General features: G+C 39.1%; 1 protein-coding gene across 1 annotated transcript; it reads left to right on the top strand.

Moving 5' to 3' along the window:
• Positions 1-51,226: 51,226 nt before the first annotated feature.
• Positions 51,227-52,168, top strand: LOC307057103 (WD repeat-containing protein 82-like; the record flags this gene model as incomplete). The annotated part of the gene is made up of 1 exon (XM_079710134.1): positions 51,227-52,168. The coding sequence occupies one exon, from the start codon at positions 51,227-51,229 to the stop codon at positions 52,166-52,168; it is 942 nt and encodes a 313-aa protein (XP_079566260.1).
• Between the last annotated feature and the right edge of the window lie 19,921 nt (positions 52,169-72,089).

Here is a 72,089-nt window from a genome sequence, read left to right as displayed (position 1 = left end):
TCATGACGGTCATTGCCGCCACAGGCTTGCCCTGCATTCCGAACCCCTTCCTCCTCCCGGCATGAGTGAGCCAGAGCCCCCTAATCAGCTGCTTCTTTAACCCCATCCTGTCTAAGCCAAGAACACGGGCCCTCAGGGGACCTACACGCAGAGGCAGGGCCAAATCCAAAGCTGAACCCCAGGAGCTGTGCGAACAAAGAAGAGAAAGAGAAACTTCTCTGTGCAGCCTCAGGAGCAGCGAAATAAATCTCCACAACCAACTTGATGTACGCTGCATCTGTGGAATATTTGAATAGACAGTGAATCATACCAAAATTGAGGCGGTGGATTTTGGGAGCAACAATATTTTTTCTTTTCCTTTTTCTCTTTTTCTGTGTGGCTGACAGGATCTTGGTGCTCTGGCCGCGTGTCAGGCCTGTTCCTCTAAGGTGGGAGAGCTGAGTTCAGGACATTGGTCCACCAGAGACCTCCTGGCACCACATAATATCAATTGGTGAAAGCTTTCCCAGAGATCTCCATCTCAACGCTAAGACCCAGCTCCACTCAACAACCAGCAAGCTAAAGTGCTGGACACCCTATGCCAAACAACAAGCAAGACAGGAACACAACTCCATCCATTAGCAGAGAGGCTGCCTAAAATCATAATAAGGTCACAGACACCCCAAATCATACCACCGGACACAGTCCTACCCACCAGAGGGACAAGATCCAGCCTCATCCACCAGAACACAGGCACAAGTCCCCCCCACCAGGAAGCCTACACAATCCACTGAAAAAAACTTACCCACTGGGGGCAGACACTAAAAACAATGGGAAAGACGAACATTCTGCCTCCAAAAAAGGAGACACTAAACACAGTAAGTTAAGCAAAATGAGAAGACAGAGAAACACACAGCACATGAAGGAGCAAGGTAAAAACCCACCAGAACAAACAAATGAAGAGCAAATAGGCAGTGTACCTGAAAAAGAATTCAGAGTAATGATACTAAAGATGATCCAAAATCTTAGAAATAGAACAGAGAAAACACAAGAAACGTTTAACAAGGACCCAGAAGAACTAAAGGGCAAACAAACAAAGATGAACAACACAATAAATTAAATTAAAAATACATTAGAAGGAATCAGTAGCAGAATAACTGAGGGAGAAGAATGGATAAGTGACCCGAGAGATAAAACAGTGGAAATAATTACCACAGAGCAGAATAAAGAAAAAAGAATGAAAAGGGGCTTCCCTGGTGGCACAGTGGTTGAGCGTCCACCTGCCAATGCAGGGGACACGGGTTCGTGCCCTGGTCCAGGAAGATCCCACATGCCATGGAGCGGCTAGGCCCATGAGCCATGGCCGCTGAGCCTGTGTGTCGGAACCTGTGCTCCTCAACGGGAAAGGCCACAACAGTGAGAGGTCCACATACCGAAAAAGAAAAAAAAAAAAAAGAATGAAAAGAATTGAGGACAGGCTCAGAGATATCTGGGACAACATTAAAAGCAGCAATATACGAATTATAGGGGTCCCAGAAGAAGAATACAATAAAAAGGGACTGAGAAAATATTTAAAGAGATTATAGTTGAAAACTTCCCTAATATGGGAAAAGACAAACTTAATCAAGTACAGGAAGCACAGAGAGTCCCATACAGGATAAATCCAAGGAGAAACATGCCAAGACACATATTAATCAAACTATCAAAAACTAAATACACAGAATAAATACTAAAAGGAGCAAGGGAAAAACAACAAATAACACACAAGGGAATCCCCATAAGGTTAACAGCTGATCTTTCAGCAGAAAGTCTGCAAGCCAGAAGGGAGTGGCAGGACATATTTAAAGTGATGAAAGAGAAAAACCTACAACCAAGATTACTCTACCCAAAAAGGATCTCATTCAGATTTGACAGAGAAATTAAAACCTTTACAGACAAGCAAAAGCTAACAAAATTCAGCACCAACAAACCAGCTTTAAAGAGAGGCATGGACATATATACACTACCAAACATAAGGTAGATAGATAGTGGGAAGCAGCCGCAGAGCACAGGGAGATCAGCTCGGTGCTTTGTGACTGCCTGGAGGGGTGGGATGGGGAAGGTGGGAGGGAGGGAGATGCATGAGGGAATGGATGTGGGAATAGATGTATATGTATGACTGATTCACTTTGTTGTAAAGCAGAAACTAACACATCATTGTAAAGCAATTAAACTCCAATAAAGATGTAAAAAAAAATAAAAATTAAAAAATTAAAAAAAGTAAGTTCTCTAGGCAGGAAACACAAGAGAAGGAAAAGACTTACAATAAAAAACCCAAAACAATTAAGAAAACGGTAATAGGAACATACATATCAATAATTATCTTAAATGTAAATGGATTTAATGCTCCAACCAAAAGACATAGACTGGCTGAATGGATACAAAAACAAGAGCCACATGTATGCAGCCTACAAGAGACCCATTTCAGAAATAGGGACACATACAGACTGAAAGTGAGGGAATAGAAAAAGTTATTCCATGCAAATGGAACTCAAAAGAAAGATAGAGTAGCAATACCCATATAAGATAAAATAGACTTTAAAATAAAGATTATTACAAGAGACAAGGTGGACACTACATAATGATCAAGGGATCAATCCAGGAAGAAGATATAACAATTGTAAATATTTATGCACCAAACATCGGAGCACCTCAATACATAAGGCAAATGCTAACAGCAATAAAAGGGGAAATCAACAGTAGCACAATCTTAGTAGGGGACTTTAACACCCCACTTTCACCAATGGACAGATCATCCATAATGAAAATAAATAAGGAAACACAAACTTTAAAAGATACATTAAACAAGATGGACTTAGTTGACATTTATAGGATATTCCATCCAAAAACAACAGAATACATTTTCTTCTCAATTGCACATGGAACATTTCTAGGATAGATCATATCTTGGGTCACATACCAAGCCTTGGTAAATTTAACAGAATTGAGATTGTATCAAGTATCTTTTCTACCACAGCACTATGAGACTAGACATCAATTACAGGAAAAATATCTGTAAAAAATACAAACATGGAGGCTAAACCATGCACTATGTAATAACCCAGAGATCAGTGAAGAAATCAAAGATGAAATTAAAAAATACCTAGAAACAAATGATAATGAAAACACGACGACCCAAAACACATGGGATGCAGAAACAGCAGTTCTAAGAGGGAAGTTTACAGCAATACAATCCTACCTCAAGAAACAAGAAACATCCCAAATAAACAACCTAAACTTACATCTAAAGAAATTAGATAAAGGAGAAAAAGAGAACCCCAATGTTAGCAGAAGGAAAGAAATCAAAATGATCAGATCAGAAATAAATGAAAAAGAAATGAAGGAAACAATAACAAAGATCAAAAAAACTAAAAGCTGGTTCTTTGAGAAGATAAACAAAATTGATAAACCATTAGCCAGACTAACCAAGAAAAACAAGGGAGAAGACTCAAATCAATAGAATTAGAAATGAAAAAGGAGAAGTAACAACTAACATTGCAGAAATACAAAGCATCATGAGAGATTACTACAAGCAACTATATGCTAATAAAATGGACAACCTGGAATAAATGGACAAGCTCTTAGAAAATCACAACCTTCTGAGACTGAACCAGGAAGAAACAGAAAACATAAACAGACCAATCACAAGCACTGAAATTGAGACTGTGATTAAAAATCTTACACCAAACCAAATCCCAGGACAGATAGCTTCACAGGCGAATTCTATCAAACTTTTAGAGAAGAGCTAACACCTCTCCTTCTCAAACTCTCCCAAAATATGTCAGAGGGAGGAAGACTTCCAAAATCATTCTATGAGGCCACCATCATCCTGCTACCAAAAGCAGACAAAGATGTCACAAAGAAAGAAAACTACAAGCCAATATTACTGATGAACATAGATGCAAAATCCTCAACAAAATACAAGCAAACAGAATCCAACAGCACATTAAAAGGATCATACACCATGATCAAGTGGGGTTTACCCCAGGAATGCAAGGATTCTTCAATATGTGCAAATCAATGAATGTGATACACCATATTAACACTCTCACCACTATTATTCAACATAGTTTTGGAAGTTTTAGTCACAGCAATCAGAGAAGAAAAAGAACAAAAAAGGACCCAATTTGGAAAAGAAGAAGTAAAGCTGTTACTGTTTGCAGATGACATGATACTATACATAGAGAATGCTAAAGATGCCACAAAAATCTACTAGAGCTAATCAATGAATTTGGTAAAGTTGCAGGATATAAAATTAATGCACAGAAATCTCTTGTATTCCTATACACTAATGGTGAAAAATCTGAAAGAGAAATTAAGGAAACACTCCCATTTACCATCACAACATAAAGAATAAAATACCTAGGAATAAACCTACCTAAGGAGACAAAATACCTGTATGCAGAAAACTATAAGACACTGGTGAAAGAAATTAAAGATGATACAAACAGATGGAGAGGTATACCATGTTCTTGGATTGGAAGAATCAACCTTGTGAAAATGACTGTACTACCCAAAGCAATCTACAGATTCAATGCAATCTCTATAAAACTACCAATGACATTTTGCACAGTACTAGAAAAAAATATTTCACAATTTGTATGGAAACACAAAGGATGCAAATAGTCAAAGCAATCCTGAGAAAGCAAAACTGAGCTGGAGGAATCAAGCTCCCTGACTTCAGACTATACTACAAAGCTACAGTCATCGAGACAGTATGGTACTGGCACCAAAACAGAAATATAGATCAAAGGAACACGACAGAAGGCCCAGAGATAAAACCACACACATATGGTCACCTTATTTTGGTAAAGGAGTCAAGAATATACAAAGGAGAAAAGACAGCCTCTTCAATAAGTGGTGCTGGGAAAACTGGACAGCTACATGTAAAAGAATGAAATTAGAACACTCTCTAACACCATACAGAAAAATAAACTAATAATGGACTAAATATCTAAATGTAAGGCCAGACACTATAAAACTCTTAGAGGAAAGCATAGGTAGAATATTCTGTGGCATAAATCACAGCAAGGGGCTTCCCTGGTGGTGCAGTGGTTGAGAGTCCGCCTGCCGATGCAGGGGACACGGGTTCGTGCCCCGGTCCGGGAAGATCCCACATGCCACGGAGCGGCTGGACCCATGAGCCATGGCCGCTGATCCTGCATGTCCGGAGCCTGTGCTCTGCAACGGGAGAGGCACAACGGTGAGAGGTCCGTGTACCGCAAAAAAAAAAAAAAAAAAAAAAAAAAAAAAAAAATCACAGCAAGATCCTTTTTACCCACCTCCTAGAGAAATGGAAATAAAAACAAAAATAAACAAATAGGACCTTATGAAACTTAAAAGCTTTTGCACAGCAAAGGAAACCATAAACAAGACGAAAAGACAACCTTCAGAATGGGTGAAAATATTTGCAAATGAAGCAACTGACAAGAGATTAGTCTCCAAAATATACAAGCAGCTCATGCAGCTCAATATCAAAAAAAAAAACAACCCAATCCAAAAATGGGCAGAAGACCTAAATGAACATTTCTCCAAAGAAGATATACAGATTGCTAACAAACACATGAAAGAATGCTCAACATCACTAATCATTAGAGAAAGGCAAATCAAAACTATAATGAGGTATCACCTCACACCAGTCAGAATGGCGATCATCAAAAAATCTACCAACCATAAATGCTGGAGAGGGTGTGGGGAAAAGGCAACTCTCTTGCACTATTGGTGGGAATGTTAATTGATATAGCCACTATTTAGAACAGTAGGGAAGTTCCTTAAAAAAACTAAAACTAGAACTACCTATGACACAGCAATCCCACTACTGGGCATATACCCTGAGAAAACCGTAATTCAAAAAGAGTCATGTACCACAATGTTCATTGCAGCTATATTTACAATAGCGAGGACATGGAAGCAACCTAAGTGTCCATCGACAGATGAATGGATAAAGAAGATGTGGCAAATGTATACAATGGAATATTACTCAGCCACAAAAAGAAATGAAACTGAGTTGTTTGTAGTGAGGTGGATGGACATTGAGTCTCTCATACAGAGTGAAGTAAGTCAGAAGGAGAAAAACAAATACCGTATGCTAACACATATATATGAATTCTAAAAAAAAAAAAAAAAAAAAAAAAAAAGGTTATGAAGAACCTAGGGGCAGGACAGGAATAAAGACCCAGATGCAGAGAATGGACTTGAGGACATGGGGAGGGGGAAGGGTAAGCTGGGATGAAGTGAGAGAGTGGCACGGACATATATACACTACCAAATGTAAAATAGATAGCTAGTGGGAAGCAGCCACATAGCACAGGGAGATCCTCTTGGTGCTTTGTGATCACCTAGAGGGGAGAGCTAGGGGAAGCGGGAGGGAGACGCAAGAGGGAGGAGATATGGGGATATATGTATATGTATAGCTGATTCACCTTGTTATAAATCAGAAACTAACACACCATTGTAAAGCAATAATACTCCAATAAAGATGTTTAAAAAAAAGTGTACCACTCCTCCACTTTTTGAAAAAATAATATAAATTGTCATTTTTGATTTTTAGATAGAATAGATTTTTCTTAGTCTGTACCATTTTTGCTGTCAACTCAACTGTCAATAATAAATAATGTATGTAAGACTCAACTATAGAAATTTACACAAAGCCAGGTTTTAAAGTGGGCTAATTTTTATGGCTTCCTACCCATAAAATGGTCTAATTTTTAGCAATTTTCTGCTCATGAAAAGCTCTTTTTAAAAATCAACTTTTCTTTGAAACTGAACAGGAACAATGGTTACTTTCACTTACAACAGCACTGAGCTTCTAAATGTTGATTGGTATTTCATGAGAAATCTTTTTTTTTTCCCCTCACCTGCTGATGAAAGCAAATCTACTGCAAATTACATAAGTGAAATTCTGTATTATCCTTTGTTATCTAAGTCCTAGAAATAAAGGCTTTTCACATGAGCACTTTTCACATGTGCTCTTTATAGCACATGTGAAAAGAATGGATGCTATATAAATGGATGTTTGTTGAATAGTCATTGCCCATAAAGTTTGAACATTTATAAACATCCATCAGGGTTCAGCCTGATTTTAAATCACTGTTGCTCGAGGTCTTCAGCTGGCATCAGCTCTTCCTTAACCTGATCTCCATAGGCAATAAAACAACAATAATATTTCCTCATTTGTTGGCACAGGGCAAATGTAACCCTGGCCTCAGAGTCAGGAGGCCAGTGTTCTGGACTTGTCCCTCTCACTAATAGACATGTGGTTGGTGGCAATCCCTGACCTTTCTGGACTGTAGTTTGCTCACCTGCTAAATGAGGGATCTGCATTAGATAACCTCCGAGGACATTTTAAAGGCAACATTCCACAACTGTAAAAAATGTGATTAACTGGCTAGCAGCTGACCTTCCCCATATTTTATGTTTTTTAAAGAGCTTAGGTGCCAAGCTGATGGTCTCTGTGGTCTCTGAACAAAAGTGCTGTGAAATAGTGTTTAATTTTATAGTTTCATCAAAATGAAACATCTATATTTTCTGCAAAATATGTAAATGAACAAGTAAAATAAGTAAATGCTTGCATGATAACATGCAGAAGGAAGAGAAAGAAAAGAGGAAAATAAGTGACGATGGACATTTATGTGTAGGATATCCCCATCTTTGGGAATATCCATAGAGAATGTCACAGTCACAACATGTTGGGATGAGAATGGGATCAAAGGCATTGTCAGCTTCTTTCCAAACAAGCCATTCATTTATTTGTCTACTCATTCATTTTATTCGTCCAACAATTTTTTGGCAGACTATGTAACAGGCACTCTTCTAGACTCTTCTAGAGATAAATAACACAGACAAAGTTTCTGTGTGCATGGAACTTACATTATAGAGGAAAAGACAATGAACAAGTGAATAAAGTTTAAATAATAAAATTTTTAGTGAGTGATAGCGTTATGAAGAAAATAAAACATGGAACATGAAGAAGAGTGGGAGGCAGGAAACAAGAGGCATGAGGATGTAGATTAGATGGTGAGGGAAGGAGACAATCATTTGAAGACCACATGTACACCCTCAGGGGAATCCAGGTCCTCCTTTATTGCATCAGGATCTGATTATGAGAGGTGTACCCACTTTGCCTGGAATTAAACACGTCTCTTCATTGTGGTGAGCCTTGGCACAAACACCCTTGGTGCTGGTATGTTATTGCTCATTATAGCAGAGCGTGAGTTAAAGCACGCTCAGGTTACTGAGAGAGGAAAAAGAAGTACCGAAGTTGAGAAGACAGTGAAGAGGTAAAGAGTAAAGGTTAATGGGGGTTATCAGAGGCCAGGTAACAAATCCGAGGATAGACTTACAGAGCAGCACAATCAAGAAAGAATCCAAGAATAGGTGAGCACCCATGAACTTGGATGCCCATCATCCTAGAAGTCAGGGAGCAGGGTAAGATTGTCAAAGAGGTAGGCAGCTGACCTAAAGAAAGAGAAATGTAACAGAAGCTGAGAGCATGAATAGACAACCCTAAGGTCAGGAAAAGTACACCTGCAAAAACAAGGTCAGCAAATAATTGACCAGCAATATCCCAATATTAGTTAGCAAACATTTATTTTGTGCTTGCTGAGAGCCACTTCTGAGTAAAAGTGGCAGGTAGAGGGTGATAATTGGTAGGGTAAGAGTGTCAGGAAAGGACACACATCATTCCTCTGTCAGAAGTTCCTTCATGATTATGTGCACCACATGCACCCATCTGTAAGGACTTTGCCAGAATAGCTGGAGCAGGGCCTGGGTAAAACTCAAAATGGTATCATAGAAAGCTCTCTTCATATACTTTTCTATACTTACTATCCCATTCATTTTATTCCACCGAGGATGGTGATTTGATCAGGTCAAGCAGATCTAACTGTTAGCACCAAGATTCTTCTTCTAGGGCTGCCCATTTGATGATAGCTTTGCAATGCTATTAGTAGTAGTGGCAAATATAAATTTAATTTCCTTTCTTGTACCATTAATGTGATGTTCAACACTTTTCTTCACCAGGCCCCAAACTTCCCCTCCAGCTTCATTAGACATTATACTCAAGTCGCTTTTCATTAGATGTTATACTCAAGTCACTTTTCATTAGATGTTATACTCAAGTCACTTTTCAGACCTTTGTGTCCGCCTGTATTCTCCTACTCTTCCAAGTGTTCTTGACCTGAGGTCCATAGATCTAGGCATCCAAGGATGGATTTCATGGAAACCACGAGTTCTTGGTAACTTCATGTAAATTATACATGCAAGTTTATCTGTGCATTTTGTCAGCTTCTTAAAGGGGTCTATAACTCCCAAAAAGTTAAAAATTATTATGCTATTCCCCCAGCCTCAAATGGTCATTTTCCTATCAGCATCCTTAGGTGATACTATTTATTCTTATTCTTTAAGACCTACATGATGTCATCTCCATTCTAGATTTCCCAGGTCAAAATCAAATCAATCTTTACTCTCAACTTCCATCATGGTTTGGATAAACCACTAAAGAAAACATATTTCAATTTGCCTTATGGTAAGGTCAATAATTAAATGCCTGTCTATCCTAATGGACTGATAACTCCTTGGGGAGAGGAAAACTCATACTACATTTGTCTTTGTGTACAGTAGTTGCAGTAGTACTTTATAAATAGTAAATACACAAAATAAAGGTTTCTGTGTTAAATTGAATAGGATGCTGTCCATTTTTATTGGATTTAACAGACTCTGGAGGTGTCTGCCTGGGTCTTCTTTACCCACTGTACTTCTCATTCCTTTCTGACTTTGAACTCTTGTTGACGTAAGTTCCATTGGCTTAAGTAGAGTAGCTTCTGTCATGCCTGAGCAGCCCTACTCCATACACATACTTCTAACCTCATTCTTATATGGCATTAACTCAACATTTAGCCCTAAGCACAGGTCTCTGCCCACTAGTTCCCTGCAGTTCTGTGTGAACTTCATTTTCAAGTCAACTTGTCAACATTCATTCAACAAAGACTTTTGGAAGGGGTTTTTATTATGTACCAGAGACTGAATTTAGTATGGAGAATCAAATGGTGAATAACAGACACTGACATGCAACCACCACCTATAGTTTGCGGAAATCTTGAAGGTCAGTGTTGGTCTCTGATGTGATACCAGGCTCATATCACACTTTAATTCCTCAATGATTATGTTCACCTTTCTCTGCTGGGCACAAGAAGTAAGTTGTGAATGCTGACACTTGTCGGACTCTAAAACACCCTGGAAGGGTGTGTTGCTGTTTTAAGAATTTGATATCACATACATAACCAAAATTTGACAGCCACACTTTATTTTTCTAGTTTTACAATTCTGTTTTACTGCCATCCGTGGACTGCCTTGTGCTAAAACATAAGGGTTATACATTAGGATGAAAGATGTTTCCTCCAAATATGGATTAGTTGCAAAGCAATCATAATAATGTAATGGATTTGGGTGTAATGTGTCTATGTTTTCTCATTATAACATATTTTTCTGTGATATTCCTGTAATAAATGTACCACTTGTATGTATTAAAAATGATATAAGTGACCATTATAGAAATATTATCTTTCTCCCATGACAATATTGAGGACTGCTTTTTTATTGAAAAGGGTACTATCATTTGCATGTTAAATTTTAAGTGGATTTCTTTATTTTAAATTATAAGTAAGAGAAGGAAGTTTAATAGAACATTTGCTGCACTTTTCTTTTTCTGTTGTTTCTCTTTTGTCCTGATGTCTTTGAGACTCCCAATTATACAAGGATCATTTCCACATTTAGATGGGTCTGATTAGCTAATGCTATGAAAAGCTTCTGAAAAGCTCAGACCTATCTAAATGAAAGAAGCCTTGATTTTGTCTTACATAGAGAATAAAAGAAATTTTTTAAAGTAGTGACTCCTTCAATGTGAAATGTATCAGAGTATGGCCAGGTCCCCTTTATCTCCATCCTTCCTCCTTAATCTCCTTTCCGTGAGCTGTAGAGGAAACAAGTCACCATGTGTGTATTTGTTATGAGCATTGAGGTTTCTAGCTCTTTACTTTCCTGGAGTGTTGATAGCTCCAAAGGGTTTTGGGTGCTTGTTTGCCTGGAAAGATTCTAAATGTTGCTTGTATTGATGACACAATAACCATGCCATCCATTAGTGCTGAAATTACACTTTTTATACCACCTTCTTTTTTCCCTAGGCTTCTGTGCCAGCTTAGCTTTTCCTTCCTTGCTCAATGCATCTCACTAATTTGTCTTCTCTGAACTTCTTACTCTAGTCACTTTCAAGCAGTTTAGGTTTTAGTTGCAGTTGTCTCATGTGTATGTCATAGTTTATTAGATATATGACTTTGGGCAAGTCACATAATTGTTCTCAGCATCGTTTCCTTCTGTGAAAAGTGGGAGTAACATCATTTACTTTGATGGGTTCCAAAAGAAGACATCCCTCTCTTTTTTGTGTCACATTCCTACCTTAGTCTCCAGAGAATGAAATTAAGCCTTTTGTTCCCCCTCTATCAGCATGCTCTGGAAGTGTCTTCTGCATAACTCTCCATCTACTTGCTGTCATCACCAAGAGAGGCTCTGACTCTACAGATGAGAAATTCACCTTCATTAGGTCATGTTTCACCCTTGCGTAGAGTCATGATGTTCAAAGTTACTGTTCACTCATGTCATCTTCTTTTGGACCAGGGTCACTCAGGCGAGGTGGGTACTCTACCTCCACTTCCTACTGCCAAGCCACAAGCACACCTGGACAAGGTTATTGAGTGAAGAATGTTCCTGGTTTTTTTTTTTTTTTTTTTTTTTTTTTGCGGTACGTGGGCCTCTCACTGTTGTGGCCTCTCCCGTTGCGGAGCACAGGCTCCGGACGCACAGGCCCAGCAGCCATGGCTCATGGGCCCAGCCGCTCCGTGGCATGTGGGATCTTCCCGGACCGGGGTACAAACCCATGTCTCCTGCATCAGCAGGCGGACTCTCAACCACTGCGCCACCCAATGTTGCTGTTTCTGCTCTGCGCTTTCCTGAGAGTTTGGAAGGTATGCCTGCTCTACTTGCATCTGGGTGGGAAAATCAGAGTCTACTCTGTAGACCTAGCACTGCAGGTGGGCCCCGAACATTAGGGTAAAGAAAAACAAGGAGACACTGTCACTTTGGCCTCATTTCCCCACCATGACCTCCCATCTAGCTATAGCAGAGACCTTGTTCTTTAGGGATGGCTCAGCCCAACAATAAAACTAATACTTGGATTTCACTTGCTCTTCTTGTATCTATATTCCTATTGTTTATAACCCCAAAGAGTGGAAGTAAGCATGTTAAAATATAGTACACTCAGGACTTCCCTGGTGGTCCAGCAGTTAAGACTCCGCACTCCCAATGAAGGGGGCCTGGGTTCAATCCCTGGTCAGGGAACTAGATCCTGCATGCAACTAAGAGCCTGCATGCCACAGCTAAAGACCCCGTACGCCGCAACGAAGATCCTGCACGCAGCCTGCAGCTAAGACCCCCCAGAACCAAATAAATAAACAAATAAATAAATATTTTAAAATATATATGTATAATACACTCATGCTTTCCCATACCCAGCCAAACCTCAACAAATTATATTGACAAATAAATGAGACAGCATATGTAAGAACATTTAGCATTCCTTATATTTTTGTTTATTCTTTCATTTTGGACAGGATACCCATTTCCTTTTATGATGTAGTTTATATGTGTAAAGTACATAGTGACATGTTAGACATTAAGTAGAGTGTTCCATAAAGTTTGTTTTATCTTGATTTCAAAATGGCTTTTAGGTGTTCAAAAGACTCAAGGCACTTGTCTTCCACAGCAATATGAGGAGATGCTTTTTGTTCTGGCCATCATTTTATTTTCTTGCTTTGACTTTCACTTCATCTAATGGCATAATTTTACCTTTATAAATCCTCTAATTGAAAACTTACAAACTTGTTGCTTAAAGTTAATTCATTTCTGCCATTCAGTTAATAGGTTTCATTTATGATCAATACTTCCTATATTATATACATACATTTTATACATGGTATATGAACTAATATATATAATTTACTTTCCTTTATCCAGCATTTAAAGCACTCATCATCATGTGAGTAGTTAAGGACCCTATACATTAACTCTGCTTTTAAAATTTTTAACATATTTCATCAGTAACTCATATCTTTTTCAACTCTTCTAAGTCTTCTTTGAGTAGAATTATTATTTATGTTTCCATTTCATTTGTTCCTATTTCTTCTTTGGTTGAATTTTCACTCTCTGCCATCATCCATAACTATAATATTTTTGGTTTTACTGTACTCACCTCCTCATTCTCTCCTCCAAGTAACTTTTGCCTCAAAATAAAAGAAATAGATTTCACAGATGAAGAAACAAATTCAGAGGTTAAATTACTGGCTTGAAGTCCTACTGGTAGTAAGTGGCAGGACAGCATTTAAACTAAAATTTTTATTTTAGATTTGAACTTCAGTGATTTTTCCACCACACTAAGTGATATTATCAGTACAATTACTTCATTTCCTTGAGGCCCACCTGGATTTATTATCAGGTTTAGGATGTGTTATAATAGACATGCACAGCATATTTTTTAAAATAATTTGTTGAATTTTGTTAGTTGGTAAGTTTATACAGGTAGTGAATTCCAATTATGAATTTTGGATGAAAGATATCTTTCTCCAAGTTGATATATAGATAAAGGTATACATATACCTCTATTTTTCAGAAAAAGTCTTAAAACATTTGAATTTAACTTTGCCCTGTGTGCTTCTTTATAATAAATTTACGTTTCAAGAGTAGTGTGTTTTTTGTTCCCTGAATCCAAGGTTCTATTGGTATTAATTACTAATATTTAGGTAGAACATTAGGTTTAATAACTGTTTTCCTGATTTCTCATGAGATTCTCCCCAACCATTTCTGCAGATAAAGAAACTGAGGCCCAGAAAAATTGATACTTGTCCAAAATCACAAAGTTAGTAGCTTAGCAGAAGCTTGGAACTAGCTTTGGTCTCCAAATTCCCTTTAATTTTTTTTAAACCCAGTTTTGTTTTTAGCCTAACCAGAATGAATTTGAAATTTGTGCCTAAGAGGCATTTTTTTTCCTTTCCAAAGAGTTTCAGTTTTTTCTTTGAACTATAGTTGATTTACAATATCACGTTAGTTTCAGGCGTACAGCAGAATGATTCAGTGCCTAAATATGTGTGTGTGTGTGTGTGTGTGTGTGTTCTTTTTCAGATTCTCTTCCCTTACAGGTTATTACAAACTATATTCAGTTTAGTTCCCTGTGTTCAATTTTCCTTTTAAATCAGTGGTAAGGAAGTAAGGAAGTAAATATTAGTTTTGCTCTTAAGACACACACATCTGTCGAATATATACATATGTTATATATATGTTCATATCTGTTTGTTGTATGTATGTGCTATGTATATGTATTTTTTCATCTTGATAATATGTCTCTTCAAAGAGATTACTTTTGTCTCTCTTTTTCTCAAAACTCAGTCTCTGAATACTCTACCCCAATCCAGCTAACAAGAATATTATGCACTGTGTGTAGCTTCACGATTATGACCATGATGTAGAACACTAAGAACTTAAAAGTGAGACTGCAGAAACACCACAGAGCCAGAGAGCTTGTTCTAATTAGCTCCTCCCCTTTCCCAGATATTTAAAAGTGATCCTAACTTGGATGGATGTATATGCATATGCTACTGGGGTCACTGCATCTCTTTAGCCCTTCTTGGAAGATTAAAGTAAGATTTCTGATGGATGATTGAGATAACCCAAGGCTTATTTTGTCCAGCATGTTGTAGAAGCTGAGTTAATTTGTTTAAGTGAACCACAGATTCACTTAAAAAACCACAGGTTTTTTGTACTTAGTTCCATCCAGTAGAGGGACTAGAGAGGTAATATTTAAGGTTTTAAGGTCCAGATACCTGCAATTATATGATGACATCAGAAAATTTTCAAGTCGTATAAGGTGAAAATGGACTTAGGAACCGAATTCATTTGAAATGATTGTCTTTACAAATACCAGCATGGAAGTGTTGATAAAAGTACAGGATTCTGTGAGTTGCTTTTGCCTCGTCTCTCTGTTTTTATATCACACTAATTGACATCCAGTTGCTGGCAACTGTAAATTAATAAATAGAAACATAACTTTGATTTTACAAGTCCTACTGAATAATATGTGCAATTTATGGGGGCACTCTAAAGAGTTGTGTTTTTGTACCAGCTCTTTAGAAGTCAATTACACTGAGCTGGTCAATCTGCATATTTGTGTAGATATTTATACTCCCATAAGATGCCTATTGATTTTTTTACTTCTCCTGAAATCATGACTTCCTTAGGATGGTTGTAAGAATTCATTGGTCTTGACCTCAATTATTCATTTTCCTATTCTCTCTTCTCCTGGGGCTCATTAGGAGAATATATCTTGAAAAGTAAAATGCATGTTGCCTTTCCTTTTCACTGGGGTCATTTGCTTATTTATTCAACAAAGCGTATTTGGGCCACTGCCATGTGCCAGATGTTCTGCAACGTCCTGGGGATTCAGGGGTGAGTGACCAATATACGATCCCTTCACATTCACGGAGCTTCCAGTTTAGCAAATAAGAACAAGCCAAAATAGTAAAGACCAGCAAAATGAGAACCAAAAAGGTAAAGTATAGAGTGCCATGGGGTTGGATAGTATATTAAGAAGCTGAGGACTACAGACAGAAAGAGTCAATTTCCACATTGTTTGGGAGAACGAAAGAGTGGAGGAGAGGTATAGGTGGCAGAAAATTAGGAACAAAGAGGTAGGCAGAGAGAGAATCAGAGAAGAAGGAGAAAAGACAGAATAGCATAGACATAAATAAATAAATAAACAAAAAAACAAGCAAACCAATTGAAAAAGAAGCTGAGTGACCAAGGAATAAACAAGGTCTAACAAAGATAAAGATGAAGTGACTTTGGAGACGGTGTGGTTGAACACTTGTTTTTGTCTCCTAAGATTCCCTTCCTCTCCCTCTGGGTGGCAGCAGTCTGCTTTGTATTCCGGAAACCAGTGTTCCTAGTGTCAGCCCACATGGGTTCAGAAGGATTGATCCCACACTCTGGCATTGTCAAGCTGGTGTTGGCGGTATGTTCTCAGCCTGTCAGACACACAGCTAGGATGTGAGCAACAATCCCAATCCAGGCCAGTGAGAATAGTCCCACAAATTTTTGCTGGAGTGATTAGATTCTAGTCTTTCCCTGGACAGTTAAGCTGATGGAGTCTCTGCTTAGAGTTGTTGATGGCCACTCTTGGTATTATGTGTGAGAGCTTAGTGAAGAATAAATCCAGCCTAGAGGAAAACAGAGTTAATTTAAGAAAGAGATTACTGGAGAGAGTTTGAGTACCTGGATCCAGCCATACCTGATTTGTTTAAGAGTATCTCCTTTTAGCCAGCTGTGAATCCATTTTTTCTGACATCTAACACCAAGCATCCTGACTCTATGTGGTTTAGGGCATTTGTGGATTGAGGGTAGTAGGGAAGGGTGACAAGGAAGAAAGTCACATGCAATTAGAATTGTTTTGTCTGTCAAGATGGCACGTTTTGAGAGATGAATGCTCTCCCTGGGTCCTTTCCAAGGCTGGGTCGGTCAGGTCTGGCTCAATTTTGGGCTTGTAGACAATGTTAAGGTATGTTAAAGAGCAAAGACCCGCTCTGTGTAAGGGGTGTCTGTGGAAAAGAGCGACTTGATCTTAGGTCCAGACTTAGAGGGTCGGGCCTAAAACTGAGGTCTTCTAGCAACAATAGAGTTGGTGAAGCAGGCATTCTACCTCAGTTTATGGCCCTTCTGTGGATATGAGAAGTAGGAGCCAGAAGTAATGAATATTGGATGACACCAGAGTTGGCAAATAAGACAGGGTAGAGGACAGAGGTTTTCCAAGGACTTCACTAATGATTTACTTGTTTCTTACTATGTCAGGCTTTCTCAATGGTTTTATTGTTATTGTCATTATTGTTGTTATTATTATTATTATATTATATTATTATTATTATATTTAAAAATTTAATCTGAAAGTGTGCATATAGCAAATAACTTCTATAACACAACTTAACAAATTAAAATGTTGTATTTTATCTTTTCCTTTTCTTATATTTGCACTACCTAATCCTTTTTTAAAACAATCCAGTTCAATTGATACAGCCATTATGGAGAACAGTATGGAGGTTCCTTAAAAAACTAAAAATAGAATTACCATATGACCAGCAATCCCACCATATGACCAGCAATCCCACTACTGGGCACTACCCTGAGAAAACATAATTCAAAAAGAGTCATGTACCAAAATTTTCATTGCAGCTCTATTTACAGTAGCCAGGACATGGAGGTAACCTAAGTGTCCATCAATAGATGAATGGATAAAGAAGATGTGGCACATATATACAATGGAATATTAGCCATAAAAAGAAACAAAACTGAGTTACTTGTAGTGAGGTGGATGGACCTAGAGTCTGTCATATAGAGTGAAGTCAGAAAGTGAAAAACAAATACCATATGCTAACACATATATACTGAATCTAAAAAAACAAACAAACAAACAAAGATGTTCTGAAGAACTTTGGGGCAGGACAGGAGTAAAGACGCAGATGTAGGGAATGGACTTGAGGACATGGGGAGGGGTAAGGGTAAGCTGGGACGAGGTGAGAGAGTGGCATGGACTTATATATACTATCATGTTCCTTCTGGAAGTTCCAGAGAGAAATCCATTTCCTTTCCTTTTCAGCATCTAGAGGCTGTCAGCCTTCTTAGTAATGGCCCCCTTTCATCTTCAAACCCAGCAGCAAAGCGCCTTCCAATCTCTCCTCTCTGACCTCTGCTTCCATTGTCATATCTTCTTCTTTCTGATTCTGACCCTCCTGTATTATTATTAGGACCTTTGTGATTAGATTGAACCATCCAGATAATCTCCCAATCTCAAGATCCTTAACGTAATCACATCAGTGCAGTCCCTTTTGCCATATAAGTTTCTGAGGATTAGGATGTACATGTCATTGGGGGCCAATCTTCTGCCTATCACAATTATCAATGAGGAATAATTCAGATATTATTATATGGCTGGGCCAGGAGACTTGGCACTTGACTCAAGTCAAGAAACTATTATTAAGGTTTGATATGTCCAAACAAATGAGAGACTGTTGTGTTACTGATGGTGGAGCACCCCACCACCAAGGAGCTTACATGATAGACCAAAAAGACAAAGTGAAGCACAGCAGAATGAGTGTGGCTGCTCTTGCTGTTCAGACATGAGAGACAAGCCTCTTGGCAGCAATGCGTCAAGGGAATTCAAGGTTCTGATGGGGCTAGATTAGGTGACATTTCAAGCCGATTTCAATCCTTCTTATTTCCATGATTTCTGCTGCTGAGTAGATTCTTAGTAACAAATTGAATTTAAGATTTTTACTCTGTCAACTTCTTAAAGGACTTGTGACAGTGCGTATACAAGAGCACAGTGCAAAATAAGACATTTAAGAATGTTTATATTTCTAAATTATTACTTTTCATGTTACATGTCCCATGTATTTTTTCTGGCACATATGTAGCAGTGTTTTCTCTTATTTGTCCTGAAAATTATTGTTTAATAAAATTTCAAGAGAACTCTTATAAAAAGAATGAGATAGAATGGAGTCCATTTGACAGAATTGGGTCTTTTAAGCTTCAGAACTGAGTATATTGAAACTCTTGGGCTGTAAAGGAGTTTTTAATCTTTTGATTATAATGTCAAAAAATATATATACGTAAGCAAACATTTTGAAAGTGTTGGGGAAAGGACAGGAAAAATTTAAGTAGGAATTTATTATTCAAATCCTTGAAAAAGGGTTACCCAATGGCATAAGTGCTAATAACTTCACCTGTATCTTTATGAAGGACGTAGACATTTTCAGTAAAAATGATTGAAACCCAAACAATACTCTGGTGAAAACTCAGTGACTCATCTTATCCTTTTGATCCCTCTTTCTCAAAGAAGTTCCTTCCATAGAGCTTTTACTGCAGTTTAAAATGTTCCAGGGACTTCCCTGGTGGTGCAGTGGTTAATAATCCACCTGCAAATGCAGGGGACATGGGTTTGATCCCTGTCCAGGAAGATCCCACATGCCACAGAGCAACTAAGCCTGTGCACCACAACTACTGAGCCTACACTCTAAAGCCCATAAGCCACAACTACTGAACCCATGCACCGCAACTGCTGAAGGCAGTGCGCTCTGGGGCCCTCATGCTGCAACTGTTGAGCCGTGTACTGCGACCGCTGAAGCCCACGCCCCTAGAGCCCGTGCTCCACAACAAGAGAAGCCACCACAATGAGAAGCCCGCACACCGCAAGAAAGTGTAACCCTGGCTCACCGCAACTAGAGGAAGCCCACACGCAACAACCAAGACCTGGCGCAGCCAAAAATAAATAAGTAAATAAAAACGAAATGTTCCAGGTATTATTCTTTTTTAAAGAATTTCTTTGGGCTATTATTCATCCTTTTGCACTAATCCCTTAGGATTTTTCAAGGCAAATTATTAAGACCTTGGGGAGAAAATCCAAGCTTTTCGTCATTTAAAAGACTCTGTTGACCACTACGATTTCCAAGTAATTAGAAGCATTGGCATATGTGGATATGATTAGCCACATCTGCTCAGAAGGAAGCCTGGATGGCTTGCTGGAAATAGGATGGCAAGAAATCATTCCTCGGTGCCTCCTGCGTCCACTCCTGAGAGACATTAGTAAGCAAACAACCCACCAGGAGAGACTGACTTCATTTGCTGTGAATGCTCTCAGACTACAGAGAAGCTGCATGGCCGGGACAGGAGGGAGAAATGATTGCCCTCCTAGAAGAGTCAAAAGACTTTAGTGCTGTGTATCTTTTAGAATTACTGTATATTATGCTCTTTAATGTTAAGATGATAATTTCAGAGAAAGTCTCCTACAGAACCATAAATTAGGCATGCTTTCTCTACCTGGGCTATTTGTGCTTTATTCACATCAAAAGTGTGCACATTTTTTGTGCACACTTAATCCCACCAGTTTAATGGGGAATGTAAAAGATGCCTTGCAAATTTGTCATTTATTATTCTTAAGCTTGCTGAAAATGAGAGCCAGCTAACCATTTAGATTCTTAAAAACAACAGCTTGCCCTTCAATAACTTAACTTTAATTTGGCCAAACTCAGGAGGTCCTGAAGGAATCCCTATGGATATGGTGTGTAAACAGGTCAGATTTCTTCAAGTATCAAGCAAAAGTAAACCAGATTCAAGCTCACTTAACTCAGAAGAGAATACATTAGTTCAAGGAAGTAAAGAATCTAGGGGAATATCTTCAGGCATTGTATGTGGCATGAAGCTCCAAGAAGGTAGCATATGCATAGTTTCTGTTTGACATCTTAACTGCCCCCACTCCAGAATACTCATAGAACACTTTCCAGAGTTTGAAAAATGGGGCTCTGTTATAGGCTGAATTAAATCCCCTCAAAATTCAAATGTTGAAAGGACCTCAGAACGTGAACCATATTTGGTAATAGTTTCTTTAAGTAGGCAGTTAAATTAAAATGAGGTCTTTAGAATGAGCCCTAATCCAATTTTACTGGTGTTCCTACGAGAAAAGGAAATTCAAACATAGATAGGTACAGAAAGAAGATTCTATGAGGACACAGGGAGAAGATGGCCGAATATGGCCATCTACAAGTCAAGGAAATATGCCTCAGATCAACACTGCTGACACCTTGATCTTGGGCTCCAAACCTGTGAAAATTAATTTCTGTTGTTTAAGCCACACAATCTGTGGTGCTTGTTATGGAAGCCCAAGTAGATTAATATAGGCTCTGAGATACTTGACTCTGAATTTTAGAATTCTCAGCATTTAGATGGTGACTATTGTTCAGAGAGCTTCTGCCTGAGCATCCAGAAAAAAAGATGTGAGGACAAATGTTCAGAGTGAGTCAAATGTCCTGACATAAGTGTAGATCTGAGTAAACTCAGCTTACTATTCTTGAGGATGAACCAAATTATAGATACATTATTTGGTAGGAAGTGATTCAATTTAGAGGGTGTCTGGAGGCTGGAGATTTAATCTGAATATTAATTGCAAAGATGATATTCTTGTACAAGTCTGATTCATCGTTTTATTCTTAATTAAAGACCATTGTATGTTTGATGTTTTCCCTCTGGTTATAGTCATTGTATTTGCATGTAGGGCATTTTATTTCCCTCACTTCTTAACTAATTTTTCTCTATCAGCCTCAGAAGAAACAGCAGTGTTTGTCTTCAAAAACCGCAGAGAAAAATATTTCTAATTGTAAAACAAACCCCCAAGCCTCCAAAGTTATGGCAGAGTACAGTGTCTTTAGAAGGCAAAACTGTCAGGCAAGCTGGGAGGTTAGAGTGAAGTCTCAACTGTGCAGCTGACCAGCTATGGACCCATAAATAAGTCAGTTCCCTCTTCATATTATAGTATAACCATAAAGACATACTTGCCATATTAAGGGTTTAAACTATATACCTGAGCTCCTAATATTTTGAAATTTGAATTATCAAATTCAGAGCTCAAAGCCTGGCAGGCTATGAGTGTATAACTGTGGTCATTTGGGCTTCATTGTGTCTTAAAAATGAAGATATTTTAAATGCAAACCCAAGTTCCAGCTTCACTGATAACACTTGCTTACTCATACAGGAACAAAAAATTGGAGCTGAGTAGCAGCTGCCCCATTTAGATGGGGTAGGTACTTCCCATGCCACAGTCCCTACCACTCCCTAATTATACATTGGCCTAATTTTATCCCCTAGTCACTGTATACATTGGAATTTGCATGAAGGATAGAGTGAATTTAGCCTTGCTTAAACTTGCCCATATGAGGGATGTAGGAGGAAAGTGGATACTGAGACAGAACTGAGATACAAACTTGGTAGAGACAGGAGCTGCTAGGAGCTAAGCATGGAAACCAAGCTTGAGAGCAAGGATTGGGGTCTGTAGCTACATCAGTCTAGAACAAGGTGATAAATTGAAATAAGATTATCGTGGTATTTCCTAGACAATTTCACATAGTCCCTTTGCTATTCCCTTGATAGGTCAAGTATCCTAAACTCTTTCTTTCTCAAGTTCTTCATCTATAAAAAAAGGGGTGAATATATACCTCTCTTAGTGCTATTTTGAGAGTTAGTGAAATGGTTTGTGTAAAACACAAGACCTAGCACATAATAAGTGCTCAGTAAATGGTGGCACCTCTGTCCTCATCACAATTGATAAAAGTGATTTTTAGATATGTAGCAATGGGACTTGATTTGGGGAGAGTTGTGAGATAAAAGTGGGGGTTTGACTTTCATTACTGGCAAGTAGGGAGGACTCAGGGAAACTCCCAATGAGGAAAAGGAATGTAATTTTGCCAGCTTACACTTAAGCTTTTTCTTAACAATCATGAACAGGCAACCACCTGTATCACCTCCCTCCCTCCAAACAGCAAGTCAAATGTATACAATCACTCTTTTTCCTTTGTTTGGCGTCTTTCAGACTATATAACACTCTTCTGAGATCTTTTCTCTTTCAAAATTTTATTATATATTGCTTTCATTCATATTATAAAAATGAGGGGGGAAAGAGAATTCATATCAAAGAGAATGTTTAAAGGAACAGATATTGATTAAGCACCCATTATGTACCAGTCACTGTGCTTGGTATATTCCTCCCAAGACTCCTGCAGATTTGATATCATGAGTTCCCTTTGATGGATAGTGGAACTGAGATTATGACATTTTTCTGTTTTATTTTCATCACAGCACTTATCCTTATATGAAATACATTTTTTTATCCAATTGTTGGCTTGTTTTGTTGCCTATTTGCCCTAATCTAACTTCCACAGGAGATGAGATTTTGCTGTTTTCTTTAATATTTCATACCCACTGCTTGAATGCTACCTGGCCTATAACCTGGTGACATAAATATTTTGAATGCATGAATCAATTAATTAATTAGTGAGTGAGTGAATAAAAATCCCATGGAGCTAACTTTGATCCTGGCATGTACGTGCCTAAGTCCACACTCAATCTGCTTTGACTATGAAGGTAACTGCTCAGAGGCACTGGGCTTGGCAGCATGGCATGCACACGATGGGCCTTTGGTCTTCCTATCTACTTCCACTAATTATGAGAAAAAGTGCCTTGGGCAGAAGACCTAAATAGACATTTCTCCAAAGAAGATATACAGATGGCCAAGAGGCACATGAAAAGATTCTCAACATCATTAATTATTAGAGAAATGCAAATCAAAACTACAATGAGGTATCACCTCACACCAGTTAGAATGTGCATCATCAGAATATCTACAAACAACCAATGCTGGAGAGGGTACGGAGAAAAGGGAACCCTCTTGTGCTGTTGGTGGGAAATGTAAATTGGTGCAGCCACTGTGGAAAACAGCATGGAGGTTCCTCTGAAAACTAAAAATAGAGCTACCATATGATCCAGCAATCCCACTCCAGGGCATATATCTGGAGAAAACCATACTTCAAAAAGATACATGCACCCCAGTATTCACTGTAGCACTATTTACAATAGCCAGGACATGGAAGATATCTAAATGTCCAACAACAGATGAATGGATAAAGAAGTTGTGATATATATATATAGATATAGATATAGATAGATATAGATATAGATATAGGAATATTACTCAACCATAAAAAATGAAGTAATGCCATTGGTAGCAACATGGGTGGACCTGGAGATTATCATACTAAGTGAAGTAAGTCAGACAGAGAAAGACAAATATATGATATCACTTATATGTGGAATATAAAAAAACATGCAAATGAACTTATTTACAAGAGAGAAATAGACTCACAGACATAGAAAACAAACTTATGGTTACCAGAGGGGAAACCTGGGGTGGAGGGAGAAATAAATTAGGAGTTTGGGAATAACAGATACACGCTACTAAATATAAAATAGACAAACGACAAGGACCTACTGTATAGCACAGGGAGCTACTTTTAATATCTTATAAAAACCTATAATGGAAAATAATTTGAAAAAGAACATATATAAATATATATAAAAAATATATATATATATATGTCAATCATTCTGCTCTACATCTGAGACTAATAAAATATTGTAAATCAACTATACTTCAATTTTTTTAAAGGTGCCTAATTGCCTCCATTCTTCCAAAAATGCCTCCTCTTGAGGATTGAAAAAACAATGATATTAGGTGTGCCTACATTATTGTCTTTTTGCTGGAAGATCTTGCCATATGCCCTGCATGGAGAAGCAGGAAGAAGATGTCCCTAATGCAGAGGTATCTACTGTCTCAGCCAAGAAACTTCTGGCTCACATCATCTTAGGGCAGGGGACACACAGAGGCATAGTTATCCTGTTCTGGGCTGTGTCAGATTGGAGGCTGGCAGCTCTGGTTGCTCTCCAGATCTCGCCACGCCTGGTAATCTTATTCCAATAGCTTTTACTGTCTTCAATGGAATAAAAATACTATCAAAGGTGCCTTTACACCCATGGTGCCATGTTATCCTCAAAGAATGCCATGCACTAGAGCTGGTGCTATTAGTCCCACTTAACAGGCCACAAAATAAAGGCTCAAAAGCCAAAATGACTTCTCTAAGGCCACAAAAAGTTATCAGCAGAGGTGGATGTCAGGGACTTGAACTAGGTTGGGGTATTTTTAATAGGCCATGCAACATCTTGGCCTCTTCACTTGTTCTACACAGCTGTAATGAAGGCTTAGTGTGTTCTGGGTTCTGAAGTAAGTACAAGGGCACAGAGGCAGGAAGCTTGATGTGATGGACACAGCGCAGACATTTAGTATCACAAAGACCTGAGACTTTATTCCTAGGCAGAAATCAAACCCAGACAGCCTGACCCATTGCACACCTTCTTACTATACTCGAGCAGGACCGTATGGGGTTTTTCTGGAACAGACCTCCCCCATGTCGTCCTCCTACCTCTTGTCTGTAATCTTCTAGGCCTTCCCTGAGAGTAAATTTAATCAGAGAAGTGAGAAAATGCAGGAAGAAGGGAAAAGAGTCAAACAAGACAAAGTAATAATAGTTTAGCCATTAAACAAAGTCAAGGACCTTTAGTTCTTCCTCAAGGGCTATAGATAATATTCTGAGCCATGCCCTTTGAGCTGTTTTGCAGATACTGAAATCCCACCAGGTGGAAGTTAACTGTATGCTGCCCACAAGCATGTAGACCCCAGACTGGTGAGAGCCAGAAGATTGATGATGTTGACCCCCGGTTACATCACCACCAACCAATCAGAAGAATGCCCACGAGTTGATCACTCACCCCACAACCACCCTCCTTCTCCCTATCTTTAAAAACTTTTCCTTGAGGGGCTTCCCTGGTGGCACTGTGGTTGAGAGTCCACCTGCCGATGCAGGGGACACGGGTTCGTGCCCTGGTCCGGGAAGATCTCACATGCCACAGAGTGGCTGGGCCCGTGAGCCATGGCCGCTGAGCCTGCGCGTTCGGAGCCTGTGCTCTGCAACGGGAGAGGCCACAACAGTGAGAGGCCCGCATACCGAAAAAAAAAAAAAAAAAAACTTTTCCTTGAAAGCCTTCATGGAGTTCAGGCCTTTTAAGCACTAGCTACTTGGACTCCTTGCTTGGTGCCATTTCAGTAAATGTTGCACTTTCCTTCACCACAACCTGGTGTTGGTAGATTGTCTTTACTGCATGAGGGCAAGAGGACCCAAGTTTTGTTTGGTAGCATCACCACTATCCTACAGGTCTCCTGCCTAGAAGGGCTGGCAAATCTAAACCATGTTACCATGTTTCCTTTGGTTTCTGCTGAGCTTTGAACATAGAACTTTTGACAGCTGTGGCTTCTGTCTGAATTCAGCACACTCTGCTATCTTCAGAGTTAGGCTCAACTTCATAATGGATGGCTATGACCCACTAGAGTGAAAATGACTCCCATGATCTAGCATGTCTCTTATTTACTATCTCCAGGAGTCAGTGTCAGCATTTCTTATGTTAAATTGCACCAGGGACTTTTCGTCATTCCTTGACAGCAGGACAGATAGCCTCATGTGAGCTTAATTACTTCTGCAGTTATGTGGACACAGTTTTGCTGAAATCATCTTGGGCCAATAAACTAAGGTCTATCTTTGTGCCAGAGAATGATAAAATCTTCTAGAAGAGGAGCAGCTTCCTCCTTATAAATAGAATCAGGCTTCCATTTGTTGCAACAAGCCATTTGCTTTAGAAGAAAAAAAATGTGCAGTGAAGAATTATTAACAATTTTTAGAATGGGTACAGTTTGGGCAGCATATTTGTCTTAAAAAAGACATTGGAAGCAAACATTTTCATCAGGAGGGTGAAGTGACAGATAACAGCAGAAATATATGGGAAGCCAGTTAAAAATATATGGCTCTACCCTGGGTTTGTAAGGAAATGGTGAGTGAAAAGTTTGTAAAGGATCCATACCTCAAAAAACAATTCTGTGAGTTGTACACTTAAAGAGGGAAAAAGACTGTTAAGGAGAGTCATATTTTGATATTCCAGAAGTGCTTGATGGCACACAATCACTTACTTTCAGTAACATGCCTCTGGGAAGATGAAAGATTAAAAAACACAAAGAAGGATCATAGTACACCAGCTCCCTATCTCTGTTCCCAGGGACAGAGTATTTATGGCATCAGATGAGAGACAATGCTAGAACTGAAGTCTCTTTTCTTCATGGACTTGAAGAAAAAATAGGGGCATTTTCCTGGATATTATACCTTTTTATGTCATTATTTCACTTCTCTTTCATCGAAAATTGTGTTTTATCTTAACAGGATATTTGTGGTTTGGGAAACTGGTAAAACATTGGAGAGTGAAAATAGACATTATGGCTCAGATTGAATGGCATAAGTCACAAAATCTTATTTTTTTAAGTTTAAAAATAGTATTCAATCATTTGTTAATAGTGAGCCACAGGATACAGAACTGAAAGAAGCCCAGAAGTCATCTAACCTAAACTGGGGCTGCGTCCGACACAAAATCTCTTTCACTAGAGATTCTCCAGCTTGATCTGGGCCCTTGTGGCGTCAGAGAGCTCTCTCTAGTTTCACTAAAAGGTTTTCTTTAAATTGGACCTCATTGTTATATCCATGTCTTGATCCTAACTCTTTTTTCCAAGATGGTATTTAAAAATAAATTAAAGGTATTTCTATTCTCTTCATCTTTACCTCCCTGAGGGTAATCCTAACTCCTTACCATCTGGTTACTTCCTGTAGGTTCTGTGTGTTTTCTCAACTTTCATTTTAAAATGTCACATCAAGAACATGACACAGACTTAAAATTGTCAACATCTGTACACTGGTCAAAACAATGTCTGGCACATGGCAAGGGCTGAACAGGCTGGGCCCAGCTTCTTCTCCAGGGATTTTCCAACCACGGCTGGAGAACACAGAGGGAGTAATCCCTTCCTTTGTCTGGAGAATGCTTTTCCATTAGTGTCCTAAAAGTATGTGGTATTGTTACCTAATGTTAAGACTTTAGGTCATTGGACAACCAGAATTTGTGCCAAGCCATACCTCTCACCTCTTTCAATCTAAATGTAGCAATCTATTTATTTATTTATTTATTAGCCTTGTCATGCACAGCTTGTGGGATCTTAGTTCCCCGACCAGGGATTGAACCTACTCCCTCGGCAGTGAAAGCACAGAATCCTAACCACTGGACCTCCAGGGAATTCCCATAAATGTAGCATTTTACATTTAACCCCTAAAACTATCTTGGAATTCCTCTAATATTGCAGATAATCAAAATCTTCTGGCTGTTTTTATTTATATGAAAACTTTCTCCTTTGGGTGAAATATACAGACTTAATGACTTATCTTTTATGTTTTACACTGGTAATTGGTGAGCATTTTGAATAAGACGAGACTAAGAACAGAGTCCTGTTTTCTACAGGTAGAGATTCTCCTGCAGGTTGATGGCAATTTATTAATCAACAAGATTTGGGCGAAGTTGTTTTATCTCATCTCTTTGTAATGGACTTTCAAACATTCCCGTTTCCCCATTGTGTCTATGTGATCATTGTGACAAACGTCATTTCACGCTTGGCTGAATGTAGATAGACACTGTAGAATTCTACTGATCCGCTATCATGTGTGTCATCAAAGAACAGCGAGTGTAGTCGGGCTTGACAAAGAATATGGGTTCTGGCTGCCCTGTAGTCAATATTTTCTTCCCCAAATATTCAAATGCCACCCATTTATTAGTCTACTCAAGAATTTCGAAGAATTATGTCAAAAAGAAATGTCTGTCCACATTTCTTGAGTGTCACCCTTTGGTGGGTGCTAGTCTACAAACTCAGCAACATTATTAACTTAGTGCTCACATCAAGCAACAAAAGTTAACTGTTACCATGTCCATCTTTCAGCTCAGGAAATGGAGGCATGGAGGTAAGTCACTTGCCTAAGGCCAAGAGCTAGAGTGCTAGAAACAGTATGCAAATCTGGACACGCTGGAGCCAGAATGCATTGTCCTCAGCACTAACCACTGCCTTTCCTGCTCTCTTGGTGTGCTGCTGCCTCTGATACATTTCCTGCTCTCTGTCAGCCCCCTCCCTCCTTGTTCTATCTCTCTCATATTTCATGATTTCTCAGCAGTAACTTAAAATACATGTGCAATCCTACATCCTCTCTACCCTGCGATTTCACTGATTTTACTCTGGAATCTTCATTATTTAATGCAGCTGGGCACTTTCTTACCTTCTTCCCAATGATATGTTGGGTGGCAGCTCAATCTTTAGTAGTTTAAAGCCCAGCTTCTTAAACAAAGAAGATAGAAATAAAATAAGAGTTGGACATATCTGCTTTTTGTCATTCTGACCATGACATTGTCCTCCATAAGTAAGAGGTCAGTCCTTTCCTTGTATAAATCCTTTCTCTGTACAAAGCTTAAGCAAAGTCCTTTTTGCCAACTTTATCATTTTGCCTGAGCTTCTCTGTTCTGGTTCTTACTATTAGGAGATAATTGTGTTACACTATGCAGAGGTTATAAATGTATTAGAAGACAAAAAGCTAATGAAAATTTGAGATTATGATTTAGGGGAATTTAAAAGAAGTTTATAGGAAAAAACATCAGCAAATTAAATATTCTATCAAATGAATTATGCACAAGGAAATAACTGGCATCCTTGTGGGGTACTTAGTTATGTTTTGAAAGAACAATTTTTGAATCACGATGGGTAGGGGAAGTGAACATCATTTGGTGGAAAATGATCAAGATGCCTTTCCTGATTGGGGGAATACCTGGTTGAGGGGTAGTAATGAAATTGCACTAGCTGAGTGGAATGATAAATATGAGAGAGGAGAGTGGTGAAAGAATGACTTAGAAAGGTGTGCCATGTTTTCCCGGGCCATTTAGGATCATTCAATATCACCTTTCATTGTGGAGATGCAGAGAGAACAAGTGACTTGCAGAAAATCACAGAGCTACTTAGGGACACATTGATAGGACCAGAATTCAGGTCTCCCACCTCCCAGATGAGTTTAAAATGGTCTGAAATTGAAGTCAAAGATAATTTGTTTTAAGCCTACACTAGAGCTAGATTTAAAGCTGTAAAGATCTCAAACGAAAAGAAAAGAAAAGAAAAATCAACATAAAACCATAAAATAAGGGCAAAGAAGTTCAATAAAATCCTGTTTTTTTCTTTGATTTTTTTTTTTTTTTGGCCCACAATGACTACTTTGATGCTTCTTTTGCACTATCAAAAACAAATTTTCACAGGTTGATTTTCACACTGTCTGTTCCCCTTCTACCATTTATTATAATACAAGACTGTTTATGGAACCTGATTTTGCCCAGCTTGAACTGTCATAGGAAGCGAGCACTATGGAGGAGAGGCAGCGCTACAGTGGAAGCTACCAAAGCAAATATTCTGGCTGGGGAGGCAAATGCCACATTCAATAACTACACTAGGTGCAATTTTCTCGGGAAATAATCCATGTGGTGCAGGTGATAATATAATAGATTTCTAAGGGTCGGGCAATAAATGAGTACTGAGGAAGCCAACAAAAATGTATTGGAGGAAATGGAGTTTAAGCAGAGTTAGGAAAAAGTGGAAAGCCATTGAAGGAAGAACTCTAAGGGAGAAAACTAGCTGTAAATTTTATGGAATAAAGAGGTGAAGTTGGGATGAACGAGAAATGTGGCAAATTGGGGAGGGTGGAGCCAGATTGTGGGAAATTTCTATGTCTCAAAAAATGTTAATTATGTATCTGATAGATGCCAGGCACTGTGGTGGATGCTGGGAAATTGTTGGAGCACAAGATCCATGGACTTGACAGTTCAGAAAGGAAGATGTTCTGTTACAAAGGAATGACACAATAGAATAAAGGTGATGATCGAGCAAACACCAGGGCTGGTGTGAGCAAGTCATAGGAGCATCAAGCCCAACCCAAGAGGGTTGGGATGCAAGCCCATATGAAAGATGTGATGTTTAAGCTGGACCTAAAGGGAAATTAGGGGTAAGGGAGGAGGAGAGGAATGTTCAGGGTAAAAGAAGGAATAGCGAGTGCAAATATACAGAAGCAAAAGTGAACCATCTAGGAGAAGGTTCATGTAAGCTGACATAGAGGAAGAGGTGAGAAGTGATATAAAATGAGGCTGGAGAGGAGGGTGGCAGCAGGTCATGATGCCCCACTGGATCGTTACTACAGAGAGGAACCAGGGGTACCCTGAATGAATGACTTACAGTTCCTGCCCAAAAGGTGTTTACAGTATAGCAGGGTGACAGGTAAGTCATTAAATAAAGGCATACCCTAATACCATGATAGAGATAGGCAAAAGATCTACTAAGAAATAAATCCATGGAATTTTGTCCACAAGTTATCTTCATTCATGCAGCAAATATTTATTGACTACCCTCTATTAGGTTAGACACTCAGGATATAAAAGCTCATGAAAATTATTTCCCATTCTTAAGGAACGCATAATCTCCTGGGTGTGACAAACAAGAAAGTTAACATTTACACCCAAGTGTGATAAGAGTCATGGCAAAGATACTCACAGGTCACAAAGGGAGAACAGAGAGAGATATTGTATCGAGCCTGGGGGCCAGAGAAGACTATAGGTAGAGACAAAGTTTGTTTATTAAAGGCTGGGTAGGAGATAGCTCCACTGGCAGGAGCAACTTCTCTAGGTGTATGATCTGGTACATATGAATCTGCCCATGTGATCCCTCATGTACATGGTGATGCAATCCATATGGAAATACTCTGTGACAGGGTTCATGGCACAACAACCCTACATTATGGCCCACCATAACTTAACTTTAGTAGAACCCAAATCAATCCTCTCTTGAGCCTGGACCATATATTCAGATGGTCTCCCTGGGCATGATTTTATTACTTGTCTTCATGTTTTAATCACACACTCTAATAAAACATGAGCCATTTAAAGGCAGTCAGTCACTCAGGGACAGAAGTCACCTGGTAGGGTTTGGTTGTCTGCCAACTTAAAGCTTGGTCCTGTATTGCTAGGCAAAGAAAGATTGCCCCTAAGATAAATATTTGGAGTTCAGAAGACATGGCCAGACTGCAATATTTTTACGTTATGGAAGATCACATTTGGAGCTTCAATTCTCAGATATATCTATCATCTTAATTTATTTGGTTAAATTAAAAAATACACAGGAAAACAGTGAGGCTTAAAAATACAACATTAGATAAACAAAGATAAAAACAAAGATAAACAAATGGGACCTAATGAAACTTCAAAGCTTTTGCACAGCAAAGGAAACCATAAACAAGACCAAAAGACAACCCTCAGAATGGGAGAAAATATTTGCAAATGAAGCAACTGACAAAGGATTAATCTCCAAAATTTATAAGCAGCTCTTGCAGCTCAATAGCAAAAAAACAAACAACCCAATCCAAAAATGGGCAGAAGACTTAAACAGGCATTTCTCCAAAGAAGATATACAGACTGCTAACAAACACAGGAAAGAATGCTCAACATCATTAATCATTAGAGAAATGCAAATCAAAACTACAATGAGATATCATCTCACACCAGTCAGAATGGCCATCATCAAGAAATCTAGAAACAATAAATGCTGGAGAGGGTGTGGAGAAAAGGGAACACTCTTCCATTGCTGGTGTGAATGTGAATTGGTACAGCCACTATGGAGAACAGTATGGAGGTTCCTTAAAAAACTAAAAAAAAAAAACTAAAAAAAAAAAAATAGAACTACCATATGACTCAGCAATCCCACTACTAGGCATACACCCTGAGAAAACCATAATTCAAAAAGAGACATGTACCAAAATGTTCATTGCAGCTCTATTCACAATAGCCCGGAGCTGGAAACAACCTAAGTGTCCATCATCGGATGAATGGATAAAGAAGATGTGGCACATATATACAATGGAATATTACTCAGCCATAAAAAGAAACGAAACTCAGCTATTTGTAATGAGGTGGATAGACCTAGAGTCTGTCATACACAGTGAAGTAAGTCAGAAAGAGAAAGACAAATACCGTATGCTAACACATATATATGGAATTTAAGAAAAAAAAATGTCATGAATAACTTAGGGGTAAAACAGGAATAGAGACACAGACCTACTGGGGGTGGGCTTGGGGATATGGGGGGGAGGTGGGCTGTGACGGGGCCGGGGAGAGGCATGGACGTGTATACACTGCCGGGCGTGGGGTGGATGGATGGTGGGGGGCAGCCGCGTGGCGCGGGGGGATCGGCTCGGTGCTTTGTGGCCGCCTGGAGGGGTGGGATGGGGAGGGTGGGAGGGAGGGAGACGCAGGAGGGAGGGGATGTGGGAACAGATGTATATGTATGACTGATTCACTTTGTTGTTAAGCAGAGACTAATAAAAAAAATACAATATTAGTAGGAAAACCTCAAGATAAACTTTTGCTGAACAAATATTAAGTCAGCAAAAAGAAAAATGTAAATTTATAGTCAGAACTTTTGTTCTAACTTTTAGTGTCCTAGTAAAGACATTAGGCTTACAGAAGGAAGAAAAAAGTGGTTTTGGCATATTTTTTCTTGCTTCTAATCTTGGATCAAGAAGAAGGGTAAGCTCCATGTTTGCCAGAAATTTCCTGTGCTAGTAGGAAGACCACTGGTTTAGGATTCAGGAATTCAGGAATCTCAGCCAAGCATCTCAACTCTCTCTGAGCCTGGATCCATCATCTTTTAAAGGGAGACTAATAATAGGAGTACTAGTGGAAAGATCAACTTTCTGAGCCTCAGTTTCTCTATCTGTAATGTGAGATAGTTGTATTGATAAAGGGAAGGCTGGTAGGCACCTTGAGGGTCAGCTAGTGGCTGCTAAGAGCATGTCCTAAGAAGGATGATACAGTGATATCCTGGCCCAGAGGGACAGCTCTGTGTCAGGCCATGGGCCAGCCTGTATTTCTTCTCATCATAATATTCGTGGCCTTAACAGAGGCACAAACTATTAAGGAAGAGAGAAAGGTAAATGGAGGAGTGAGGATTTAGGATATTATATCTGAAGTGCATTCAAATCCGAAGAGCATAACCAGACTGTGATCAAATGTCCTGGAGCTCAAAGGATCTTTGTGGGTCTACTGAAAAATGTTGCATATCCTCATAACTCTTAGCCTAATCAGTTAACATTTAAACCTGTATTATTCAAAAATCATCTAAATTATCACTTCACACCCATTAAGATAGCTATTATTAAATTTTTAAAATAACAAGCATTGATGAGGATGTGAAGAAATTTTAATCCTTATACATTGCTGGTAAGAATGTAAAATGATGCAGCAGCTGTGGAAAAGAGCTGACATTTCCTCATAAACTTAAACATAGAATCAGCATATGATCTAGAAATTCCACTTTGGGGTATATACCCAAAATATTTGAAAAAAAGGAACTCAAACAGATATTTGTACCACATGTTAATAGCAGCATTATTCACAATAGCTAAAAAGTGGATAAAACCCAAATGCCCATCGATGGATGAATGGATAAACAAAATGTGGCATACATATACAATGCAATAATATTTAATCTTCAGCCCTGGCTAGCAGTTATTAAACAAATTTGTTATTAAACAAATTTCTTCTTCAGAAAAGTACATTTTTTTTGTTTGAAATAGACAATATATACCCTTCACAACTCAGATGGGATGTAAAAGTCACCATTGGACATTCAGAGTACACATTTAGAAGTGGTGATTTATTTGATATTGTTTTTGAAGCATCAGCAAAAAAAATTGAATGAATTCATTTGTTGTTTTATTTATCAGATATAACTGAAACAGATATTGCCAAAACCATTAGAAGAGAAACCTCAAATTCAAGTGGTTAATTAATAATATTTGCCAATATTATCAAAAAGCAAAAGCTTTTACTTGTATTGACCAAATGAAGGAGGAAGCACATGCAGACTATCTATCATTCTTAAATAACAAAAATATAATGAAATGATAATGTTTTAAAAAATCAACTTACATTTATATAGCATTTTCCCATAAATACATTCATGTATGCTGGCATATATACTTTTTTATACAAAAATATCATAATATTCTGTATGTAAAATAATATCTATTAATTATCACTGTAATGACAAATGGTAAATTTTTAAAACTGTATTGGCTACTTCAATGAAGGCAGTACAGGATATTTGAAATGTTGAATTATGCTTCCAACTCAGGGTTTTCCTTGTTATGTTATAGACTGGAAAAGAAGGTAAGGCTTCCTTTGCATTTTTAACCTTCAGGTTTTCAAATTAAAGTACATTGGGCCAAAGGGGGAAAAATTCCAGTCCACACCTGGAGAAAAAAGCATACTGTGAAAGTTAGATCCTCTTCATGAATCCAGGAAAGGAATGAAATTTGGGTGATTACTGTAATTCACCAGAAACTTTATGTCTACTTCTCAGTTGACTCCACAGCAGGGCAATGAGATGGGTACTACCATATCAGTTGTACAGACAGGTAAACTGAGCCTCCAAAGGGCCAAATACATGTACATGACCTCACAGCCAGTAAATTACAGAGCCTGTGCTCTTTCCACACTGTAACTGTGTATCCTGAGAGGCATTAGGGAGGTAATACAGGCTATGCAAGATTTATAAACATTTTTTAAGATCAGTATGTGCTTGGTAGCAAATAATTTTTATTAGAAGTCCTATATTATAATACTAAACTATATATATATAATATTATGGAGTTATTATAACTATATAGAGTTGACCTTGAACAACATATTTGAACTGTGCGAGTCCACTTATAAGAGGATTTTTTTTCAACAGTAAATTCCACACAGTCCTCGGTTGGTTGAATCTACAGATTCAGAATGACAAATAAGGAGGAACCTCCTTTATGAAAGGCTGACTATAAGTTACATGCAAGGTTTTGACTGCACAGAGGGTCGGCTCCCCTAACCCCCTATCCCCATTGTTCAAGGGTCAACTGTATATATGCTATATGTGTATATACAGATATACACATATAGCATAATAATATGTCTATATTACTATATTATTATGGATTTTTAATTTGAATTAAGTTTAAATATGCCAATTTAATTTAAATCTGTTAATTTTATTTAAATATGCTAAATCCAATCTATTAATTGAATAAGCTTCTGGATACATACAAAAATATATGTAGACATAATCCTTCAAAGGATTGACAATTTAATGTGGAAGATAGAAAATTGATTCTAATGTAGGCAAATTGGGTTAAGTGTTACGATAGAGATATAAACAGTCATTAGTATGTAATAGAAAAAATTCATATAGATATGTTATTCAGCAAAACATTTAGAAAAAATAATTTTTAAAAACTGATAAATGAAAATTATGATTTTATATATGGAATGGCCTTGATGGCTATGGATTGAGAATATAACTTGGACTCTAAAGAAATTCTGAGGAGAATTAGTCTTCACATCTATGAAAGTCAGTAGCAAGTTTGTCTGCACTGAGGATGGGGTAAGTACAAACTTGTTTTAACTATAACGAGGAAGTTTTGACAGGGAGGGAAAAGGGCTTTCTGAGATAATATATATATGGGTGTGTGTGTGACTTTGCAATGTGAGGAGTCATTATTCAAGAATAATAATAACCCGGTGCTTTTTATTTGGTAATATTCTCTCATATATATTATTTCCTCACTAGTTTTGCTGTCAAGTAGGTATGGCTGGTATTTTATCCTCTTTTTTTTTTTTTTTTTTTTGTGGTATGCGGGCCTCTCACTGTTGTGGCCACTCCCGTTGTGTAGCACAGGCCCTGGACGCTCAGGCTCAGTGGCCATGGCTCACGGGCCCAGCCGCTCTGTGGCATGTGGGATCTTCCCGGACCGGGGCACGAACCCGTGTCCCCTGCATCGGCAGGCGGACTCTCAACCACTGCGCCACCAGGGAAGCCCTTCTTTTTTTTTTTTTATTTGACCAATTAATCAAGGCTAACCTACTCATCAAGGTTTATATAGCTGGTAAATAATGAACTCAAGCCTGAAATCTAGGATTCCTTAGTCTAATGTTCATAGATTTCCTATTATAGAGTCCAAATTCAATTTAAATGTAGTTTTGCTCAGAGGGAGGGAAATGGGTGAGAAATGCAGAATTTTACTGATGGAAAATTTAGAAATTGTCTTCAGGAGTTGCAAATGTAATGCCTTGCAAGGCCAGACAGGTAGTGTAAATAGTGAAGCAACTGGTTATAAGTTGGAGGGAGTGCATGTTCTGTGAAGCAGTCAGCACAGTCTGGGTTAAACCTCAGTAACAAAGAATTCCCAAATCTAAGTGACTTAGCATGTGATACCCATTATATTGGACAGAGAAGAGAAAATTTGGCAAGTCACACACTGGCTTGCTAAAGTAGCTAAAGGCTACTCTGGAGTGACACATGCACTTCCACTTGATGCTCATGGTCATGCCTAATTCCAAGTAAGAGTTGAGGGGAAGAGAACAGATTAAGTGTTGTCCTACCATGTATCAGAAAGTGATGACAAAAAGATTTAGTGAGGAGATGCAGGCTCCCCTCGTGTCACCAAATATTCAGTTCATTCTCCTTTTTACACAAAAAGATTACATTCTCATCACTAAGGGAGACAGCCCTAGAATCCCATTTTGTCAAAGTATCAAGCTAAAAGTCCATACTCTCTGGGTGACCTGTGAAGTCTCTACCTCAGTCCTAGATGTCTTCTTGCAATCTGGAGATCTTTGAACTAAAAAGTTAAACCTGCCCCCTCCGCCTATCAACACACATTGGGGGCTGGGGCAGAAAAACAGCAATGAACACTCCTGCAATGAAAAATTGCAGGAGTTGGACAGCAAACACTGGTTTATAGATATGCTGAAATCCCATGGTGCAGATATTTGCAAGGACTACCTTCATTGAAGATGGGGATATTCTTTGGTTAAACACTGATTCTACTCCTTGGAAGAAACTCTCAAGGCCCTTGCTCTCTGCAGCCCTTGGTTCTGTTTCTGAAAGGTGGTTCTTCACCTATTATCTTTATCCACATGCATAGTAGGCATTGGGGAATACACTCTCTTTGGGGCTGAGTAGCTTTCTCAGACCACTTCCTGAACACAGAAAGTTTCAGGGCCCAAAGATTAGGTTAATATTTATATGATCACAGATTGTTTAGTACATGCTGGAAGTTTCTTTGGCTGTAAGTCTCACAAGAACTAACTAGGTGTATTAGTCATGGTTCTCCAGAGAAACAGAACCAATAAGACATATATGTAAAGAGAACGAGGATTTATTACAAGGAATTGGCTCACACAATTATGGAGGCTGAAAAATTCCACAATCTGCACACAGAAAGCTGGAGGACCAGGAGAGCCAGTGATGTAGTTACAGTCTGAATCCGAAATCCTGAGAACCAGGAGGACCAATGGTGTAAATTCCAGCCCAAAAGCCAGCAAGCTCAAGACCCAGAATGAACCATTGTTTCAGTTCAAGTCTGAAGGCAGAAAAAAAAAGATATCCCAGCTCAAGGCAGTCAGACAGAGGAAGTTCCCTCTTATTAGAGGGATGATTTGCCTTTTTGTTTTATTCAGGCCTTCAACTAATTGAATGAGGCCCACTCACATTAGAGAGGGCAATCTGCTTTACTCAGTCTACAGATTCAAATGCTAATCTTATCCAAAAACACTCTCACAGATACACCTGGAATACTGTTTAACCAAATATCTGGGCACTCTCTGGGGCATTCAAGTGGACACATAAAATTAACCATCACAATAGTACTACCTGAATTTTTTTTCCTAGTTATAATTCCTAGATTATGTTTTCATGTATGTGTGTGGTTTGTGTGTGTTTGCTTTCTCAACCCCATGATTCTCACTTTTGCTTTCTTGATTTATTTGTGGGTACCTTAAGTACAACAGGCTTCAGTGAAAAGCCATTGTCACCTCTTCTCTGAGTGATTTTGTTTAATTGAGGGATTTACTGGATATCACAACAGTACTCTGAGACATCTTAGTCCAATCATACTCTTGATTTGATCCTTGTAATAAGACTGAGTTCTAACCAATATTTGTTTTTCAAAGGCCATTTTGGTTTTATGTTTTAGTTGTTGGGGTTAAGAAGCAGTTGTCATTTCCAAGCCTACAAATACATGGATTTCATTATTCTTTCTATTCTCTTTTATTTCTTTTTGAAAACTGGCCAATTGTCAGAGCTCATTTCTTTCATGTATTCTCTCAGTATTACCATTCTGTTTTCCTCTTTCTTCCTCCAGTTACTGCAGATAATATTTTTACCAAATGTTTGCCATTGAATAAGATAGAAAACCATCCTTCCAGCTTTTGATATCAGTTTCCTTACCACCTGCCAAATGACCACTAAGAAAATGCAACATATGTTCAGTTATGGTCGTTGTCATTATTTTTGGTGGTGTTGTAATGTAGAACGCACTACTGGGCACTAATTTCTATAGCATTCAGCACAGGTGAGGTTAGGCTGCTATAACAAACAACCACCACCATTTTAGAAATTTGTAACAATATAAGACTATTTTCTGCTAAGACTACATGTTTGCTGTGGGGTGGCTGTGGGCTCTGTTCCACATTCTTCATTCCTGGACCCAGACTGACAATGCAGCCACCATCCCAAACACTGTCACTTGCCATGACAGAGGAAAAACAAGAATGAGTCTAATTGTGCAATGGCTCTCAAACATTTGCTGTGTGTTTAACTGGCCAAAGCAACTCACACAGATACAAATAAATCCTAAGGAGTGAATAAGGGCAATTTAATTTTGTGTCAGAGGAAGATAAGTGGAAATATTGGCTTAATAGTAGTATTGATTACCACACACTCCCTAACTGCATACATAACCTGACTTTTCCAAGAAAATTAAGTCCTTCATTTGGATGTGAGTTTTCAGTTTCTAATCCTCTGTCTAGATACACATTCACATTTTTACAGATAGGATAACTGAAACTCTGAGGATTCATACAAAGAAACTCAGCAAGTGAGTTTCAGGACCTAATCCTCACTAAACTGCACAGAGCAGTGTGTTGTTTTAGAAAAAACCCAGGCTTTGGTTTCAGTATGAACTGGGTTCAAGTCTCAACTACACAACTATGCTTCTGAGTTTATATAGCTAAGTTAGTTTACCTCTCTGAACTTCGTGTTCTACATTTGCCAAATAGAAAGATATTAGAGCTTGCTATCCTTCATGAGCTGTTGTAAAGATAAAGCTTAAAAAATTATTGAAGGTGCTTCAACAATTCTACTGTTAAATTAACATTTGCTGCTGGAGTGTGTCAGTTCGGTGTAGACAAGTCAGGTCTTGCTAGTTGAGCTTACACTTTCAAGGACCCCTAAGCAAAATGTGATTGCTCTTGGCATGTGTGTGTTCTTGAAGTCTTAGTCTATAGGAAGTAACAGATTGTCTCATGAGAAGAGAGACTCAATTAGGTAACTAAGAAACAAAGAGGATTTTTTGTGCTCAATAGTAAAGGCTCAGTGTGACTTCAAATGTTTGCTTGAGGGGCTTCCCTGGTGGTGCAGTTGTTGAGAGTCCGCCTGCCGATGCAGGGGACACGGGTTCGTGCCCCGGTCCGGGAAGATCTCACATGCCGCGGAGCGGCTGGGCCCGTGAGCCATGGCCGCTGAGCCTGTGCGTCCGGAGCCTGTGCTCCGCAACGGGAGAGGCCACAACAGTGAGAGGCCCACGTACCACAAAAAAAACAAAACAAAACAAAATGTTTGCTTGAGGAAAGAGATCAGAGAATAAAATGCCACTTGGAGCCAGAGTCCTTTATTGTCTCCAAGCTCAAGGATCTCTGAAAACTGATTCTCCAAGGACTACCCTTCAGTTTGACTGAAGAGTGTGCTGACTATGATACTTCCCAGAGGAACTTATCATGAAATTTGAAGGGTGGGAGTCAAAATGAAATGATGCTGGGCTTTCTGATCTCTCTTGAAAAATCCATCTAAACTTTTTAAGAGTTAGGAATGAGGTACTTTCTTCTGAATTAACTGAATATTTCAGTCTGAAAGCAGTGGTTCTCATACCACTCCATAATTTTCCATAAGAATTAGTTGAGTGTATTAGAACACTGTGATTCAAAGATTCAGCCACCAAATTCCAAGAATTTGACTTGATGGTTTGGGGATCTGGCCTGGAAAGCTGTATGCATGAAGATCATGATTTGAGAAATTCTGGACCTACATCTCCCGATTTTGGCTGCAAATTAGAATCACCTGCCCAGTTCTTAAAATTGAACTGTGCCTGGGCTCCATCCCAAATATTTGAGAATTTCTGAGGGTGGGAGCCCAGGCACAGGAATTTTTTTAAAGCACCCAAGTGATTCTAATGTGTAGCCAGGGTTGAGAACCTCTGTATCTAGTCTAAAGAGATCTCTGTCAGGTTAAAGGATGCCATGCCAGTGTCCTGAAAGATATTTGATACAATAGGTTTCTCTTTACTTTTAGTATCACAGAAAATTAGAGTAGAAGGTATCTAATAGAACTAAGGTTTTTCAACTTAGAATGTCTGCATTGTTCTAACAGGGACAAAAAAAGGGTCAAGAAAGGAAATTTCCAGACCAGACTCTGGAAAAAAATGGTGCAAAGCTAACACCACTTCCCAATCATATCCATGCAGATCCTACCAATCTTTCAGCACTAACAAATCCCAAAACCCTCCTTCCACTCTTCATTTCTCTCCTCCTGGTTCTCCAAACTTGCCTCTCTGTGTTCAAATTCCTGCCCTCAACAGGGGTCTGAAAGCTCTTTTTTTTTAAGTTCAAATGCATTTCTTTTTAGTTTATGCATATACCTTTTTAAAATAGATCTTTATTGGAATACAATTGCTTCACAATACTGTGTTAGCTTCTGCTGTACAACAAAGTGAATCACCCGTATGCATACATATATCCCCATATCCCTTTCCTCTTGAGCCTCCCTCTCACCCTCCCTATCCCACCCCTCTAGGTTGTCGCAAAGCACAGAGCTGATCTCCCTGTGCTATGCAGCAGCAGCTTCCCACTAGCTATTTTCAATCTGGTAGTGTATATATGTCGCTGCTACTCTCATTCCATAGACCATTTTTCTCTCAACCAACTCTTATACCAGGTCTCTGCAAAGCCTTTTAAGTTATAAATTGAACTCCTAAAAGCTCATTCCTTTCTACAGATGTTCTGCTGCCATCTCATCCTAACTGCAATTTGGATTTTTCCTAGCCACACACTTCCCTAAAAAGCATCTCCAAAGGTGACCACTACTTCTATTCTTACCCTTTGAGTTACAATTCACATACTTATTGCACTGCACTGAAGCTTTCAGATAATTATTACAGGGCTCTCATCTCTCAGTGAGTGAAATTTTCTGATTTAAATTGCACACCTATCATCTCAACATTGTGTTCAACTGATCACTTCCCTAAACTTTGTGTTTAACTCAATATATACTGAGCATCTTTAAAAAGCTAGGTACCAGGATAGGCACTGTAAATAAGCATAATAGGATTTAAATTCTTTTTCTTTGAATTTAATTTTATTTTAATACAGCAGGTTCTTATTAGTTATTTATTTTATACATATTAGTGTATATATATGTCAATCTCAATCTCCCAATTCATCCCACCATGACCACACCACCACTTTCGTCCTTTGGTGTCCATATGTTTATTCTCTACATCTGTGTCTCTATTTCTGCCTTTCAAACCAGTTCATCCATACCATTATTCTAGATTCCACATATATGTTAATATTTGTTTTTCTCTTTCTGACTTACTTCACTCTGTATGACAGTCTCTAGGACCATCCACATCTCTACAAAAGACCCAATTTCGTTCCTTTTTATGGCTGAGTAATATTCCATTCTATATATGTACCACAACTTCTTTATCCATTCATCTATCGATGGGCATTCATCTGTTGATGTCCTGGCTATTGTAAATAGAGCTGCAATGAACATTTTGATACATGACTCTTTTTGAATTATGGCCTTCTCAGGGTATATGCCCAGTACTGGGATTGCTGGGTCATATGGTACTCCTGTTTTTAGTTTTTAAGGAACCTCCATACTGTCCTGCATAGCAGCTGTATCATTTTATATTCCCACCAACAGTGCAAGAGGGTTCTCTTTTCTCCACATCCTCTCCAGCATTTATTGTTTGTAGATTTTTTAAACATCTTTATTGGAATATAATTGCTTTACAATGGTGTGTTAGTTTCTGCTTTATAACAAAGCGAATCAGTAATACATATACATATGTTCCCATATCTCTTCCCTCTTGTGTCTCCCTCCCTCCCACCCTCCTGATCCCACCCCTCTAGGTTGTCACAGGCCACCAAGCTGATCTCCCTGTGCTATGCGTCTGCTTCCCACTAGCTATCTATTTTATGTTTGGTAGTGTATATATGTCCATGCCACTCTCTCACTTTGTCACAGCTTGCCCTTCCCCCTCTCCATATCCTCAAGTCCATTCTCTAGTAGGTCTGTGTCTTTATTCCCGTCTTACCCCTAGGTTCTTCATGACCTTTTTTTATTTTTATTTTTATTTTTTGATTCCATATATATGTGTTAGCATACGGTATTTGTTTTTCTCCTTCTGACTTACTTCACTCTGTATGACAGACTCTAGGTCCATCCACCTCACTACAAATAACTCCGTTTCATTTCTTTTTATGGCTGAGTAATATCCCATTGTATATATGTGCCACATCTTCTTTATCATCTGTTCATGGACACTTAGGTCGCTTCCATGTCCTGGCTATTGTAAGTAGAGCTGCCATGAACATTTTGGTACGTGACTCTTTTTGAATTATGGTTTTCTCAGGGTACTTGCCCAGTAGTGGGATTGCTGGGTCATATGGTAGTTCTATTTTTAGATTTTTAAGGAACTTACATACTATTCTGCATAGTGGCTGTATCATTTTACATTCCCACCAACAGTGCAAGAGAGTTCCCTTTTCTCCACACCCTCTCCAGCATTTATTGTTTGTAGATTTTTTGATGATGGCCATTCTGACTGGTGTGAGTTGATACCTCATTGTAGCTTTGATTTGCATTTCTCTAATGATTATTGATGTTGAGCATCCTTTCATGTGATTGTTGGCAATCTGTATATCTTCTTTGGAGAAATGTCTGTTTAGGTCTTCTGTCCATTTTTTGACTGTTTTTTTTGTTTGTTTGTTTGTTTGCTTTTTGTTTTTGCAGTACGCGGGCCTTTCACTGTTGTGGCCTCTCCCATTGCGGAGCACAGGCTCTGGACGCACAGGCTCAGCAGCCATGGCTCATGGGCCTAGCAGCTCCACGGCATGTGGGGTCTTCCCAGACCGGGGCACGAACCTGTGTCCCCTGCATTTGCAGGCGGACTCTCAACCACTCTGCCACCAGGGAAGCCCTGTTTGTTTTTTTTAATACTGAGCTGCATGAGTTGTTTATATAATTTGGAGATTAATGCTTTGTCCACTCATTCATTTGCAAATATTATCTCCCATTCTGAGGGCTGTCTTTTCAACTTGCTTATACTTTCCTTTGCTGTGCAAAAGCTTGGAAGTTTCATTAGGTCCCTTTTGTTCATTTTTTTTTTTTATTTCCATTACTCTGGAAGGCGGGTCAAAAAAGATCTTGCTGTGATTTATGTCAAACAGTGTTCTTCCTATGTTTTCTTCTAAGAGTTTTATACTGTCTGATCTTACATTTAGGTCTTTAATCCATTTTGAGTTTATTTTTGTGTATGGTGTTAGGGAGTGTTCTAATTTCATTTTTTTTTTTACATGTAGCTTCCAGTTTTCCCAGCACCACTTACTGAAGAGACTCTCTCTTCTCCATTGTATATCCTTGCCTCCTTTGTCATAGTTTAGTTGACCATAGATGTGTGTGTTTATCTCTGGGCTTTCTATCCTGTTCCATTGATCTATATTTGTTTTAGTACCAGTACCATACTGTCTTGATTACTGTAGCTTTGTAGTATAGTCTGAAGTCAATGAGTCTGATTCCTCCAGCTCTGTTTTCTTTCCCCTCAAGATTGTTTTGGCTATTCGGGGTCTTTTGTGTCTCCATACAAATTTTAAGATTTTTTTGCTTTGGTTCTGTAAAAAGTGCCACTGGTAACTTGATAGGGATTGCATTGAATCTGTAGATTGCTTTGGGTAGTATAGTCATTTTCACAATATTGATTCTTCCAATCCAAGAACATGGTATATCTCTCCATCTCTTTGTGTCATCTTTAATTTCTTTCATCAATGTCTTATAGTTTTCTGAGTAGAGCTCTTTGACCTCCTTAGGTAGGTTTATTCCTAGGTATTTTATTCTTTTTGTTGTAGTGCTGAATGGGATTGTTTCCTTAATTTCTCTTTCTGATCTTTCATTGCTAGTGTATAGGAATGCAAGTGATTACTGTGCTTTAATTTTGCATCCTGCAATTTTACCAAATTCATTGATTAGCTCTAGTACTTTTCTGGTGGCATCTTTAGGATTATCTACATATATTATCATGTCATCTGTGAAGAGTGAGAGTTTTACAACTTCTTTTCCAATTTGGATTCTTTTTCTTCTCTGATTTCTCAGACTAGGACTTCTAAAACTATGTTGAATAATAGTGGAGAGCATAGACATCCTTTTCTTGTTCCTGATTTTAGAGGAAATGCTTTCAGTGTTTCACCATTGAGAATGAAGTTTTCTGTGGGTTTGTAGTATATTGCCTTTATTATGTTGAGGTAAGTTCACCCCTTTGCCCAAATTCTGGAGAGTTTTTATCATAAATCAGTGTTGAATTTTGTCAAAAGCTTTTTCTGCATCTATTGAAATGATCATACGGTTTTCATTCTTCAATTTGTTAATATGGTGCATCCCATTGATTGATTTGCATATACTGAAGAATCCTTGCATACCTGGGATAAATCCCACTTGATCATGGTGTATGATCCCTTTAATGTGTTGTTGGATTCTGTTTGCTAGTATTTTGTTGAGCATTTTTGCATCCATATTCACCAGTGATATTGGTTTGTAATTTTCTTTTCTTTTTTTTTTTTTGTAGTGTCTTTGCCTGGTTTTGGTATCAGGGTGATGGTGGCCTCATAGAATGAGTTTAGGAGTGTTCCTTCCTTGGCAATTTTTTGGAAGAGTTTGAGAAGGATGGGTGTTAGCTCTTCTCTAAATGTTTGATAAAATTCAACTGTGTAGCCATCTGGTCCTATACTTTTGTTTGTTGGAAGATTTTTAATCACAGTTTCAGTTTCATTACTTGTGATTGGTTGCTCAAATTTTCTATTTCTTCCTGGTTCAGTCTTGAAAGGTTATAACTTTCTAAGAATTTGTCCATTTCTTGCAGGTTGTCCATTTATTTGCATAGAGTTGCCTGTAGTAGTCTCTTAATGTGCTTTGTATTTCTGAGGTGTCCATTGTAACTTCTCCTTTTTCATTTCTAATTTTATTGATTTGAGTCCTCTCTCTCTTTTCCTTGATGAGTCTGGCTAAAGGTTTATTAATTTCAATTTTCTTCTCAAAGAACCAGCTTTTAGTTTTATTGATCTTTGCTAGGGTTTTCTTTGTTTCTATTTCATTTATTTCCACTCTGATCTTTATGATTTCTTTCCTTCTACTAATTTAGGATTTTGTTTGTTCTTCTTTCTCTAGCTTCTTTAGGTGTAAGGTTCAATTGTTTATTTGAGATTTTTCTTATTTCTTGAGGTAGGATTGCATTGCTATAAACTTCCCTCTTAGAACTCGTTTTGCTGCATCCCAAAGGTTTTGGATTCTTGTGTTTTAATTTTCCTTTATCTCTAGTTACTTTTGATTTCCTCTTTGATTTCTTCAGTGATCTCTTGGTTATTTAGTAATGTATTGTTTAGCCTCCATGTGTTTGTGATTTTTATGGTTTTTTTCCCCCTTTATTTCTAATCTCAGAGCACTGTGGTTGGAAATGATGCTTGATACCATTTCAATTTTCTTAAATTTACGGAGGCTTGATTTGTGACCCAAGATGTGATCTATCCTGGAGAATGTTCCGTGTGCACTTGAGAAGAAAATGTAATCTGCTATTTTCAGATGGAATGTCCTAGAAATATCAATTAAATCTATCTGGTCTATTGTGTCATTTAAAGCTTGTGCTTCCTTATTAATTTTCTGTTTGGATGATCTGTCCATTGGTGTATGTGAGGTGTTATAGTCCACCACTATTATTGTGTTACTGTTGATTTCCTCTTTTAGAGCTGTTAGCATTTGCCTTACGTATTGAGGTGCTCCTATGTTGGTGCATAAATATTTATAATTGTTATATCTTCCTCTTGGTTTGATCCCTTGATCATTATGTATGGTCCTTCCTTGTCTCTTGTAACATTCTTTATTTTAAAGTCTATTTTATCTGATATGAGTATTGCTACTCCAGCTTTCTTCTGATTTCCATTTGCATGGAATATCTTTTTCCATCCCCTCACTTTCAGTCTGCATGTGTCCCTAGGTCTGAATTGTGTCTCTTGTAGACAGCATATATATATGTCTTGTTTTTGTATCCATTCAGCGAGCCTGTGACTTTTGGTTGGAGCATTTAATCCATCTACATTTAAGGTGGTTATAGATATATATGTTCCTGTTACTATTTTCTTAACTGTTTTGGGTTTGTTTCTGTAGGTCCTTTTCTTCTCTTGTGTTTCCCACTTAGAGAAGTTCCTTTAGCATTTGTTGTTGAGCTGGTTGGTGGTGCTGAATTATCTTAACTTTTGCTTGTCTGTAAAGCTTTTGCTTTCTCTGTCAAATCTGAATGAGATCCTTACTGGGTAGAGTAATCTTGTTTGTACCTTCTTTCCTTTCATCAGTTTAAAGATATCGTGCCACTCCCTTCTGGCTTGTAGAATTTCTGCTGAGAAATCAGCTGTTAACCTTATGGGAGTTCCCTTGTATGTTATTTGTCAGTTTTCCCTTGTTGCTTTTAAAAATTTTTCTTTGTCTTTAATTCAGTTTGGTTCTATGTATCTCAGCATGTTTTTCCTTGGGTTTATACTGCATGGGACTCTCTGCACTTTCTGAACTACTTCCTTTCCCACCTTAGGGAATTTTTCGACTATAATCTCTTTAAATATTTTCTCAGGTCTGTTCTCTCTCTCTTCTCCTTCTAGGACCCCTATAACGGAATGTTTGTGTGTTTAATGTTGTCCCAGAGGTCTTTTATGCTGACTTCATTTCTTTGCATTCTTTTTCTTTATTCTGTTCCACGACAGTGAATTACACCATTCTGTCTTCCAGGTCACTCATCTTTTCTTCAGCCTCAGTTATTCTGCTATTGAGTTCTTCTAGTGTATTTTTCATTTCAGTTATTGTATTGTTCACCTTTGTTTGTTTGTTCTTTAATTCTAGGTCTTTGTCAAACATTTCTTGCATCTTCTCCATCTTTGCCTCCATTATTTTTCCAAGGTCCTGTATCATCTACCATTATTCTAAATTCTTTCTCTGGAAGGTCGCCTATCTCCACTTCATTTAGTTTTTTTGTTTTGTTTTGTTTTGTTTTTTGGTTTTATCTTGTTCCATCATCTGGTACATAGTCCTCTGCCTTTTCATTTTTTTTATCTTTCTGTGAATGTGGTTTTCATTCCACAGGCTGCAGGATTAGTTTAAAAAGTGTCCAAAGGAAGAGAACCAGATACAGTTTTCTTGACATAAGGGAAACTTAGGCCTAAGGCACTTTGTGATACAAGCCTGGCCACAATGTCCACCATACAGAAGAACAAGTCTCAGTAGTTAATGATTTTAAGGGAACAAAAGAATGTAAGAACAAACAGCTATTACCAAGCCAGGAAAATAATGTAATAATATCAGAGACAATAAATCAGTTACAAGGACTCCCAGTTCTTCTTCAAAATTAAAGGTTAGCCTGAAGCACATTCTTGAGCTGTTTTGAAGGGTTTAGACCCTCTTGAGTATTCAACCACCAGAGTAACTGGAGCCAAAATTGATAATCCTGATCTTTGCTGGTCTTCGAGACTTCAATCAACTAGAGCCTGGACTATGTCAATCTAGAATGACCTTGGCCTCAGTTCTATGCTGACATCTCCTCTTCACCATGTAAGCACAGGTAGGACTCACTCTACCTGAATGACTATACCCAGCCCTCAAGAATATACATGCACTCTTAGCTTAAAACTTCCTAATTTTCCTGTTTGGAGAGACACAGCTTTAGAAAATATCCCCAGTGTTCTCCTTACTTGTTGCAAGTAATAAAATACTTCCTTTTCCCATTCTTTGACTTGGTTGTGTATTTGACTTGACACCCACCAAGAGGTAAATCCAGTTTTCAGGTAACAGTATAACATGTAATAGAATGAATATCTGAGTACTGGCCACTTTGCTTAAGAAATACAATATTAAAAATACAGTTGAAAGCCCTATAGATACCAGTCTAATTGCATTTGCATCACTCATCTTCCTTCCCCAAAGCTGACAACAGATAGAGCTGGGGTTGGAATGGCTCTTCAGAGTTGTCTCCAATTGAGATAAGAGGCCAGGCTTTTGTACCCCTGCATTTTTTCAAGTTCTCATGAGATATGTATGCAATTTAACTTTATATGAGGCCTTAAAGTGACTTATATTGTGGATCTATTTCATCATGTACTAGTCATTAGTGACGAGGGGGACTTTTTCTGGAAAAACCTGAGGCAGCATGGTTTGACAGAATGTTAATTTCTTTGGGATTTTCCAGAACACAATAAGAGTATAAATTTTAGTTTTAAACCTGTGTGGGGCTAGATCTTGGAATTTTAATGTTCTTACATGTTCTTCAGCTGATGCTTATAAAAAATTATGGAACGATTTGAAAACCACTGCTATAATAGTGAAGCATACAATTAATTCAGAAGAAAGTACCTCACTCCTAACCCTTATAAAGTTTGATGAATTTCCCAGGAGGGATAAAAATGAAGCATAACATCACTTCATTTGACTCCCATCCATAAAATTCCATGAGTTCAATGTGCTCCTTTGAGATTTAGTATAGTCAGCATGCTTCTCAGTCTAATCTAAGGGTGGTCCTTGAAGAACTTGTTTTCATGTCTGAGGTCACTGAGATAGATGTCCTTCCACATCCCTTCATTGTCATGGATCAAAGAATCCCATTAATAAGGATCTAGCCTACCATTTGAGTACAGATATAGATCTCTGTTGGAATAAATGTCCTTGACGGAGGACAGACAATGAAACTCCCAAGGAAAATCGTTCTGAGACAAGAAGTTTGAGTGTCTGGACTAAGTGGTAAGAACAGAATATAAAGTAGCTGGTAGTACCAGCTGTGGTATGAGGTGGGCCTGGCTGTCTGACTCTCTCTTGATCTAGTCCCCTCTCCACCCCCCTGCCCCAGAGCACCTGTGTCCCATGAGAAGCAGAGATCACCAGCTGAAAAGAACCATGTCCCAGGTGCCCATCAGCTTTGCTGTGGTTGACCCCTCTGAAAGAGCTGGCAATGATAACAGAAGCATGGTGGAGAGGGAGGGGGTCCTGAAGATAAGTGGTCTGGATGGGGCAGCAATAAAGCCATCAGCCTGCCATCCGCATTCATGTGGGAACACACCCTCATGCCTCACCCCTGTCCTCATCTCAGACTTTCATGACCCTTCCCTGGTGCTTTTGGAAGAAGTAACTGGTGTGGATATTCCAGGAAAAGAGTGAATATCATGCTGTTTGGGCTTGTGTCATTCAGATTTTTACTCACTAGTGAATTAAACCTGGAACATACTGGCTAACATTTAATCCAAGATTATTCTGAATTCTTTTGCAGTCCCCACATATATCAAATTTGAAATCACTACTCCTAGGAAATATTAAGGCTAGTGGAAATAAAGCCATCTATTGTGCTCTTTCCCAACCTACAGCTTCTCTCCATCTTCAGGCATTGTCATCTGTTCTTCTATTAGATGAGACTTGTTTTTCTTCTCCTTTTCAGGAGGATAGTCCCTCTTGTCATGCCTTCCCATTTGCCTCCTTTAGGATCTTTTTCTACTAATAATTCCCTTTCTCTCACACATTAAATTTTTCTGTTCTTTTCTGGCAATTTTCCTCTGCTAATACATATGTTTAAGCCTATAGATCCTAAAAGCAAACAAAAGACCAAAATGAAAGTTTTCATCCACTCATAGAGTAGGAGTTCCTTGGATACTGGTGAAACCAAGCAGGACCCTGTGGGGCTCCTGGGCATGGAAGCCTTTCAAACAGTTGCTAATCAGGGAAGTGAGGTGATGAAAAGACATGGGAGGAGCAGCCAAGAAATAATAGTGCAGCCTTGGGGTAGGGTCCTGGTTCTGCTTCAAGGGATACACATAACAATATCTTTGGGCTCTTTACAGAACTAAAATCCCCAACAAATGGAAGGTGTTAGCATTCTTCATTCCAGAGAAGATCATAGTTTGATAACCTCCAGAAGTTCATCAAGAGACCACCCGAGGCCAGGTTAAAGGAACCTGAGAAGCTCATTAGGACGAGACCACCTGAGGCCAGATTAAAGTAGTGCAGGCCGAGCTCCTGCCTGTCGCCCCAAGATGGCGGACACAATGAACCGGTGCCGCGCCGGTTGGCCCTGAGGCGACCGTGAGGAGGACCGGTCTGCGAGACCCCATAGTCCCGGCAGAAGAGTGTTGCACAAGCAGGAAGAGGAAGAGGAGGAGGCGGCCCGACTGTCGGCCGCTCTCCAGCCCTCCGCCGGCGCGGCGCCGCGCCCGCCCCGCCCGGGTCGGCCCCTCGGCAGCCCGCCCATTCGCCGGGCTCCGCCCCGGCTCTGCGCCGCCGCCGCCTCCAGCAGCCGCCGCCATGAAGCTGACCGACAGCGTGCTGCGGAGCTTCCGCGTCGCCAAGGTGTTCCGCGAGAACTCGGACAAGATTAACTGCTTCGACTTCAGCCCCAACGGCGAGACGGTCATCTCGAGCAGCGACGACGACTCCATCGTGCTCTATGACTGCCAGGAGGGCAAACCAAAGAGAACCCTGTACAGTAAGAAATATGGCGTGGACCTCATCAGATACACGCATGCAGCAAACACAGTCGTTTACAGCTCTAACACAATAGACGATACTATCCGTTACCTGTCCTTGCATGACAACAAATACATGAGATACTTTCCTGGACATAGCAAAAGGGTGGTGGCCTTGTCCATGTCACCTGTGGATGACACTTTCATTTCTGGGTCTCTTGATAAGACCATTCGGCTCTGGGATCTCCGGTCTCCTAACTGCCAGGGTCTCATGCATTTACAGGGCAAGCCAGTTTGTTCTTTTGATCCAGAAGGATTAATTTTTGCTGCAGGTGTCAATTCTGAAATGGTCAAACTTTATGATCTTCGCTCTTTTGATACGGGGCCATTTGCAACATTTAAGATGCAGTATGATCGGACTTGTGAGTGGACAGGACTTAAGTTCAGCAATGATGGCAAACTCATCCTCATCTCCACCAATGGCAGCTTCATCCGTCTGATCGATGCATTCAAGGGAGTGGTGATGCATACGTTTGGGGGCTATGCCAACAGCAAAGCCGTCACACTGGAGGCCTCGTTTACTCCAGACTCACAGTTTATTATGATTGGTTCAGAGGATGGCAAGATCCATGTCTGGAATGGAGAGAGTGGTATAAAAGTAGCTGTGTTGGATGGCAAACACACAGGCCCCATTACCTGTTTGCAGTTCAACCCCAAGTTCATGACCTTTGCCAGTGCTTGTTCCAACATGGCCTTCTGGTTGCCCACCATTGATGACTGACCTGCATAGTGCTTGGCTGTTTTCTGTACAGCGAGGGTGGCCAGTAGGAAAAAACTCAGAGGGAACTAAGATAATAGTGAGATTGGATCATTTGACTGGGCTGGAGAGCATCCTTCCACATGGCCTTCCCAAGGATGTGCTGTACATTTGCTCAAAAGAAAAAAATTACTTTGCCAAGCTTCTTCAAAAGGACTCTTGGTGGGACAGATTCAATCGGGACTCAGATTTTTCCAGCTGTCACTGCACCGAGCTCCTCCAGAGGAGTGACCAGACTCGTGACTAGGGTATAGTGGGGCCCTCAAGACACCTTCAGTTTTGAATGTATTTGCTGCTGAGGAGTCGGTGAAGTTGTTAATTCTGCACATCCCTTTGCCCACCCCCATAAATGCGTGGGAAGCCACAGTTCTGGTTTTGAGATGCTAGGGCAGCTCAGTGCGCCTTGCCCTCACCCTGCATGTCTTGTTACTGGTTCTCCCTGTGTCATTGTGGCATTATCCACAACCATCATGTTACTTAGGTGCCAAATATTTACAGAAATAAGTCTCCATATATCTTAGGGTCAGAAAGGGACAGATACAGAAGGACCTTGCTTGCCAGGAAGCCTTGCAAGTTAGTCATGTGAGGGTGGATGATCTGGGTGTGCCTCAGGCTCTGGGTGAGGGAGGAGCGGTAGCAGATGAGTTCCTAGGGCTGGGAGGTTTAGCAGCAGCTTGGTGTGGTGCCCTGTCATCAAAACTAACTCACAGTCCTTCTGGGTGCCTGCCAAGTTTGGTTGTATACAGAAGCAAGGTGGGCGTCTATTTTTGTACATGAGATACATCACGCTTTTCTGTGGGCCAGTATTGTGGAGTGAGTCGGAGTTGTTTACACTGATGCCTTCCCTGCCCACCACAAGTTGTGTACATAGTCTCCAGATGATACCACCCCTTCCCCAGCTCCCAACCAGGAGCTGGCTCTAGGCTTGTGTTATATTTAGCCTTTTTATATATGACTTGGGATTTCTGTTGTTTGTATTTTAGCACAGTGTGTGTACACATTCATTTAAATATATCATGTCTGTGCATACATATATGTATGCATATGTGTGTGTGTGTGTGTGTGTGTGTGTGTGTGTGTGTGTGTGTGTGAAGGAGATAGAGTCCTCTGCCCCAGGAGAAAGACTGCATTCTTGCTAATAGTGTTTGTCACAAGTGTTAGTCTTCCCTATTACCTTTTTCCCTTTGGGAGACTGAACAAAAGCAAAGCTTCTGAGTGTTTGCTGTCCCCATGGCAGCTAAGTGAGGGTCTTGGAATGACTCCCTTGTGTTCCTCAAGCCACACTTTGGGGCCTTCTCTGCGGTATTAGCCCCCTTTTTGCCCAGTGATGCTCTGTCTGCGCCTGTATGTATGTGACAGTCACTTGTGCATGCCTTTTGTGTCTGGCTCCCAGCATTTGGGGACAGGATGCTGGAACCAGAGCATTTTCAGATTGTCTGAGGCTTCTTTGCCAATTATAGGTCACTCCTGTTTACCTGGTATGTCTGCTTTCTTAACTTCTTTTCCTTGCCTTCTCCTGGGAGAGGGAGGATTCCTAATCGGGGTTGAGGTGAGCTGCAGGTAGCTCATTGCCTTTTCCCCTGCATGGCCTTCTTAGAGCAGGACAAGTGGCATATTATTTTACTAAGTTCCCAAACATCTAAGCAAGTAACACATTCCCTGCAGATCCAGAAACAGGCTCAACAAGGTTATGTTTGACTTGCCCAAGAGTACCTAGCTGCTAGTGGGGAAAGCAAGCCATTACTGCCTCTGTTCAGCAGCAGGAATAGGCTGTGAATTGCTAGCAATTACTGTTTTGTTTTGCTTTTTTAGCAGTTACTTTTTGGCTTGTTCCTTAACCTTAAAAGCAAGGGGCATATGTCTTTCCCAGACATGGGCTGGAATCTGCAGCTTCTGAGGTGCCACACACCATATAGCTCTGCATTCTCAGAGTGGAGGGACTTTTAGAAACCAAGTGATCTGAGCTGTTACTGCCCACCCCTGGCTTTCCAGGGTAGAAAATTCATGGTAGGACTAACTGTTCAGAGAAAGTACTTGGAACTACAGGTTAATAAGAAAGCCTGCATAATTAACATATCTGTACCCAGAGCAGCCACCACGCATGACTTGTCTATCAGCAGGAAAATGATTTGTATTGAGTTCCTGTGTGTCCAAAGCTGAGGCACCATGTCCTTTGAAAATATGCACTGCACTGCTTCTATTTATGGGGACCTGTGGCTGCAGAGCTGGCTCCTGAGTTGGGAAGGAGAGGGAAAGATGCAGCTGGAAGTGACTGAAGATGATGTGGTAGTGGGAAAAGGCAGAATTAAGGGAGAAAAGAGTCTGTGGGTCAGAGAGGCTGAGGAGCATCAGGGCTGCAAGGACACCCTCAGTAGGAGCCAGAGGTGCTTAAGCTCTCCTGGGGGTGGGGGGCGCACCACGCTCTCAAGAATCAGGGCCAAAGCCTCTGATTTATATGCGACAGTGACACTGCACTGCTCAACCACCAGCCAGTGGGGTTTTTTTTTTTTTTTTAAGAAAACCGTTGTGATCATAATTAATGCTTATTAAGAAAAATCTGGGAATTTTAAAAAGAATCAATTTGCCACCCAAATGTTACCACTGCTAATCTTTTGGTGTTTAGTGTTTCTCTAGACATTTCTGTGCATAGATTTCTGGTGTTTTTACATAGTTGTTATTCTACTATATATACAATTTTATGTCCTTTTTGTACTTAACATATAAACGTTTTTTCCATGTTATCTGTCTTAAACAGAAAAAAATAAAAAAATAAAAATAAAGTAGTGCAGGCCCTGTACACACCCTAATCCTTAGCAACCCCACCCTTGAACCATTGCTATAAAACTCTTCACCAAATCCTCCCAAGTTGGGACACACAGTTTTTGAGGGGCACGAGCCCCCTGTATCTCCCTTTGCCTGGCAAAGCAATAAAGCTTTTCTACTTCACCCAAAAGTCTGTCTCCCAGATTCAATTCGGCACCAGTGCACAGAGGCCGAGTTTTCGGCATCACTGGTAATCACTTCGTTATTCATTCTCCATATGGTTTCCCTTCTTAAAAAGACTAGGGAGGGACTCCATCCCAGTCATATGCCACAGGGCAGAGTGAAGGATCCAAAGTGTACATGCCTTTTATTCACAGTTGTGGTAAAACACAGAGTCACCAAAGCCAAGGGTTGGTCCAGGAATTAATTGGAATGCATAGCAGGAAGAAATCCAATAGCCAGTTTCCCAAATTTGAAAGATGCCATTCTAAATTAGAGGTAAGTTCAAACGAGTACCAGCCAGAAAGCCCAGGTGGTCCTGAGAGTGAAGTTCAGGAGAATAGCAGTAATTCTGGAGCCAGCATGGAGCTACTACTGCACGTGATTTGTCCCTGGTGTCCAGGCTTTCAGGTGCCCATCCAAAATCATTAAAGGCAAAACAAGAAGTAGAAAAGAAAGGGAATATTGGAAATTGATCTTTGGGCTTTTGTTGCTATTTCTATTTTTCTGCTAAGAAAGACTCAAGTCCAAGACTCAGGTGGTCCAAATTCGCATGTGCATGTATCAGCTGATTCATTGACAGGCATGTGGATTGCAAGCAAAAGGGTTGGCTTAAGGTTAATCCTGACTATTAATGAGTCCTACATTTTAATTTTTTTCTTAATCTTTTTATCTAGATCTTCTCTCTAGAATCAAGATGAATTTCCCTTTAACCTGCTCAGTGCCCTAATGGTTACATTTTGTAAAATTCCTCCCTTTATTGCCCAGAAGATATGAATGAAAAGGATTCACAAGTGCTAACATCATTGAAAATGTGAATTCTGAGAAGAGGAGGGATACCGGAGGCCTGATCCTCTCAATGAAAACTATTATAAATATCCCTAAAAAGAAAAACATTCAGATTTAAACAAGCAAACACATATATGGCAATAGCATCCAAATTCTACTTGGGGTAAGATCTTATGTAGGAATAATTTTAGTTCTCAAGGCTGCTTTAGTCTAGGAAAAACAACTGAATCTACATACCGTCTCTCTTTTTATTTCAAGGAGATAATCTCTATTTTTCCCTCGTCAAAACTTTCAACAAGCCACTGTTCTTCTAAACATACTACCTGTCAGCAGCGAGCTTTGATTCCTGTGGTGTTGATCTTCAGCTCAGACACGAGCTTATTTTTGAAAAACAAAAGTACATGTTAGTGCATCTTAGCTGCCAGAGTTACTGCTCATTTTCTCTGAAAGCACAGATTCCTCACCTCGGAGCATCAGTCTCACTCTCAGCAGGCCTTATTATTCAAAATGCATAATCTCCTCTTCCATTATCAGAAAACTGCTTGGAGAAAACCAGACATTTTTAACTTGCCATTTCCTTCACAGCCCCACTCAGCTTTCTCTGCTGGTGGCGACTGAAAAACTCCTTGGTGAGACCAAGGTCGGAGTCTGTTAATGTCGCTGATGGGGGGCTCTTCTGAGCACCTGTTACCAGGTGTACTCCCTGCCACTGTGCCTTTGTAGGGGGGCCTGATGACAAGGGCATCTCAAAACTTCTTTTACTTTTTTTTTTTTTTTTTTTTACCCAAAGCACAAAAATGAATTTTATTGTTAGTGGTTTTTTTTTAAATTTTATAGCAATTTACTTTGATTCTGTATTAACAATGGCTTTTCAGATTTTTTTTTTTGCTTTATAACAAATTTAATCAATTATACATATACATATGTTCCCATATCCCCTCCCTTTTGCGTCTCCCTCCCACCCTCCCTATTGCACCCCTCCAGGCGGTCACAAAGCACCGAGCTGATCTCCCTGTGCTATGCGGCTGCTTCCCACTAGCTATCTACCTTACGTTTGGTAGTGTATATATGTCCATGCCACTCTTTCACTTTGTCACAGCTTACCCTTCCCCCTCCCCGTATCCTCAAGTCCATTCTCTAGTAGGTCTGTGTCTTTATTCCTGTCTTACCCCTATGTTCTTCATGACATTTTTTTTTCTTAAATTCCATATATATGTGTCAGCATACAGTATTTGTCTTTCTCTTTCTGACTTACTTGACTCTGTATGACAGACTCGAGGTCCATCCACCTCATTACAAATAGCTCAATTTCATTTCTTTTTATGGCTGAGTAATATTCCATTGTATATATGTGCCACATCTTCTTTACCCATTCATCCGATGATGGACACTTAGGTTGTTTCCATCTCCGGGCTATTTGTAAATAGGGCTGCTATGAACATTTTGGTACATGTCTCTTTTTGAATTATGGTTTTCTCAGGGTATATGCCCAGTAGTGGGATTGCTGGGTCATATGGTAGTTCTATTTGTAGTTTTTTAAGGAAGCTCCATACCGTTCTCCATAGTGGCTGTACCAATTCACATTCCCACCAGCAGTGCAAGAGTGTTCCCTTTTTTCCACACCCTCTCCAACATTTATTGTTTCTAAATTTTTTGATGATGACCATTCTGACTGGTGTGACATAATATCTCATTGTAGTTTTGATTTGCATTTCTCTAATGAGTAAAGATGTTGAGCATCATTTCATGTGTTTGTTGGCAGTCTGTATATCTTCTGTGGAGAAATGTCTATTTAGGTCTTCTGCCCATTTTTGGATTGGGTTGTTTGTTTTTTTGTTATTGAGCTGCACGAGCTGCTTATAAATTTTGGAGATTAATCCTTTGTCAGTTGCTTCATTTGCAAATATTTTCTCCCATTCTGAGGGTTGTCTTTTGGTCTTGTTTATGGTTTCCTTTGCTGTGCAAAAGCTTTTAAGTTTCATTAGGTCCCATGTGTTTATTTTTGTCTTTATTTCCATTTCTCTAGGAGGTGGGTCAAAAAGGATCTTGCTGTAATTTATGTCAGAGAGTGTTCTGCCTATGTTTTCCTCTAAGAGTTTGACAGTGTCTGGCCTTACATTTAGGTCTTTAATCCATTTTGAGCTTACTTTTGTGTATGGTATTAGGGAGTGATCTAATCTCATACTTTTACATGTCCCTATCCAGTTTTCCCAGCACCACTTATTGAAGAGACTGTCCTTTCTCCACTGTACATTCCTGCCTCCTTTATCAAAGATAAGGTGACCATATGTCCGTGGGTTTATCTCTGGGCTTTCTATCCTGTTCCATTGATCTATCTTTCTGTTTTTGTGCCAGTACCATACTGTCTTGATTACTGTAGCTTTGTAGTATAGTCTGAAGTCAGGGAGTCTGATTCCTCCAGCTCCATTTTTCGTTCTCAAGATTGCTTTGGCTATTCGGGGTCTTTTGTGTTTCCATACAAATTGTGAAAGTTTTTGTTCTAGTTCTGTGAAAAATGCCAGTGGTAGTTTGATAGGGATTGCATTGAATCTGTAGATTGCTTTGGGTAGTAGAGTCATTTTCACAATGTTGATTCTTCCAATCCATGAACATGGTACATCTCTCCATCTATTTGTATCATCTTTAATTTCTTTCATCAGTGTCTTATAATTTTCTGCATACAGGTCTTTTGTCTCCTTAGGTAGGTTTATTCCTAGATATTTTATTCCTTTTGTTGCAAAGGTAAATGGGAGTGTTTCCTTGATTTCACGTTCAGATTTTTCATCATTAGTATATAGGAATGCCAGAGATTTCTGTGCATTAATTTTGTATTCTGCTACTTTACCAAATTCATTGATTAGCTCTAGTAGTTTTCTGGTAGCATCTTTAGGATTCTCTATGTATAGTAACATGTCATCTGCAAACAGTGACAGCTTTACTTCTTCTTTTCCGATTTGGATTCCTTTTATTTACTTTTCTTCTCTGATTGCTGTGGCTAAAACTTCCAAAACTATGTTGAATAAGAGTGGTGAGAGTGGGCAACCTTGTCTTGTTCCTGATCTTAGTGGAAATGGTTTCAGTTTTTCACCATTGAGGACGATGTTGGCTGTGGGTTTGTCATATATGGCCTTTATTATGTTGAGGAAAGTTCCCTCTATGCCTACTTTCTGCAGGGTTTTTATCATAAATGGGTGTTGAATTTTGTCGAAAGCTTTCTCTGCATCTACTGAGATGATCATATGGTTTTTCTCCTTCAACTTTTTAATATGGTGTATCACATTGATTGATTTGCATATATTGAAGAATCCTTGCATTCCTGGAATAAACCCCACTTGATCATGGTGTATGATCCTTTTAATGTGCTCTTGGATTCTGTTAGCTAGTATTTTGTTGAGGATTTTTGCATCTATGTTCATCAGTGATATTGGCCTGTAGTTTTCTTTCTTTGTGACATCCTTGTCTGTCTTTGGTATCAAGGTGATGGTGGCCTCGTAGAATGAGTTTGGGAGTGTTCCTCCCTCTGCTATATTTTGGAAGAGTTTGAGAAGGACGGGTGTTAGCTCTTCTCTAAATGCTTGATAGAATTCGCCTGTGAAGCCATCTGGTCCTGGGCTTTTGTTTGTTGGAAGATTTTTTATCACAGTTTCAATTTCAGTGCTTGTGATTGGTCTGTTCATATTTTCTATTTCTTCCTGATTCAGTCTTGGCAGGTTGTGCATTTCTAAGAATTTGTCCATTTCTTCCAGGTTGTCCATTTTATTGGCATAGAGTTGCTTATAGTAATCTCTCATGATCTTTTGTATTTCTGCACTGTCCATTGTTACTTCTCCTTTTTCATTTCTAATTCTATTGATTTGAGTCTTCTCCCTTTTTTTCTTGATGAGTCTGGCTAATGGTTTATCAATTTTGGTTATCTTCTCAAAGAACCAGCTTTTAGTTTTATTGATCTTTGCTATCATTTCCTTCATTTTTTTTTCATTTATTTCTGATCTGATTTTTTGATTTCTTTCTTCTGCTAACTTTGGGATGTTTTTGTTCTTCTTTCTCTAATTGCTTTAGGTGCAAGGTTAGGTTGTTTATTCGAGATGTTTCCTGTTTCTTAAGGTAGGATTGTATTGCTATAAACTTCCCTCTTAGAACTGCTTTTGCTGCATCCCATAGGTTTTGGGTCGTCGTGTCTCCATTGTCATTTGTTTGTAGGTATTTTTTAATTTCCTCTTTGATTTCTTCAGTGATCACTTCGTTATTAAGTAGTGTATTGTTTAGCCTCCATGTGTTTGTATTTTTTACAGCTCTTTTCCTCTAATTGATATCTAGTCTCATAGCATTGTGGTCGGAAAAGATACTTGATACAATTTCAATTTTCTTAAATTTACCAAGGCTTGATTTGTGACCCAAGATATGATCTATCCTGGAGAATGTTCCATGAACACTTGAGAAAAATGTGTATTCTGTTGTTTCTGGATGGAATGTCCTATAAATATCAATTAAGTCCATCTTGTTTAATGTATCATATAAAGCTTGTGTTTCCTTATTTATTTTCATTTTGGATGATGTGTCCATTGGTAAAAGTGGTGTGTTAAAGTCCCCTACTATGATTGTGTTACTGTCGATTTCTCCTTTTATGGCTGTTAGTATTTGCCTTATGTATTGAGGTGCTCCTATGTTGGGTGCATAAATATTTACAATTGTTATATCTTCTTCTTGGATCGATCCCTTGATCATTATGTAGTGTCCTTCTTTGGCTCTTCTAGTAGTCTTTATTTTAAAGTCTATTTTGTCTGATATGAGAATTGCTACTCCAGCTTTCTTTTGGTTTCCATTTGCATGGAATATGTTTTTCCATCCCCTTACTTTCAGTCTGTATGTGTCTCTGGGTCTGAAGTGGGTCTCTTGTAGACAGCATATATATGGGTCTTGTTTTTGTATCCATTCAGCCACTCTGTGTCTTTTGGTGGGAGCATTAATCCATTTACATTTAAGGTAAATATCGATATGTATGTTCCTATTCCCATTTTCTTAATTGTTTTGGGTTCGTTATTGTAAGTCTTTTCCTTCTGTTGTGTTTCTTGCCTAGAGAAGTTCCTTTAGCATTTGTTGTAAAGCTGGTTTGGTGGTGCTGAACTCTCTCAGCTTTTGCTTGTCTGTATACGTTTTAATTTCTCCATCAAATCTGAATGAGATCCTTGCTGCGTAGAGTAATCTTGGTTGCAGGTTTTTCTCCTTCATCACTTTAATTATGTCCTGCCACTCCCTTCTGGCTTGTAGAGTTTCTGCTGAGAGATCAGCTGTTATCCTGATGGGGATTCCCTTGTGTGTTATGTGTTGTTTTTGCCTTGCTGCTTTTAATATGATTTCTTTGTGTTTAATTTTTGACAGTTTGATTATTATGTTTCTTGGCATATTTCTCCTTGGATTTATTCTGTATGGGACTATCTGTGCCTCCTGGACTTGATTAACTGTTTCCTTCCCCATATTAGGGAAGTTTTCAACTATAATCTCTTCAAATATTTTCTCAGTCCCTTTCTTTTTCTCTTCTTCTTCTGGAACCCCTATAATTCGAATGTTGGTGCGTTTAATGTTGTCCCAGAGGTCTCTGAGACTGTCCTCTGTTCTTTTCATTCTTTTTTCTTTATTTTGCTCTGCATCAGTTATTTCCACTATTTTATCTTCCACCTCACTTATCCGTTCTTCTGCCTCAGTTATTCTGCTATTGATCCCATCTAGAGTATTTTTCATTTCATTTATTGTGTTTTTAATCGATGCTTGATTCATCTTTAGTTCTTCTAGGTCCTTGTTAACTGTTTCTTGCATTTTGTCTATTCTATTTCCAAGATTTTGGATCTTGGAAATAGAATCTTGGATCATCTTTACCATCATTATTCTGAATTCTTTTTCAGGTAGACTGCCTATTACCTCTTCATTTGTTAGGTGTGGTGGGTTTTTATCTTGCTCCTTCTCCTGCTGTGTGTTTTTCTGTCTTCTCATTTTGCTTATGTTACTGTGTTTGGGGTCTCCTTTTTGCAGGCTGCAGGTTCGTAGTTCCCGTTGTTTTTGGTGTCTGTCCCCAGTGGCTTAGGTTGGTTTAGTGGGTTGTGTAGGCTTCCTGGTGGAGGGGACTAGTGCCTGTGTTCTGGTGGATGAGGCTGGATCTTGTCTTTCTGGTGGGCAGGTCCACGTCTGGTGGTATGTTTTAGGGTGTCTGCGGACTTTTTATGATTTTAGGCCACCTCTCTGCTAATGGGTGTCGGTGTGTTCCTGTCTTGCTAGTTGTTTGGCATAGGGTGCCCAGCACTGTAGCTTGCTGGTCGTTGAGTGAAGCTGGGTGCTGGTGTTGAGAAGGAGATCTCTGGAAGATTTTCGCCGTTTGATATTATGTGGAGCTGGGAGGTCTCTTGTGGACCAGTGTCCTGAAGTTGGCTCTCCCACCTCAGAGGCACAGCACTGACTCCTGGCTCCTCAATTTAGGATGATTTGTTGTCTATTCATGTATTCCACAGATGCAGGGTACATCAAGTTGATTATGGAGCTTTAATCCGCTGCTTCTGAGGCTGCTGGGAGAGTTTTCCCTTTCTCTTCTTTGTTCTCACAGCTCCTGGGTCTCAGCTTTGGATTTGGCCCCGCCTCTGCATGTAGGTCGCCGGAGGGCGTCTGTTCTTCGCTCAGACAGGACAGGGTTAAAGGAGCAGCCTCTTCGGGGACTCTGGCTCACTCAGGCCGGGCGGGAGGGAGGGGCACGGAGTGCGGGGCGAGCCTGCAGCAGCAGAGGTCGGCGTGACGTTGCACCAGCCCGAGGAGCGCCGTGCGTTCTCCCAGGGAAGCCGCCCCTGGATCCCGGTACCCCGGCAGTGGCGGGCTGCACAGGCTCCTGGAAGGGCGGTGTGGACAGTGACCTGCGCTCGCACACAGGCTTCTTGGCGGCGGCAGCAGCAGCCCCAGCGTCCCACGCCCGTCTCTGGGCTCCGCGCTTTCAGCCGCAGCTCGCGCCCGTCTGTGGAGCCCCTTTAAGCAGCGCTCTTAATCCCCTCTCCTCGCGCACCAGGAAACCAAGAGGGAAGAAAAAGTCTCTTGCCTCTTCGGCAGCTCCAGAGTTTTCCCGGACTCCCTTCCGGCTAGCTGTGGCGCATTAGCCCCCTTCAGGCTGAGTTCTCGCCGCCAGCCCCAGTCCTCTCCCTGCGCTCTGACCGAAGCCCGAGCCTCAGCTTCCAGCGCCGCCCGCCCCGGCGGGCGAGCAGACAAGCCTCTCGGGCTGGTGAGTGCCGCTCGGCACCGATCCTCTGTGCGGGAATCTCTCCGCTTTGCCCTACCCAGGTATGTGGGGAGTTTCTTGCCTTTTGGGAGGTCTGGGGTCTTCTGCCAGCGTTCAGTAGGTGTTCTGTAGGAGTTGTTCCACGTGTAGCTGTATTTCTGGTGTATCCGTGGGGAGGAAGGTGATCTCCGCGTCTTACCCTTCCGCCATCTTCTTCTTTTTCTAATAACAAGATATTGCCTATAGTTCCCTGTGCTACATAGTAGGACCTTGTTTTTTATCTACTTTATATGCAGTAGTGTGTATATGTTAATCCCAAATTCCTACTATCCCTCCTCCCCCGTTTCCCCTTTCATAACCACAAGTTTGTTTTCTCTGTCTGTAAGTCTGTTTCTGTTTTGTAAATAAGTTCACTCATATCATTTTCAGATTCCACAAATAAGTGATATAAAAAGATATTTGTCTTTGTCTGACTTACTATCTTAGTATGAATCTCTAAGTCCATCCATGTTGCTGCCAGTGGCATTATTTCATTCTCTTTATGGCTAATATTCCATATTCTTCTTTTAGTGAGGGTTCAAGAGAACCTCAGAGATTCGTGTTGCCTGACAAAATGTAGCAGTATGAGACTAGATGGGCTGAAAAGCTGAGGGCTTTTAAAACGGAAATTGTAGGAGTGTGGGAAGGTATGGAAAAGATCTGCAAAAAATGTTAAAAATCTCTATCCTCCTCTCTCTGTCTCTGTGTCTCTCTTGTTTTCCACCTCCTCCCACACCACCCTACATTATTCATTTTTCTAAAATCTATATATTGTATGGGGATGCCAAGAATGCGTCAGAATCCAATTTAAAATTTTGAGTTCCCTTCTCACAGGAAGAGATAAGTATTTAAAATCTTTCCTTGGATCTGCCCTCCATCCCTTCTGGACCTCTGGACCCAACATTTGTACAAATTACTTTCCGTCTCTTACTCATTTTAGCTACCTAATTTTTCTGATTCTTATCATCAGCAAGCTTCTTTCCCCATGACCAAATCAAATGATAACCTCTGCTGACCCCAACTTCACGTAAGGCTGTGAGTGTATGTGTGTTTGTGGACTCAAAGGATATAAAACAGTATAGGAAAATCTCTATTCCCACATTATTTCTGAGTTTAGTGAGGGGTGGTTACATGAACTAATCCTTACATGAGCACCAGGAGGGAAGCACCATTATCATGGTACTTGATACAGGAAGTACATGAGGAAATGAGGGCTCACACAGTTTAAGGGATGTATCGCTATTCATGCTTAGAGCCATATTTTGAATTTGTTTGCTGATTGCAAAACATTTGCTTTTTCCCATTCACCATACTGTTCTAAGGGATACATACACAAAGTTAAACACAGGAGGGCAAGTTGAAAATCACAGTTCAAGGAAACAGTCACTCTCATAATGCTTCTTGTACACACTTATATGCCAGAGGACTGGTACAGGCAACAGTCCCTACAGTTCATGTGTTTAATCCCCACGTTGGTATCAGCTACAGCAGTGAAGATGGGGAGGAGGAAAGAAATGTGAAAACCTATTCAGAAGGAGTGATCCAAGACTAAAGGATGCGTAGAAAGCTTTTCTCAAACAAAAGTTAACCAAGAAGTTATGGGTTTTGTTTTGTTTTATTTTGTTTTTCTGTGTCATGCTCAGACGTTAAATTGCACAGAGAATGAGACAGTAGACAGCAAAGAAAATTTACATTAAAGAAAAATGGATTTGTTTTTTTCATCAAAACACATGTTATTGTTTCTAGTAGCCATTCAATATAAGAAATAAAGTTATAGAAATATCCTTGATGGAATCCCTGCTTCAACGACTGTAAACTCAAGAGACTGAGAACATTTTCCAACTGTAGTAATTTTTCTGATAAACAGAATTGAACCATCTACTGGTCTAGGCTCAGAGCACACTAGGAAGTAACCAACATCAGGCATCAGTAGAGGGAGAAGATAGGAGGTGCTTTATGGTATCTGGGATTAAACCAGTTGGCTTTCCTAAAATAATTTTCAAGTAAATTACATCAAATCATTTATTATTCAATTATTTAATGCCTACATGAGCTAGATCTGGTGATAAAACAGTCAAAGAGACAGATATGTAGTATATTAACTAATGATCTTTTGAAGATGTCTATGATCTAATCCCTTGTGAATATGTTATATTATGTGGAAAAGGTACTTTACAGATGTGATTAAGGCTAATGGCCTAGAAATGTAAATAGTCTGTTTGGGCTGCATTAACAAGACACCAGAGGCCTTGTGACTTAAACATCAGAAATTCATTTTCTCACCGTTCTAAAGGCTGGAAGTCCAAGATCAAGGTTCCATCACGGTTGGTTTCTGGTGAGACCTCTCTTCATGGTTTGTAGAAAGCTGCTGTCTCACTTTGTCCTCACATGGCCTCTTCTCTGTGTGTGCTCAAAGAGAGAGAAAGAGATCTCTGATGTCTCTTCTTCTTCTTGTAAGGACTCCAGGCCTATCAAGTGAGGGTTCCAGCTTTATGGCAGTATTTAACTTCCTTGAAGCCCCTATCTCCAAATACAGTCACATTGGAGGTTTGGGATTGAACATACGAGTTTTGGGGAAGCACAAATCAGTCCATAACAAATAATATCCTGAGTTATCCAGGTGGGTCCAGTCTAATCACATGAGCCCTTAAAAGCAGAGACTCTTCCTTGGCTGAAGTCAGAAAGATGGAGTGGAAAAGGAAGGGAGGAATGATTTGAAGCATCAGAGGAATTCAACCTGCTGTAGTTGGCTTTGAAGATGGAAGGGGCCATGAGCCATAGAATGTAGGTGGCTTTTAGAAGATAAGAATGACCCTTGTGACAGGAACTCAGTCCTATAACCACAAGGAACTGAATTCTGTCAACAACCTGAATGAGCCTGGAAGCATATTATCTCCCTGAGCCTCCAGAAAGGAGTACATACAGCTCTGCTGATACCTTAATTTCAGCTTTGAGACTCAGAGCAGGGAAACCAGCTGAACCCACTGGATTTCTGACATACAGAACTGTGAGACAATAAATTTGTGTTGTTATAGCCTGCAAAGTTTGTAGCAACATGTTACAGCAGCAATGGAAAACTAATATAGATATGATCCCTTCTGTCCTAGAGCTTATATTCTAGTGGGCAAGATAACAATAGAGTAAGTTGACAAAATAATTGCAAAATGTAAAATAATTGCTCTGTGAAAAGTAAACAAACAGATGAAACAGAGAATGTCCTAGGGGACCTATGTTTTAAGATCTGTTGGTAAAAGTGATATATAAGCTGACCAAAAAGGAAGAGGAGGAGCTAGCTGCTCAAAGAACTAGAACAAGAGCATCCCATGCAGAGGGAACAGACATGCAAAGGCCTTGAGGTGTGAGACAGCTCAGGGTATTCAAAAAAATGAAAGCTGTTCAGAAGGTTGAGCACAACAAAGGACAGGATTTAGAAAAATGAAGTTGCAAAGATAGGCTGAGCGGAAAGAATGTGGTGCTTTTTAAAACATGATTAGAAGTTTGGATTTTATTCTAAGTACTGTAGGAAATCCTTGTAAGCTTTTAAAAGGAGAAGAGTGCTATGAGGATGGGATTCTAAAACAGAAAAAGGACATAAGTAGAAAAACTGGAGAAATTCCAGAAATGTCCTTAGTTTAGTTAATAGTGTTAATTTCTTGGTTTTGATAATTGTATCATAGTTATGTAAGGTGTTGACATTAGAAGAAGCTTGGTGAACTCTTTATGGGAACTCTCTGTACAATAAGAGTTGTATATGTTTGCAACACTTCTGCAAGTCTAAAAGTATTTCAAAGTAAAAGGTTAGAAGGAAAAAGAATGTCATGACCCACTTTTAATTTAGGAAGATCATTCTCACTTCTCAGTTGGAGGAAAGGTTGTAAATGCCAAAGAGTGAGTGTGAATGTGTGAAAACCAGTTAAGAAACTAACTCAGTAATCCAAGTAAGAGACAATGAAGCAGAGAACTTGGTAAGAGGCAAGTTCAAAATCTGTTTTTGAAGTAGAATCCCCAGGTTTGATGAAGAATGACATGTATGTGCGTGTCTCATGCAAGCACGCACATGTGTGTATCCGTGTGTTCGTTGTTGGGATAAGCAGTGAAGGAGAAATGGGAGAAATCAAGTTATAGGTTTCTAGCTTGAGAAATTAGGTAATGGCCTCATTTACTAATGAGAAGTTGACAAAGTGTGGGGAGAAAGAAATACGAATTTTTAAGGTTAATGGGCCTCAAAATGAGGATATCAAGGGTGCTGAAACTCTAAGGTGAGGTCTGGACTGGAGATGTGTGTCAGGTGGCTACAAGCAGCAACATGATATTTATATGCTGCTCTCTTGTGGTAGGAGGTAAGAGGCATCTGCTTCTTATAAACGACCAGGAGACATAACGTACAGGAAAGAACCTCTTAAGTTCGGACCAGCGGACTCATGCTAGAGGGTCGAAGATTGTCCACTAGAAATAGAATGCTTTTAACTTTTCACTGTGCCTGCCTTTTTGCTTTCTCGGTAAAGTTACTCTCAGAAATGCCGTGATATCACAGCTCTGCTAGGCAGCATCAAGAAAAATAAATTATTTGTTAATGCTTGAGTCAGAGTAAAACTGGGAGAGTAATGGCAGGTGAATCAAGACTATGGACCATCTATGGAAAGGACTCTGGGAACAGAAATTTTGTCAGCATTTTGAGCTAGGGGCTTCTCTTTTCAGTGACCACTTCTAATATATGCATACATACATACATAAAATGGATAGAGAGAGAGAGAGAGAGAGAGAGAGAGAGAGAGAGAGATTTATAAAATATATATGTGTGTGTGTACACTTATGTTTTTATTGACCTAAAACAAGTCAGCTATTTCTTCATACCAGACATTCTGGCACAGAGGCTGTGGCATCTGAAAATCATTGCTGAGTGTCTTAATCAGAAAATCCATAAAGGAATTTCCAGGCAACATATTTGATTGTAAAGTGTAAGAAATTTTATATTAGTCCCCCAAATCAAGGCACTGAGATCGGATTCTTCTTAGTGAAGCATTAGTGAAGCATTGATGAGGTCTCAACTAGGTTGATAGCCATGTGAGAGGATGGGGAAATGTGCACACTTACAGACAAATAGTGTATCGAAGCCAATGGTGAAGGAGAATTCCCCTCATTTCCCTCTTTTCTTAGAATTATTGCATAAAACATTTATTGATCTCTAGTCCAGACTTACAGAGTTCAATTCCTGTCTCCCTCCTTCAGCACAACGTGTGAGCTTAAGTTTTAATAAGGGACTATCCAGAGGCCAGAGACAAAACCTGGACCACATTTCCACATACCTTGGATTGTGTTGCAAAATGGATAGTCTGAACTTCTTGGTTAGTTTGTCCAGTTGATACATAAGAAACACATATTCCTTTTAATTAATTTAAAAAAACGGATTTTAGATATTTTGCATAATATAATATGTTACAAATACCCTTTTTGATATAACAAATACATATCTATTATTAAAGAAAGTATAATTAATTTCATTGGCATGAAGTTAATTTTGTTTTCCAAATGAAAATATATTCCAAATAAATTTATATTTTTCAGTTTGATTTAGAAACTTGAAGACAGAATATCCTTTACTGCACAAGTTTCTTAGTTTTCGTTTAAATCTATTGAGAAAAATAGGGGCAGGGAATGTTAGATTACAACCCTAACCCATGACTCTACGAGGTTGCTCCTGACTTTTCTAGTACTCCCTTGCTATGGAGCAGAAGGCTCCATTGTGCGAAAGCTACAGATGCTTGTACGAACCAGTTCTCTACAGTTGCTACTGCAGTTGCTTTCCGCTATAGACGCCTAATTTACCCTGAGAGTGGTCCAGCTTTTGGCTGTTGGGCAGTGTGTCCAACCCCAGCGATCTACTACTCCCAGCATCAATTTCTTTGCTGTTGACCCCAGCTGCACGGGTACATGATAGTGCCCTGACATAGACTTCCTTTCACAAGGCAGTTAACTTCAGTATCACAGTCCAGTGGGGAAAAAAAAGGAAGCAGACAGATCTCTTTAAAAAGCTAGGGAGTTGTTGGCACTACCTGCTGAGTCTATTGAGAGGAACTCCCAGACCAAGTTGACCCTTCAAGGAAAGAGCGGAGATATCCCATGAAGCAATTGTACAAGCCTCTTAGTGGAACTTCACTCTTTAAGCGGATCACCTGGTGGTTGACATCACTTCCTTGCTTAAAAAAGCATTACCGTTTTCTGTGTTTTAACTTGGTTATCTTTTTGCAGGCAGAACCCCCTGCTGAAATCTTCAGACATATGCTACTCACCCCAGTATACCCTCTCTGGCAGTGGGTAAATGGCAAATAAAAAGGTTCTCTCCATCAAGTCGATTGACGAGGGCAGGTGGCAGGGTACCCAATGATGCTTTTGCTCTCCAAGCTGCTTAATGTCTCCGAGATCAAACACAAAGATCATGGGAGGAACGGGTGATCAGCGGGCGACAATAGATGACTGTATTCGGTTCTGGATGAGTTGTGTGACTCAGACAAAATGGACGGCCCCATTTAAAATAACTTCAGAATTATCAAAGGAGGTCTCTGTAGTTACCGAATGTGCCTTCAGACTCGAATATTATTTTCCAGCCCTGCTGGCGCTACTATTGCAGGGTGAGAAAGAAATGTAAAAAGGGATTTCTCATCATTCAGCCTTCTTCTTCATATGCTTTTTCCAAAGACGAATACAAATTTTATACGAGGGTTTGGGAATGAGCCTGGGACAGTATAACCCCATCCACAGAAATGTTTGTGGGACACAAGAAAATAGGCACGCTGTGTGGCCCACAGGTTTTCACCAAGAAAAAAGTATATTATTTTGCTATTGTTCATTAGGGACATTGTGTCCTGCCCCCACTAGAGAAAAGGTAATCATAAGAAAAGTTACATATTTTAGTTGTTATATTTACTGACCAAGTTTAATTTCCCAGACTGAAATTTTTTGTCAACTTCTTTTATTCTGTAATAGAAATACAAACTGCCCTCTACATATACATCAAACTTTTATAATGGTCAAAATGAAACCAAAATTTCTTGCAAATTTTTATATATATTGGTTTTGTTTTTTTAAGTATTGATGTTTTTAACTAATATCATAAAAACTTAAACAGTACCAAGGGGTATCACATTAAAAGTCTGTCTCCTTCCCACTTGAAATCCCCAGTTTCCTCATTCTCTGTCTCTCAGAAATAACCACTATTCCTTATTTCAATGTATAGTTCCAGAGATCTGCATATTTACAAATATATACATATATATATATATACACACACACATATTTTTTTCATTCTTTTTTCATGTTTTACACAATTGAGTACCTACCATCCTTGCTGTTCTATACCTTGCTTTTTTCCATTTAACTATACCTAAGAAATATTTACATAAAGGTACATATATGTTTACCTAATTTTCAATGGCTACATATCATTCCATAATATACGCACTTCAAAATTTACTTTTCCTATCCCCTATGGATTGACATTTAAGATGGTTTTCACTTTTTGCTATTATAATCCATGAAGCAACTAATTCTTACACAGATTTTTTTGCATGTATGTTCAAATGTATCTGTAAGATAAATTTTTCAAATGAAAATTTGAAGGAAAAACACTGCATTTTTGACAGATATTACTGAATTGCCTTCCCAATAGTTGGTACCAATCTAAATAACCACCAATAATATATATTCCCTATTTCCCCATATACTTGACAGCACGATGCATATTTACACTTAATTTATTTTACCCATTTGAGAATGTTATTTTTAAACATGCTTTAAATTAATTATAAATGAAGCCGAGGTGGTTTCCATGCATTTAAACACCTTTTTCATGAATTGCCATCTTTTTCTCATTGATTTGAAATGCCACATACATATTAGGTTGAGCCATATGAACTTGCCATTTAAATAGGTCAGAAAGGACTCACAATCAGCAATTTCATATAGTGCAACCAGATAGACAAACAGACAGATGGATGAATGCTACTTACCTCTATCAAAATTTAATTAATATGACTTAAAAATACATAACAAGGTACTTCTTTATTCTCCTTTTTCAGAAATGTCTTCTGTTTGTCTACCTTATTTTTTATATGAACATATAAAGATGTCATCTTTTTCCAAACAAATTAATATTGCCATTCAAAAAATTTGTACTAAATTATATTTTTAATTCAATTTAGAGATATCTTTACACTATTGAATTTTTCTGTCCTCTTCTTCTGGGATACAAAAATGCAATCTTGTAAAAATATCAAATCCTTTATGCCTCTCAGCCAGTAGACATTTAATATTTTTCTTTCATATAGGTCTTATTTTTTTAATTAATTTTATTTCTAGGTATTTTATAAATATCATGATCATTACAATGAGATTTTTTTTTCTTCTATTATATTTTCTAGTTTTGGGTCTTTAGAGAAAAATGCTACTTTTGAATACTAACTTTATAATCTAATATACAATTTTTTTCTATTAATAATTTTACTTAATTTCATGAATTCTCAAATATATAATCATACCATTTGCATGTAATCATAATCTCTTACATTTTTATACTTCTTTTTCCTTCTTACATGTAACTGTATCAACTAGTACTTAGAAAATAATATTTTGTTCTTAAGCAAGATTCTAGTTTCTGGTTTGAAATTATATATATATATATATATATGTGTGTATATATATATATATATATATATATATATATATATGGAAGAATCACTTTATTTCTGTGAACATTTGACTAAGAGTTTTTATGCAATATGTCTGTTAAATTTAATCAAATACTATTTTGGAATACCTTTGACAGACAGT

This window comes from Hyperoodon ampullatus, assembly GCF_949752795.1.
Source record: "Hyperoodon ampullatus genome assembly, chromosome: 8".
In the NCBI taxonomy this organism is placed as follows: Eukaryota; Metazoa; Chordata; class Mammalia; order Artiodactyla; family Ziphiidae; genus Hyperoodon; species Hyperoodon ampullatus.
The sequence above is the reverse complement of the archived record's forward strand: the minus strand, read 5'-3'. Positions and strand labels throughout refer to the sequence as shown.